Here is a 72,089-nt window from a genome sequence, read left to right on the forward strand (position 1 = left end):
AAGCCTTGACTGAGTCAGCTGTGACTCTCTAGGCATCTTGACCTTCCAGTGACTTTTGGAGGACTGGAGTTCATCCTGATCAGATTATTCAGAGCTCTTCTCATAATAAGAACCTAAGATGTCAAAGCTTGATCTTGTATTTAGAGATACTCTCTTTACTCATTTGCTTCATTTTCCTCCCTGTGTTGCTGCTCTTACCTAGCAAATATCAAGGTTTCATATTCCTAAGCATGGTATTTTTCAGATAGTACATGTGAACTCCAAACATCAATAAATGCAAAAAATATCGAAAACATTTAAAAATCTAACATAAATTTTTAAAAGATTTAGTAGAATGGCACTGGAAGTCATCTAGCTATAAATGCCAAAAAAAAAAAAAAAAAAAAAAAGCAGTGCTACTTCTTAGAGCTGGAGACTTGATCACATATGAGAGTTATAGAGCAAGCCCTGGAGGCATACGTGCTTGCCACATAGATTCTGAATGAATGCAATGCCATCCACCCATTTCTATTCCCAGACTCCTCATGCCCATGAGTTTTGTTCCTAAGAATAGATAATCCTGTTTTGTGTGCAAAGCACACAATTTAAAAAATTACATAATGTTATAATGTGAATATAACACATAACATACAATCTCTGTTTTCTTGTAAGCGCCATTAAAAAAAAGGAAAATAATTTTGCATAGAAAATGGCAGCTGTGACAAATATGATAATTCTTGCCATTTAAAAGAAAGTAAAATCAAAGGTTATATCATGAAAATTTTGATGACAATGAAAACAGTAAATTTAGATAACCTGTCATTTCCATTCATTTATCCTCCACATACATATTTTAAGCTTATTACAAAAAAATTTATCATAATCTCAGTCTTCTATTTTTATTACTCCAGACTGAAAGGCTTAGTTAACCTAAAATCTATTTTCAATGAGTCCTGTTTTCATTATTATTGCTCATCCTTCTAAGAAAGATAGCATTTTGTTACTAAAGTAGACCAAAAGTTATAGCAGGACTGGCTTATAAAGAACATTCTTATCCTGATTTTGTTAAATGTTAGTGCTGATATAATTTGATTAAAGTAACTGTAAAATATGCTGGGTATGTGAGAGGTAGGATGATGGAAAGGGTTTGAGAAATCCTAATCCTATGGCTCTCAAGACTGCAAGAGTTGGACCCCATCTGGTGTAAATGGATTAAAAATCTTTTCTCATTTCAAAGGTTTGATCTCAACAAAGGCTCGATTTGATGAAATCAAAGTGGCAGCCTGGATTTGAAAACTATTTAGAGTGGAACTTCCTGAAGTTTACATGTGAGGGAAGAATTGGCAGAGATATAAATGTGGGGTGACCATGTATTTATGTGTGTGTTTCACTGGAGGTCTGTTTGCAAAGAAATGAAGGGTGACCGGGGGAAATAAAGAAAGAATGAACGTGAGGTTAAGTATCAAGTTACTGTGTAATAGAAGGATGCTTTTATAATTCTTCACTTGGAAGATAAAAAAGTACATCTGCTTTTAAATAATACGGTCTTCTGCAAAAGTCATTCCATGTTATCTTCCCTTCCTCTTCCTTATCTCACCCCCAATATATACTCCCAGATTCTTCCCCTTGATTATGTGCTATCATTATGGACAAGTACTCCAAATGGTCATCAGAGAGAGAAAAAAGGAAAATAAAAAAGCAAATGTGTGCTGCATTGATAGATGATAGGTAGAAGTTTGAGAATGACCACATCTGTGCTCTTTAAGGTCTATATTCTTAAGGGTTGCAAACTGTTTTCTTTAGAAAGGAATTAATCTTCCTACCATTACTTGTCTCACTGATAATTTGCACTTATCTTACCAATAATTTTCTGTTGTCTATGAGATGATCCAGGAATAGTTGAACATTATTTCCCATTCTTCAGTCTACCACTTCCATGATTACCAGGAACTCTGGGAAATTCTGCTTTTGCCATTAGGCAAAATCCATTCAGCATTTGGACAGAAAAGATATTGGGGGCAAGTCTGGTTCAACGTCTTGCATAAATTCTGCTGGTGGCTAGAAACATGGCAGTGGGGGCTATGACACCTAACAAAACAGAAAGTAGTGGCCCAAATTAGCTATGTCTCTCAGAGTTAGCAAATCAAGTGCAGTGGTCACTAAACAGGATTCTTTTAAAAATGTAAGAAATTCCCACAATGTAAAACAAGTACTTCTCCATATATTTTTAAGTGTTAGACTTTAAATTCACACTCAGTTTTGTTTTCATCTTGAATATAAAGAGATCATCAAAAGCATGATGCTTCCTACAAAGAGGTAATTGAAACTCCACACCAAGCTTTCCTCTTATCTGCACTTACAAGCCACTTTTCCCTTTCCATATTTGCTTCCTCCTACAGTAGTTCTATCACCAGGATATAAAAATATATCTATTTATATAGCAAATACATTTAGAATTCCCTTCATGAAAATACATTAAGGTACTGACTTAGTTTTCTATTACTGCTCTAACAAATTATCATAAATTTATGGCTTGAAATGATACAAACATTTCATCTTACAGTTCTATAGGTCAGAAATGCAAAGTGAATCTCATAGGGCTAAAAGCAAGCTTCTTCATAACAGGTATAGAGGATAATTATTATTTATTTCATTGTCTTTTCCAGCATCTAGAGACTGTAGGCATTCCTTGGCTTGTGGTTCCCTTTCACTCTTAAAGCCAGCAGTTTTATTACCCCAACTTCTTCCACACTTCTCGGACTCCCCTACTTCCCTCTTTCACTTATAAAAACCTTTTCTTTTACATTGAACCCTCCTGAATAATTCAAGATAATCTTCCTCAACTCAATATTTTAACTTAATCACATCATTTACAAATTCCTTTTTGCCAGGTAAGTCACAGGTTCTGGGACATAAGATATGGATGATTTTGTGGGGGAAGCAACGAGCATTATTCCATCTATAAAAAGTACCTAAAGCAAAACACACAGCCCAGAAAAAGCACGACTCGATCACTTAGTTTTTAGTTCATTGAATTCATTCTTTATCCTGTTACTTAAATGTATTCAGTCCTATCACTTCTTTCAACTGAAGAAAAGTAGGGATGTCTAACTTTCAAAACTACTTAATGAATATCCAAGTAGCTTCAAAACAATGCTGCGGTTTCAAGGGTTTAGTATGAACATCTATGATTAGCAATATGCCAACCAAAGAAGTTACCCGTGCGGTCACTTTCAATCTTGGTAAAAAAGGACAGCATGAATAAACTGGCTCTACTGGGTAACCCTTTAGGAAGATTACCAGAATAAGGAGAATGCCAATGCTAGGAAACCATTGGTTATTCCAGATGTTTGACTCTAGCTCATTCAATTCCATTTTAAATGTGAAAAATCAGATTTTGGAAGTTTAATGGATGGTGGGACTTCCAGCATAGTGGAGTGAAAACCTTTTTAAATGCACTCTTCCATAAGAGCAATAAAAAACAAAAACAGTTTAAAAAAATAGTCCAAATCAAAATTTTCACGACTCTAGAACCTAACTAAAAGCTTCAACAATCTAAAGAGTATATGTTTAGGAAAAGCTGCTGAACATTTTAAGAACAACAGGGTTTGTGGCTTTTTCAACGCACTCTACTCACATTCCTCTCCATTCCAACTCCACAGTAGCCTTAAAAGCTAGCTTCAGCTCTTGAGAGAGAAGGCCAGGTTGGGCGTCCAAACCCTAGTGCATTGTCATGGCTGCTGTCTTGTAGCTTCTTGGAAAAGCCACTTTTGCAAGGCTATGTTATCATTTGACCTGGATCTTAATCCACTGGAAAAAAATCTTAGCCCCAGGGCATTCGTCAAAAACAAAAAAGGGGTAATTATTTAACACAGCTGCCTGAGGCTACTGTATCAGAGAAAACAAGAGACTTGCCAAAACCTAAAAGGAAGATCTTTAGAATGAGAGGTCACAGGGGGCTTTGAAAAAACTCTGACATATTTCTGGAGACTTACAAGATTATGTAAATGTGCAGGGCTGAGTTCAGAACAGGGAAAGCCTTGAGAGGACCCCATATTCTCATCTCTGGCTGACCTCCAAGCTCTGAACAAACAGGAAGTGAAAACCAAGGTGAAGTTGCAAAACGTTGGAGCACTGAGTGTGTACCCAAACATACACTCAGATCTCCTTGGCAAAGGATGAAAGACTCCCTGATCTCAATCTTTGGTTGACCATTATGCTAACAGAGAGACTTTGGTGACTGCACACTATAGGAAATATAGATTTTACAGGATTCATCCAAGGAATTAAATAAGCAATCAGTGACAATAATAACAAAATAAGAAAAACAAACTGTGGGTTGGGATGAGAATAATCTTAGTCTTAGAATTGTCACATTATATTAAATAAAATGTTTCACATTTCCACAGAAAGTTATAAGACATGCAAAAATAGAAAAATATGATTCCATACTGGGGTGGGGGATGGAAAATAGAATATTTGAAAGACCCAGACATTTGATTTAGTCCACAGCCAGCGCAGACAGTATGAACTGTTGGGTCCCGTGGGAAAATCCTAAGGGAGTTTAAATTAAAGACACAGACTCCAATTACCTTTAAACCAGCTCCAGGATGTCTCCTCGTACCCCCAGCCTCAAGCTACCCAGGGAAGTAGTGAGGTTTACTGAAGAGGCTATCAAGAGAGCAAGCCTGCCAGGGAGAGCGCTTTTATTGGGGAACAAAAAGTTCTGGGGAAAATTCCATCCAATGAAGGTCAAGGGGCAGTATTTCAAGGTCAGGTGAGATGATTGGATCTTAGAGGGCAGTGGTGAGACACGCCTCCACACGGACAAGCCCTGGAACCCAAGAAGAGTGGGGAAAGCTCTAATACATAAAGTATCTGAGCGCCTCACACCAAGCTGGGGAGGAAGCTCAATGACGTGGAAAGATGGCCTCCCACAATTTGACTTACTAAACAAAAACTTCAGATCAGCTATTAAAAATATAATCAAAGAATTAAAGGAGACTATGTTTAAAGTTAAAGAAATATCAGAAAACACTGATCAACAAAATAAAGAATATTTCAAAAAAAGAGATGGGAATTATTTTTATAAGAACAAATATAAATTCTTATTTTGAAAAATATAGTAATAGAAATGGAAAATATAATAAAAGGAGTGACATAAAATATAAACTGGAAGAAACAAGATTGGGGAACTTGAATTGATATTATTCAGTTTAATGAACACAAAGAATAAAAAGAATTGGTAAAAATTAATAGAGTCTCATAAACTCCTAACACACCATCAAACATACTGACATATGCACAATAGGAGTACCAAAAGGAAAGTTAGAATAAGGAAGATAGGATAGCTGAAGAAATAATAGGCAAAAACTTCAAATTTGATGAAAAAAAAGATAAATTTTTGAGAAATTCACATCTGAGTAAGATTTATCCCAGAAATGAAAGATTCTTTAACATATGAAAATCAACTATATGGATTGAACAAAGAACATAAATCACATTAAAAATATGTAGTAAAATGATTTGACAAAATCCATCAGCCTTTCATGATAAAAGCATTCAACGAACTAGGAATAGAAGAGAATTCTCTCAACTCAATTGAAGCCAACTCTGAAAAACTGAGAACTTGCATTTTTCTTAACTTTTATATTCTGAATGTTCTCCCCTAAGATCAGGAACAGGACAAGAATATCTGTTCTTGCCACTTCAAGTAAACATTGTTTTGGAGATTATAATGAGGGCATTTAGGTAAGAAAAATAAGTGAAAGCCATCCAGATTGAAAATGAAGTAGTAAAACTATTTCCATTGATAATTGACATAGCCTGAAGTGTAGAATATCCCAAAGAATTCACAATAAGAATATTAGAAGCAATAAACAAGTTCTGTAGGTTCCCAGAATTGAGATTAATGCAAAGAAACAGATTGTATATCTCTTCAGTAGCAATGAATGTTTCAGAAATAAAATTAAGAAAATAGCCAGGCAGTGGAGCACACCTGTAATCCCAGTGGCTCAGGAGGCTGAGGCAGGAAGATCACAAATTCTAAGCCAACCTCAGCAAAAGTGAGACTTTGTCTCTAAATAAAACACACAAAAGGGCTGGGGGTGTGGCTCAGTGGTTAAGTACCCCCACAATCCCTGGTATCAAAAAAAAAAAAAAAAAAAAAAAAAAGAAGAAGAAGAAAAGAAAAGAAAAAGAAGTTATTCAGTAGCTGAGTTATATAACATGCAAGGCCCTGGGTCCAATCCCCAGTACACACACATGAAGGAGAAGGAGAAGAGAAGGAGGAGGAGGAGGAGAGAAGGAGGAGGAGGAGGAGGAGGGAAGGAAGGAAATAAGAGAAAAGAAAACAACTCAATTTAAAATAGCAACTAAAATGAATTAAAGATCTAAGAATAGGAAGACATAACCCATGTTCATGAATCAGAAGAACTTCTATATTAAGTTAGGAACATATCTCAAATTAATTTACTAATTCAATGACATCCCTATCTAAATACCAACTGACTTGTGTATGTGTGTGTCAAAATTGAGTTGATTTAAAAATTCTGTGGAAATACAAGGAATCCAGAGTGCCAAAAGAATTTTTAAAGGGTAACAAAGTCAGTGATTCACATTGAACATCAATCACAGTGTTCAAAATCACTAGTCACTGGGGAAATTAAATCAGAGCCACAATGAGATACTACTTCATAATCAGTTGGATGATTACAATTAAAAAGGTAGAAATACCAAGTGATAGTGAGGATGAAAAAGTAACCATTCTAGATCACTGGTAGAGAGGTTAAATGACGTGGCTGCATTGAAAACAAGTTGACATTTTCCTAAAAATGTTAGTCATACAGTTTCCAAGTTAAGTTAGCATTTCCACTCCATTTCTCACCCAAAAGATAAAAATATATGTTCATGCAAAAACTTGTTCATAGTAGCATCATGCGTAATTGCCAAAAATGGAAATAACACAAATGTACATCAACTGATGAATGGAGAAACAAAATGTGTACACAATGGAATATTATTTGTTGATAAACAGGAGTGAAATATTGATACATGGATGAACCTTGAAAGCATATCTAAGTGAAAGAAGCTGGTTACAAAGGACCATATATGGCATGATTCCCTTTATGTGAAATGTTTGCAATGGCGAATTTATAGAGAAAAGATATAGATTAGTGTTTCCTTAGGTCTGGAGAGGGAGGGAGTATTGAGGTGATAGGGGAATGACAGCTAGAGGAAAATGAATTCCTTTTGAGGGCAATTAAAAATGTTCTAAAATGGGAGAGTAATAGTGTTTGTACACATCTATGCTAAAAATTACTGAATTGTACATTTTAAATGGGTGAGTTCATTGTATGTGAATCTCAATAAAATTGATTTGTTGATATATATTACATTTCACATATACATTTATTTATTTATTAGAATATGTATATTGGGGAAATATGTATATTGGGAAAAATAACCAGCCAAAAGAAGGTTCTCAGTTTGAGTATCAGCTTAATAACCAATCTCACCCGAGATATTAGGTCAATCACTTTTCTTCTCTCAGCCTGTCTTCTTATCTGGAGCTGATACTTCAGAGAAGCCAGTGTGAACTTCAGACCATTACGCAGGCCTTGCAGAGTTACTGTAAGAATCCAGTGAGGGGTTGAGGTTGTGGCTCAGTGGTAGAGTGCTTGCCTAGCATGTGTAAGGCACTGGGTTTGATTCTCAACACCACATATAAATAGATAGATAGATAAATAGATAGATAGATAAATGGTCCATCAACAACTAAAAAATAAATATTTTTTAAAAAATTCAGTGAGGTGATTAGGATGGAATCATGGTTCAGATGGATAGAGCTAGGAACCAGAAGTGTTTTGGTGTACTTTAGTCTGTAGAGTATCATTGTGAAGTACATGGACTCTAGGACCAGGCATTCTGTCCAAATCCAACTACAGCACTGACTTGCTGTGTGACAAGAACAAGTGACTTCACCTTTATGTGCGTGGTCTATTCTATAAAATAGGATCATAGAATTGCTGTCTTCTTAGGACATTGTGCAAGTGAAATGACTTAAACACATTAGGACCTTTTTTAAAAAGACAGTGGACTATGGGGTCAAAGTGAACTTTCTGAGAGTATATGTGCAAATTCTGAATTTGCAAAAAAATAAAGGGAGGAGGTAAGAAGGAGGGAGTAGAAGGAGGTGAAAAGAAAGAAAGAAAAAAGGAGAGGGGGAAAGGAAAGAGGGAAGAATAAAGAAGGGAAAGGAAAAGAACTATTTCTCAGGTAAAATGCAGAAATGACGCATTTTGGAGATACTAGATCAGAAAGCTCTTATATCAAAGACCCTGAAATGTGAGAAACCAAATGGAATTCTCAAAGAACCTGTTCAATATGAAAATATAAATTTCTCAAGGGACATTATTGGAGATTATTTAACAAATTGTATTAGGCCATTTATGATGGTGAGGACTGGCCTCAGCAACCTTGGTACCATTTATTAATCAGCTTTGGCACTTTGAGAGGAGGAGAAAAATGTTTTTGTTCATATTCTGTATTATTCTATTCTATAACACAGTTATAAATGATTGCTAATGGTATAATAAGGACCTAGTCAAATGCAGTTTTGTTCTATAGTGTTATCTGAAATGTCTCATGTTACTTTGCAAATGTGATTTCTGACAAAATCCTGAGCTTACAAAGAGCCCATTTACTCACTGGTAATTTCTGAGCACCTTGATGAGCTCCTGAAGAGGGGGATGGTCTGGACTTGTGGGGCACAAAAGCAAATATCCAAAATGAAGGCATTTGGCTCACTTGCCAGGAGAATAAACTAACCAAGACCAATGTAATGTTTTCCCCTGTTGTTTGAAAAGTTAATATAATGGAATGAATAAGCACTCTTTCTATTGTCCCTTGAGAAATTCATATTTTCATATTGAACAGGTTCTTTGAGAATTCCATTTGGTTTCTCACATTTCAAGGTCTGAGCCAAAATGTTTAGCAAGTGGGTCTTCAACAAAAAGGTCTTTGTTGTGGAGGATGCAGCAGTTTGACAAATGTTGCTGTGGCAGATACTTGGGGTGGGTAATGTGTTGTGGAATTAAGGAGAATTGTGGGGGAGGGAGGGAAGGAGGGAGGAGGGGGGAAGAGAGAGAAGGGGAGAGGGGAAGAGGGGGAGAGAGAGAGAGAAAGAGAGAGAGAGAGAGAGAGAGAGAAATGTCTGAAGTTGCTACTTAGGAGATTCCCCTCTCAAACTATGACCTTCAGGCCACTGTATTGCAGACTCTGGGGTGGTCTTCATAAGTTCTCTAGGTCATTCCATGCAAATTTGAGAACCATTGCTTTAGAGAAGAAAAAACTGAGCAGATCTGTGTTATTAAATGCACAAGTGACTTAGTGAAATGGTGTTTTGGAAAAGGTTTTTCAGATAGGAGGATTAGCAAAAAGAAAAAAATGGAGGAAATTGCAAGACTCTAGATTTAATAGGCTGGACTAGGGCGATGACTAGAGAAATGAATGGAAGAGACTAATGTAACATCAGTAAGAAAAAAATGCAGGACTTTGGTTGACGGGAAATATTAAAGACTCCTTCCAAGTCTGATCATTTCTGATTCACCTGCTCAGTATTTGAGGTATCATTAGCTGTCATAATTATCAGTCATAGTGAAGATGGGAAGAGGTTTGTGTTATAGGAAAAGAAGATGAGCTCAGAGGTTTCTGTTTTGTTTCAAAATCCAGGTGCTAGAACTGCACTCCTGTAGGTAACTGAACATAAAAAATGGATACAGAGCAGGTCTGGAGCTGTCCACCAGGAGGTGGCACACATTTGATGAAAGACAAATGTCCTTTATTCTTTTGTTTTAAAATCCATACATGATTTTGCTTTTATTAGAAAGAAATACTATCATAAAAAAGCCAACTTATAATTTAGTAAATACTCTATATTTTGAATGAACTTAATTTTTGGTACAGTTTTTGACTTACAGAAAAATTGGGAAGATATTATAGAAGTATAAAGGGTTCCGAGATACCCTCTACCTCTCATCCAGTTTTTGCTATTACTAATTTTTTTTTGGGGGGGGGGTACTTGAGAGTGAACCCAGAAGAAATTTACCACTGAGTTACATCCCAGCCCTTTTCTTTTGTTTTGTTTTCATTTTTTATTTTGACATAGGCCATTGCTAAATTGCTGAGGCTGGCTTTGAACTTACGATCCTCCTTCCTCAGCCTCCTGAGTTGCTGGGATTACAGACATGTGCCACTGTACCTGGCAGCATCTCATGTTTGTATGGTGCATTTTATATGATCAATGAACCTATATGGATATTGCTGTTATTAACCAAAGTCTATAGTTTTTTTTTTCCAGATTTCATTAGTTTTTAGCTATTTGTTGTCTCTTTAGGCTTATCCTGTCTTTAACAGTTTTGTAGAATTTCCTTGTTTTTGATGACTTTCCTTGTTTTTGAGGGGTACCGGTCAAGGCTTTGATGCTTTATTTTTTGATGTGGCCAAAAAGAAAGCTATAACAATAAATTGTAATATCTCTGACTATTCAGTGTTTCTGACTGTTTAGCATTACTATTGTGATTTCACAGATGGAGAAATTAAGGCTTTAAAAAAATTTTCCCCATACTTCTAACAAACAATTGTTGAAATTGAATTGGGAAAAGATGCTTAAGACAGAGATATATATTTTTAAAATTTATAGATTAAACTTTTGTATTTCTCCACAGCACTTCCCCCAGTGGCTTCCATCTACCCCTAACATCTAGGAGGGCAAATTAAGTTTTTCTAAAATGTGTTTACACCTTAGAAGTTTATTAGACTGTGTGATTGCCTGTCACATTTCACTAGAGGCTGCTTTCCACCTCTCCTAGCCCGTCATTGAGAACATAGGCCATACAGTATGTCACTTCAGAGACCTGGGAAAATGGTCTTGGTGTCACATCCTACAGAGGTGACTGGAGAAAGCAGCTGTCGGGAGGGTGAAGCCACGCCTCTACTGCCTTCGTCCCAGCCTCACATTGAGCAGTCACAGTTAAGCCAAATGTCTGACCATTTTTTCATCAGTGAGCAGATAATAATTCAAAGACCTGGGCCAAAGCAACCTCTCTGAATAGATCTTATGAAATCATTTCTCTTTGCAAATCCATAAAAATCAACTGGGACTCCTTATCAATAGGCAGGCTTAAAGGGAGAGCAGAAGTCGCTGGATTATGATGTGCTCGTTTTAATGAAATTCCTCTCCTGCTGAGATGCTCCCTGCAGATTTTCCATATTTCAGCCTGGGAAAGGTTTGATGCTTTCCTGCCGGTGCCAAGAGTTAATTGAAAACATTTCAGGATAAATTCAGCTCAGAGGCCAATGCTTCCAGCCCATCATTATTCTTAGTAATAATAGAAGAGTAATACAATTATTAATAGGCATGTTGTATCCTCTTAAAGTGGCGGTGAGTTTAGGAACCGTGTCTTCGTCAGTCTTTCTAAAACTCCACACAAAACCCTGAAATATGAGACTGGGAACTTAGAAGAAAAACAAGCTTTTGCTGCTAAATTATATAGTTTGTCTCTTCCTGTTTGTAGTGGATGCATGGTAGTGGATGATTGCTGTTTTCCCCCTAAAGTTCTATTTTCAAATCTAGCATTGGGTTTTGAGAAATACACACTTTGGGATATTAAAAAAAAATGTATGTAAACATTGGCAAAACAGTTCATACACTTATAATTGTGTTAGACTTTAACATGTACTTTCTGGAAGAACTATTTTGACATTATCTGTTCACATTAAATTAGCTTTCAATGAAAAATATAATCTGTATTGCCCTCTGTGTATGACTTGACTATCTCCTAAACTTTATTGAATAACAGGATAAGCTAATATTTAGTAGTTTTTATGAACAAGAATTCTCATTCTTATTTTCTTTGCTTTTCAATGTGGTTTGGAATGTTAATTCTTTTATTAACACCTTTCCATTGTGTTTGAAAACCTGTGATCAAATCTTCTCTTGAAACTTAATCTCTCCGGAGTCCTTGAAGAAAGGTTAGGATCACTAAGCAAATCAGCAACACATCTCTGAACTGGATGCTGCCTGCTGCCTGCTGAAGGGAACAATTAACACCATCCAACCTTCAATTTTACCTAGGATTTCAAGTCTTCTAGCTAGGATCCACAGTCAGAACATATATGAAGGAATGAGTAAATATTATTTTTTCAGAACAATAGTGTAGTTTTAAGTCTCTAAAATGACTTTAAACCACTTGATCAGTGTATCTTTCTTTGCTCTTTAAAAATGCTTTGGAGTTTTATACATGTACATGTAAATTTTAGATGTATGTTTTAATATCACCACATACTCATTTTCTACACAGGGAAGACTGAGACACGACACAGTTGGATAAGATAGTGAACTGCAGGAACAGTCAGGATTCTCTGCCCTTGCTTCATACTTAGAGTGGAAGCTCAGTGAAGGCAGGGATTCATTTAACGCTGTTTTTTTTTTTTTTTTTCTTCCTGTACCTACGAAGGTTCTGAACATTTATTGCACAAATGAATGAATATTTTCTGGCTCTTTTAGACTCTTTCCTTTCCTTGGGGATATAAATCCAATTAGAAATAATTTTCTCCTTCATTAAACTATAATGGTGTGGTTTTGTGGAATTCTCTAATAAGATCATTTAAACTTCAGACACATAATGAGTACTTTGGGAATGTGCCCTCAGATGTTAGCTAGGGAGATCACTACTTCTATAGTAGGATTTCAGAATTCTCCATAGAACTATGCTGTTATGGTTTGAATGTGTCCCCCCAAAAGTCATGTGTTAGAAACTTAATCTCCAATGCAACAGTGTGAAGGTAAAACTTAAGAGGTGATTAGACCATAGGGCTCTGTCTTCATGAGTAGATTGATACCATAATTGTGGGAGTGGGTTAGTTACCATGGAAAAGGGTTACTGATAACAGGATGAGTTTGGTCCCCTACCATTCTTCCTCCCTCCCTTTATCTCGTGAACTTTCTCTTGCTCTTCCACCTTCCACTATGGGATGATATAACACAAACATACTCACCAAATAAGACCCATTGATCTTGGATTTCTTGGCCACCAGAACTGTAAGAAATAAATTTCCTTTCTTTATAAATTGTCTAGTCTGTGGTGTTCTGTTGCAGCAGCACAAAACATACTAAAACAGACCCCAAGTAGACTTTACATGACGTCTCCTAATTTCTTCAGCTTGTGTCAGTGTTCCTCAAAGTGTGATCAGTAGAGTCTCCCAAGGTGCCTGACAAAAACAGGGATGTTCACACTTGAGCCCTCAGAGGTTCTGATTCAGTAGCTAAGAGTGGAGCACAGAAATTTGCATTTGGGACAAGCTTCCCAGGTAAATCTTACTAGCATATGGGAAATATTGGATTAAAGTTCTGACCTCTGTTAAAATAAAGATGGCCTTAGAAGAAACTATTGTCATATGTAATAAGACATTGTGTGATCAGATATCTACTTTAGGAAAAATGAGCTTTCTTTAAATTCTAGTATTTTTGGTGTATACTTTTATTTCTTTTAATAAAAGTATACACCAAAAATACAAGAATTCACAACAAAGGAAATTGAACATTCAACCCTGTTACTCCTCTAAATTCAACTTCTTTCTAAATCCTTTATATTCATTGGCTAGGACTACTGTAACAAAGTACCACAAATTTGGTGGCTGAAACAAAGAAAATGACTCGGGATTGGGGGGGGGGGCGGTTAACAGTTTGGTTCCCTATGGGCTGTGAGGAAGCATCTGCCCCATGGCTGCCCTCCAGCTTCCAGAGGTTTGCTGGTCATCTTCAGTGTTCCTTGGCTTGTGGAAGCATCACCTTCACCTTGCCTGTGCCCTCACACTTGTTATCCCTGTGTGCCCATGGGAATTCTGTGTGGTCAGAAACAGGTGAAATAGCTTGGGGCTCACAATTGTCATTTAACGTCAGGAGTAGTCTTATGGGACCGACCTCTCAATGTGTGGAATCTGATGCTACTTCAAGGTAAATAGTGACAAAATTGAATTGAATTAGAAGTACCATTTGCCTAGTGTATGGAGGAAACCCTCACACATCTGGGGTTACAGGAGTATTTTGTATTATGAGAGAATAGAGAAACCAAGTTCACTGTTCCACTGTTCCCAGACAGTGACCTCTCAAAATCTCTACGTCCAGGAGCATAGGGGCGCCAATAGGGCTGACAAAAGAGATTGGGGAAGGTGTTTTGAGATTATGCTGACTCAGTGAGCATGCCACAGTTTTCACATAGCTCATGTAAATGTTTATTTGAATGGCCAAGAGAGGGATATTAGAACTGTAGGGGTGGCTGAAGCCCCCTGCCCCCTCAGCACACCTTGACTCTGTTATTCATTGCTGTTCAGTGATGATAACAATGATATCATCTCTATAGTATGCCACACAGTTCCTGGCACATACAAGACAATAAATTATTGGTTCAATAAGTAGCTTGACAGGGTGAAGTCCTTACTTAAGAACAAATGGGTTTGCTTCCTGGGAGAAATGTTCTCACTGGTGACATCTCAAATTAAAGTGAGATGGCATGCCCAGAATGTGTTTAGTTGACAAAAAGAATCTACTCCCAAAGATTTGGCTTGGCTCTGAAATGTTTTTATATTTTATGAAATGAAAAAATGAATGTTTAAAATGACACTCAGCAAGGGAAGCTAAATGAAAGAGTAACTCTGAAGAATCTTTAAATTTATCACTAATGAAAGCTGCTTTTGCTACTCCTTCCCAATAGACACTGTGTAGATCAGAGGCTGAAGAGGAACCCTGAGAACCTGATACCTTGAGATGATTTTAATCCAAAGACTAGGAAAGTAGAGTTTGCAGGTCCAATTATCGTAACAGCACCTTTGTATTAGTGAATTTTGCATTAGTATAATAAAAAAAACTAAGGCAATTAACTTATAAAAAGTAAAAGTATATTTTGGCTCATAGTTCTAGAGGCTCTGATCCAAGTTTGGGTAGCCCAATGGCTTTGGGTCCTGGGTAACAGCAGCACATCATGGTAGAAATGCATTTCAGAGAAAACCTCTTACATCACAGTCCAGGAAGCAAAAAGAGAGAGGACAAGAGGCTATAGTTCCACAATCCTCATCAAAGGCATGTCCTGGAAGACCTAAAAACTTCCCATTAGACCCCACCTCTTAAAGATTCCACTACCTCCCTGAAGCACCAGCCTGGGAACCAAACCCTTAACATATGGACCTTTGGAAGGGATACTCATCCAAATTACAGTAACCTCACATTTGAATGGGCCTCTACAGAACATAGGAAGCAGTGCTAGGGATCTACCCCAAGGTCTCAGGCGTGCTAGACAAGTACTCTACCAGTGAGCCTACATCCCCAGCAGCATAAGATGAACATCATAGTAGGAACTCATGTGGTTCACATTTTTTTTAATTAATTTTTATTGTAGGTTGTTCAAAACATTACATAGTTCTTGATATATTATATTTCACACTTTGATTCAAGTGGGATATGAACTCCCATTTTTACCCCATATACAGATTGCAGAATCACATCAGTTGCACAACCATTGATTTACCTATTGCCATTCTGGTGTCTGTTGTATTCTGCTGCCTTTCCTATCCTCTACTATCCCCCCTCCCCCATCCCCTCCCCTCTTCTCTCTCTACCCCCTCTTCTGTAATTCATTTCTCCCCCCTTATATTTTTCCTCCTTTCCCCTCACTTCCTCTTGTATGTAATTTTGTATAACCCTGAGGGTCTCCTTCCATTTACATGCAATTTCCCTTCTCTCTCCCTTTCCCTCCCACCTCTCATCCCTGTTTATGTGGTTCACATTTTAACCCTCTGCTAAAGGTAGGGAGGAGGTTATCATTACTTTTCATCAGTGAGAGTAAAAGCTGTCACGTATGATCATCTGCCCCATACCCCTGCCCATTAAGACATAGCTAAGAGCAGCTTGAACTTCCATTCTTGGTTCTACAGGCTCCTCTGTTCTAAGAATCCACTAAATTGTTCAGGTATTTTTTTTCTAGTGCCCTCTGAATCTAATTTTCTGATTTCCCTACACTTTTATTGCCCACTCTGCATCTCAGATCTGCGTGTCTCCACTCAGCACTGACTCACAGTGAGACAAAACTTTTATTGTCTGAGATACCACACTCCTCCATTATATACAAAATCAAGAGCAGTCAGTGAAGGGACGTGATGGGCAGCAGACTTTTATTAGAACTTATAGATAATAGTGAAGGACACACATGTCAGGATACAGCATATAATTTAAAGTGAATATTAGATCTCCCTCATTATCTGTGCGTCCATACACTATTTCTGTCACCCAGGTTCTGTCTCTTACCATGTTGCTACATTCTACATTGTATTTCTCATTCTTTTCTGCTCTCATTTCTGATTTCTTCACCACAATTTATAATTCACTTACCAAAAGCAGTTGAATTCCCATCTTGGGTTTTCCATTCAACCATTCCATTCTGAAACCTCCCTCCATGCCCCTACCCAGCAACTCACTAAGGTTTTTCCTGTGCAGACTCTTATTTACTTAAGAGAAATTTTGGTTCTAAGCAATAAAATGTTTTCTTACTTTCTTTCAAATTCGTATAAAAATGCTTTCAAGTAAATATGATTGAATACTTCCATTTTTCTCTCCTCCAAGAAGAAAACGTAGTATTTACTGTTCAATCTAAGTAAGGATGGATTACAAAGAAAAAATATCAATAGCAAAGCAGAGCAAACAATTTGTGTGATACAACATCAAGGTGGTGAGGAGCGTACAAAAGGGGTAGTCTTAAGAAAAGTCATTGCTTTCTTTAGGAAGAACATAAAAACCTTATTAACTTGAGAAATTGATAGAAAGTAATAATTTTTTATGGATTAAATTTCAAGATAACATTAGGGGAAAAAATAATGTGATTTATAACTTCAAACAATCAAGGAGGGCAGAGGTGCAATAACAAAAAGAAAATATGATCAGTCCAACAAGGTAATGAAAGTGGTATTAAAATAAACAAACAAGAAAACATGGTAAATTTAAAACACAAAGTAAAATGATAAGAATAAATTGAAATAAACCAGGAACAAGTAAATGTAAATAGACCTAAATCAGTATGAACCGATAAAAACTTCAATGAATTTAAACAATTTTTATTAATCAACCAATCAAATAAAACTTGTCTTAATAACTATGTGCTGTGTACAAGAAGATAAAAGGATGAAAACGAAGAGACTTAAGAAGCTCTTTACAAGTAGTGTTAAAGGGTGTTTATGATGAAACAACTCATAAAATAGCACGTATTGTTAATTTTTATTTCATTTAAATACTTAGAAAAGGTTGAAAGATTATATCTAAATATACATAGATTATCTCTAGGTGTTATTATTATGAATGATTTTTATTCTCTTCTTTTTGACTGTCTTCTAAATGTCCAATGTGTGTTATTCTATAATACAAATAAATAAAATGAAGTTTATTTTTTTAAAAAAACTGTAAACTATATTATTATAACAAAATAAAAGCAATTGCAGTAACATAATCATTACACAAAATAAAAGAGTTACAGTTCCTATTATTAAAAGATATTTTCTTCCATGACGATAAAATATCATGTACCTAAATACTATACCTTCAAAATACATACATAAAGCCTGATAGTAATAAAAGGAGAAATTGATGAACCCACAGTATGGTAGAATACTTTAACATATTTCTCTAATAAAACAACAAAGATGGTGATATGGGAAAATAAGATAGTTAGATTTATATTCTATTGTAAGAAAGAATACTGCCAAAATCAGAGATTACACATTCCCTTTGAATGCCCTAAAATAGGTACAAAATTTTATCATATAACTAATAATAGCCATAAATGTAGTAGCTTGAAATTGCAAAAAGGAGCTCATTGATCAAAATGCAATAAAATGAGAAAATGATAGCTAAAATTTTGAAAACATAATCTAGATAATTCTCAGGTTAAAGAGCTGATAAAAATAGAAAGTATGTACACTTTGGAAATGAATTACAGTGAGAAAATTACATATAGAATGTTTTTCTCAAGAAAAAATTCTTATGTGGTTATTTGAGTTGTGAATAAGTTATCCACTTTTTAAAATTGAACACCATTTTTACTTGAAAGAATGACTGCAGGACAGCTATGTTTTTCAGATTTGGAAATGGGTAAAACATTTATAAACACACCCATAATTCAAGGAAAATAATAATTTATTGCCAATAATGAGAAATTTGATATTCATACAAAAATTAAGAACTTGGAAAAACTACAGTGAGTCTTACATTTTTCCAATGGTTAGAGAATTTTAAGATAAGATCAGTGGTGATTTATTTAATATCATAAAATAAAATGATATTATCTTCATAATTCAGTGAGAAACATTGTTAAAGACCAAAGCATGATATTACTAAATCATGCAGGGAAAAAAAATCATTAAAACACAAGATAGGCTGGTGTATTTTAATGTAGCAAATTATGAAATATTAAATCACATTTCATAATGTGATTTAATATTCTACCTTACAATTAACCTTTAAAAACCTACCACATTAAGTTTTGCTACATATCAAAGAATGGCTACAATTATTTGAGTTTAAGACTATTAAAATACTCCTCTCTTTTCTAACAACACTTTTAATTCATATGTGTGCATGTTAAGTGTGAATAAGACATATTGGAACAGATTGAATGTAGAGGCATTTAGAGACTCCAGCCCTTTCTGTTCAGTCAGACATTAGTTTTGAAAAAAATGTAAAACAGTAATGGTCATTTTTCTTAATTTTGGGAAATAGACTGCTTTTTATAAAAAAAAACATATTGTCTATGTTTACATGTAAAGGGTTTAGTATTATTTCAATTATTAAATGTTTTTAAAATTATCTACTATGATTTATAATATAATAAAAATGAACATGTATAATCCCCTACATAGTAAAGATATTAATTTTGCCACCCACCAAAGGTTTACCTTTGGCTTTGGTTCCTGGGAGATAATCTTTGTCCCTAGGCCTTAAGTTAAGCATACGGTAAAAATGTGACTTAGGATGGGGGCTGGCCACACAAGTAAGACCAAAAATACAATTTGGGGGTTACATGGAATCAGTCAACCTAGATAGTGAGATCAGCTAATTGGGTAATCAGTCAACCAATCATGCCTACAGAATGCAGCCCCAGTCACTACTCTGATCATGGAGGCTTAGGCAAGCTTCCCTGGTTGGCACCAATCCATGTGTATTGTCCTACATATCCTGACTCCAGCAGAATGTGAAGCTTTGTGAGACAATATGATTGATGTATGTACATTCCATGTATGTATTATATATCAAAATGCATTCTACTGTCATGTATGACTAAAAAATAAATAAATAAAATTTAAAAAAAAAAAGAATGTGAAGCTTTGTGAACATTGTTCCCCTGGCTTATTTTAATCTGCATCTTTCCTTTAATTATTCATGAGTGTGATAGTTTTCAATGACTACTACAAGTCCTTTCAGCAAATTACTGAATCTGAGGGTGGTTCCCAAACTTATGGTGTCAGAAATGAGAGCAGCCTATGCTCCCTAAATCCTCACTGCCATGTAAACCAAATCTCAATATTTTTTTAAGAGTCTAAATTTTCTTGCTCTGTGGTGGCACACACATGTACTCCCAGTAACAGGGAAGTCTGCAGGGGAGAACAGAAAGCTTGAGGCCAGCCTGGGCAATTTAGCAAGACACTGTGGAAAAGGAAAAAAAACAAAAACAAACAAACAAACAAAACCCACAAAACACAACAAAGGTAAGGTTTTCTAAGATCAAAAAGGTTTAGAAACAATGTGTTTTTCATCTAGAAAATTAAAGAGTCTACGGACAATAACTAGAGCCCATAAGATTTCCTTAAGGTGTCTAGATACTCCATCAATGTACAAACACCAATATTTTCCTACTAAACATTTAGTTCAACAATGAGGCAGTGTAATGATTATGCAACAGAAACTGCAGAGCACCTAGGAATAAATTCAAAAAAAACCAAACAAACAAGAGCTGAATGAGGAGAAAATATGGTATTTATCTAACTGAAAAGACGGAAATATTTGTTATTGTAAACTTGTTAATTTTCTCCATATTGATCCATAAGTTAAATCCAACCCCTATCAAAATTTCAATAAAGGCTTTTATTTATTTATTTATTTGTGATACTAGGCATTGAACCCAGGAGCACTTAACCACTGAGACACACCCCCAGCCCTTTATGATAGTTTATTAGAGAGGAAGTCTTGCTGAGTTGCTTAGGGCCAGGGTAAGTTGCTGAGACTGAGTTTGAATTCATGATCTTCCTGCTTCAGCCTCCAAAGTCTCTGGGATTACATATGTGTGCACCACCGCGCCCGGGTCAATAAAGGCTTTTTAATGAAACTTTTACAAGTTGATTCTGAGACTCTTTTGTAGAGAAAATATTTTAAGAATTACATAAAATGTTTTGAAGCAGAAGAAATTATCTTACAAGATATCAAATCACATGGTAAATCTTTGGTAAGAGAGAACAGTATTGCACTTCCTTTTTGGCTTGTTAGCTCTTAATCCTATAAATTCTGAATATTAACGCTAGAAATTACCTCTTGCATCTCTTTCTGTGAGACCATCAGAAGACAACGGAATGGAACCCAAAGAAAACCTTCAATTATTGTGGAAGATTGTTTGTAAAATGGCTACCATTATTCTTATTGCCAAATAAACAATCCTTTGCAATGCAATTTTGCTTCTCTTCTGTGAGTAGGTGGAGTCTATTTCACCACCTATTGAAGCTGGGCTTGGTCATGTGACTTCCATTGGCTAATGGGACATTAGCAAATTCGAAGCAAACTTTGTAATAGTGCTTGCACATAGGGTTTTCACCTTTCTTGTTGCTTTTGGAATCTAGGAGCTATGATAAGAAACTGGGAGTCAGAGACACATGAACCAGTTGTCCCTCATAGTGCAGCTAGTTGCTAGACCCTCCCCTACCTTCCTACCCTCTAATTATAGCCAAATGAACTAGAAAAGGCCAGTGGGAAAATTACCTATCTGAGCCCACACCAAAGTGCTGATTCACAGAATTGTGATCAAATATGGATTAAAAACTGAAGCCATTAAGTTTTGGGGTGGTCTGCTAAGCAACAGAGGCAAAATAATAAAATCACTAATGTGCTGCCAATAACCTAATACTGGCAAGTTTTTGCTTTTGTTTTAAAATATTATTGGTTTCAATAGGTTGCATTTTGCAAAATTAGAAAAATCAGGAGACTGAGCAAAAACTGCATTTGGCAGTTTTAAATTTCAATTTAAATGAAATTTGAGTCTGCTTATTTCTAGAGCTTACTGATGGTTATTTTAAAATAATATGCAATATGAAAAGTTATGGTTAACTTAGTCATTATAGATAATTTTCCTCCCAAAGTATAATAATACATTTTCATTTTAGCACTTGTCAAGAATAAGATTACATTTTAACCCCTGAAAGTGCCATAAGAGTTTTTGGATTAACCTTTCTATCAAAACTCCACTAAGCTAAAACAACTATTCTTTTACATATTTTTTAATATATTTTATTTTTCCTCTTGCCAAACACATTTTGAAAAACTCAGAATGATTATCATCTATATGAAAGCTTGTATTTTCACCATATGTCCATCAGGCACAAACATGGTTAGAGAAGGGAAAGAAAATTGTTAATGAACAGAAATAGAAAAAGAAAAAGGTGTGGTCTGGTTACAAAAGAGAAGAGAGTGAGATTCTAGAAAGCAGGTGTCTAGCATTGAGCCACACTCATTGTTAATTTAGCTCATGCTTTATCTTTTCAACTTCAGCGTGGCACTTGGCCCACAGAAAGTGCCCAGTAAAACTTGAATGGATGGGTAAATGAAAGGAAGAAAAATAATCTATTGAGAGTCTTCTTACCCTAACATTTTTACAATTTGTTCTCATATACCATATACTTTTTTCAAATTGAACAACTTTACAGTTAGCATTAAATTCCACTTCAAAAAACAAACATCACTTCATTATGAGAATTTGAGGGCTGCTGAGCAAATAGAGGATGACAGGGGGGCATATTTCTCTGAAATATAGGTAATGAAAGGGCAGAGTCCTCAGGTGCTCAATCTCTCAATTTCTTCTTCTTTTAAAATATATTTTTAGTTGTTGATGGATTTTTATTTTATTTATTGATATGTGGTGCTGAGAATCGAACCCAGTGCCTCACACATGCTAGGCAAGCGCTCTACCACTGAGCCACGACCCCAGTCCTCAATTTCTTCTTGATGATTCAAAATGTTATTGTTTTCAAAAACTTTTAAATTATGAAAGTATGATAATATATATTCAGTTGATGAAATTTTAAAAATATTTTAATTAGTAAGGAAGAGAATAATAATGACCATCTGTGGCATTAACTTCTAACATTAAGGTACGCGTCCTCTCATAGATAAAAGTCATGTTGTGTAATGACATTTCAGTCAATGATGGACTGCATGTGGGACAGTGATCTCATAAGATCTTATCACATGATGACTTTGTATCCCTGGTGTTAAATGATTCATTCATCATTGTAGATGGCTCTACAAAAATAATTTTAATTTGGTCCAATATTTCAAATGTTCTTGGATCCTTTATTGATTCTGCATTTTGAGAATCAATATGATATCAAAGTTAAGATCACAATCTTCTTGATAAAAACAGACCTAGATTATATATTCACCAACCTACTTACAATGACCATGATCAAATTATTTAAATATCAGTTCCTTCAATTATAAAATGTCAATATTAATAAAAATAACAATTATTACTCACAGAGTTGTGATGGAATAATGTGATGCATATTATGTGCTCAGCATTACATGTGTTGTGTAATTCACTTAATCTTAACTATCATTGGTTATCATTACTATTTTTAATGTAATCTTGGGAGTTTTATTTTGTTAGAGTTAATTGATTACAATTATTTATTATTGTTATGATAAAGAGTCATCTATAGTTATGTTTTTATAGTAATTCAGTGAAATCATCTTGCTTGTTAAGATTTGTTCACAGTATTGGTCTCTTAAACATTTTAGTATTTAGGGTTTCCTGCCCATAAATTTTGTTATTCTTTACTCCTGCTGCTCTTCAGATCTCTCTGACCTTCTGTCTTTCCTGCTGTAATTCTTTTCTGGACACCTTTTCTCTACTCATCTTTCTCTCCTTCCCTTCCTTCATTCCTCCCTCCATCCCTCTTTCTCTCTCTCTGCGTGAGCCACTCTGAGCTTTAGCCATTACTACTATCCATGTCTTACTCCTACCCAGAGCTTCAGACCTGTAGCTGGTTTCCTGAGGTGTACCACCAACTGGATATCCCAAAGGTCTTCAAACATCACTTGCCCTCCAACATTTCTTCCCCTAGGACCAAAGGTGGCATCATCCACCAGTTGTTTGAACTAGAAACTACCAGAAGGCATGTTGACCTCTCCCCTTCCTCTACTCCCATATTTGAACAATTGCAGTGTCTTGAATCTTTCTTCTTCTTCTCCTGACTCATAAGTCTCTAGGTTAGTCCCCTCCCAACTGTTCTCCCATCTCTGATATTCATCCTTTCAAACCTTCATATACTCTGTTCAAAAAGCTGAACCCCTGTAGCAGTCAGGTGGGAACTCCCAGAGGTTTCTTGTCTTATATTGTGCAGGGTAAAGTCCATGCATGATGTTTAAGGCTTTCATGATTTGGTATTAGCTATTTGTTCAATTTTCATTCCTGCTACTTCCTATATTGTACTTTGGTGGTAGCAAGTGGTCACACACATGTGCCTGCATATACTGTACTATGCCATTCTGTTCTTCCAGGCCTTTGGGCATGCTGTTCCTTCAATGGAAATGTCTGCCTCACCTTTTCCTCAGTTAATTCCTGTCTTCAGTGTCATCTTCTCCAACAAGCTTTTCTTAAACCCAGCACTGGTCTAAGTCATCCTCTCCTATGCTTGCAGTTGTTATATTAAAAGTATCTATGCATGTCTATCTCCCCATCCTGTCAGCTGGTCCAGAAACAGGCATTCAAGAAACAAAACATTCACATAGTATCTCCTGTCTGTCACACATAGTACCCACTCCATGAATACCTATGGGACTTTTCTGTAGGTCCACCATAACCCATTCGGGATTATAGGTATCAATTTTAGGTATCAAAAAAGCTAGCTTCAATGTTTGTTACAGAAAAATGCTCCAAATAGGTAGGATTCTCAGGTAAGAAGTGATATGGCTTAAAAATGAAGGTTGAAATGTGCTGTTGTCAGAAAAGAATTATTTATAAGGAAGTCCTCAAATTTCATAGAAATATTCCTTATTTTGGTGCTCAGTAATAGCTGATCAGGGATAAGATATACATAAAATTTTGTTGTGAGCTATGACTCCAATCTGGTATCCAAGAACTTCAAATATCCTACAGAACTTATAAAACTTAAATACATTTGTATGGATGCATATTGATATCCAGAGAACACAAGAGTGTTCATGAAGCCTGGAAACAGATACTACTGTTTTATTTTTTGTTAGAAATTGAAGATGTCCTTGATGACATTGTATGTATTCACCTGTTTGCAGACTTTAAAATGTCTTTGGTTTGCTTAAGGAGAGCATGTCAGAGCTACTTGTGGTATGTACCAACCCCACTGAGGGTAACTGAGTCTTTTGATGAACTCTAAAGTTGAACTCAATTATTACAAACTCTGCAAAATATTATTTTGAAAAAATGGCATGCCAGAAAATATAGACATTTGTTTTATTAGGAAGCCCACACTTCCAAAATAAGGGTTGTCAACACTTTTTTAGTTCCAGCAGCTCCTCTTGATTTAGTCACATGCATATTGCACAGGGTTTGGAGGTAACCCTCCAAAATATTAGCTGAAAGCTTCCTCCGAAAGCAAATCTTTCCCACATCCTTCCCTGCAGTTCCTCTTTAAGAGGTGTCAGCCTGGCTGAAAGAATGAAGTGGCTGCACATTGTTTGGCCTTGCTATTATGTGCTTAACATTTCCATAACAAAAGTGCCACTCGACTTCTCCCCGATTAATGCAGCTCGAGGGCTCTTGTCGTCCTTTAATAAAACATTGTTGAAATCATTTATTTAGAGCCCCTGGTTACTAGTGGGAGAATGACCATCTTTGTGCCAAAATATAGTGTATACAGTCCACTATTTTGTAGTAGATCATTCTGTTATTTAAGAAATTGATTAAATGGATGCCTTAGAAGGTATTTATGCTAATCACACATTACTTATGTCATTGGATAGTCAAGGGTGAACCTTTTCAACTGTCTTCCAAGGCAGTCTCTCAAACAGAATACAGTAATGTCCAACTTAACTCACAGGCAGTGAAACCCACTGGAAACTCAGCCCTCCTATAAGTATTCTGGCCACAGAGCATTTGTAACATGATGCTCCCCAACAACCTTGCTTGGAGTAGCTGGGAGAAACCGGGTCAACTGACAAGGGTTTCTGATGTTCCTTGGTGTAAGAGGTCAAAAAACAAAGAATATATGCTTTTCTTTTTCCAGCTTTGAAAAGAAATACATGAAGTTACAATAAAGAGCCTCCACAAGGAACTCAATAAGTTCATGATGCAAAGCCAAAGTTTGAAAGTAAAGAGATTTTCAGTGTGATGTTTGATGTCTAAAAGTTTGGCTGACATTTTTTTCATCTCTTTTTATTTGTTATTACCTAACACTGCTGGGAAGGGGTGAAGGTGATACAGGACAAAGAAAGGAAATCTCAATCCCATGGGGTTTCTCTGGACTCTGGTGCACAGAGGTGTGGCCTTCTGTCTTCACTCATGCCAACCACACTGGAGATCTTACTCCAGATGTGAACATTTAAGAGCCCAGTGGCCCCTTAAATTTGTGACAGTTGGGGCCAGGAGTTGCTTTCTTCCCTGTGAACATTTGTTGGGGCCCTGCCCAAGTAAAGAGATGTCCTGCTACTTAGTAGGAAAATTTTTTCTCTACAGCCACTTTTTTTTTCCACTTCATGTATGTGTATTGCTAGCATACCTTGCTATATATTGTTAAAGATAAACAGAGACCTTATGCTATGTCCATTGTGATTATATACAAAAGCGTTGCTGTGTGTTCGGGTGAGCAGTGAAGCCTGAACCTCCTTCTATTTACTGTATGGTCACTGTCAGTTCAATGAACTGCCCCCTTGTTCTCTACCATTGTCCCACACTCCCTTAAACATTTGTCACTGAAGTGGCTCCAAAGACAAATAAACTGTCACTGAGAATTCAAACCTGCTAACTGGGGAAATGGGAAAGGCTATGAGGACACAGGAGTTTACATGAAATCCAAAAGGAGTTCCTCTTACTCTGTAAGACTTCTGTGGAAAATGGATGGCAGGGTGCCGGGCTGGAGGGACATTTTTTGAGAATTCTCAAGAAAAGCCAAAGATACCTTCTCTTTCATTAATGGTACTCCCAAGGCATTCTCCATAAGACATTTGAGAGCACCAAATGTCCAGAGTTCCAAAGGGCTCCCTGGAGAGGGTGAGATATCACAGATGTCAACATCTGTAAAAACCCTTTCTGCCTAGAAGCAGATGGCAACGTACAGGCCCACAACTAACAGTCCAAGGGACCTAACATCTCAACAGCCTGTTCTGGAAGCTACTAGATCTATGGGGAAGGCAGGGGGTTCCTGGACTCCAGTGTACAATTGTTTAAATTAAAATGGAACACAGATCAGTATTCACTTTCTTCAAGAAAGAAAGCAAAAAGCCTCGTGTCCTCTCTCCCTAAGAGTGAGCTGTGTTGATTTATTCCAGGCAGATGCTTTTGACAGGACCCTGTAAAATCAAGTCGTGAGTTTATTGTAGCAGTTAATTATCAGGCCTTTTCTAGTGCTAATGTCTTTTACTTCTTACTGGGGAAAACTGGGCCTTTTACTGGGACAAAGACTTAACTTTTAGTCAAGAATGTGTTAAAATAACACGAGATGGAGATGATTTAAATATATTTAAGGACAAATGCAGTAGCGTTGCAGAGCATTGCTAACCCCTCCTTGTTTTGTAAAGAGAGCTGATTTCATTTACAAGTCTCTTGGAATACTCTTTGTTCACTTCCCAAAGAAACAACACTCTCAGCTTTGTTTTAACAATATGTTTACTCAACCATTCAGGTGACTGGAGATTCCAACCACACAGGGCTTTCCTAGGCTCAAGTCTGATACTACAACTATCTCAGACTTTCTGATGCTATTCATATTGGAATCTTGGGTTTAGGTGCACCAAGAAGTGTCTGGAATCCCTCCATAAATGTTGGGAAAAGAGCAAGTTAGAGGCAAAGGAAACTTCCAAAGTTGGGGGTGGGAACTGGTAGAAGGAAGTTGGAAGGGGCATAGCTTTGTTAATTACTTTAGGCAGCAGAGAAATCTGGTTATGTTTTCTCAGTACATGTTAATATCAAATAAAGAGACACCAGATCTTGCTAATCTGTCGACCCCTCAGACAAAGTTTATTTGTGGTGACTTTTAAACTCCTGACTTGCCTTCCAATCACCGCGTTTAAAATGAAAAGCTTTAAATAAACACCCGGAATAGAAGATAAATAAACTTTTTTTTCCCCCCTTGCAAGTGCCTAGCTTGGCGAGGTTCAAGCTCAAATCCCCAGAGGACAGAGCTCTCTCTTTTGTGTTAATGTTTAAAAGATTTTCCAATGCCGGAGTTTATTCCTACTGCAAACATTTCTATTTACAAGGTCAAGTGTATCAGCACTCGACACAGCTTAAGAGTGTAATTATTTATCTAAGGGCGTTTGAGTGTAGATCAGTAGCTCTGGCAGAAACCCAGCCTTCAGCCCACTGCTAAACAACCCCTCACAACAATATTACAAGTTCTGGTAATTATTCCTCTCCCCAGTGTGTTTACTTTTGTCCGCCTGAATGTTTTGTAACAAAATTTTGTACTTTTCTTTTTCTTTCTTTTTTCTTTTTTTTAACCAAAAGTGTGAAAATGACTTTGAAGTATTTGAGTCGTGTAGGCTTCTTAGGACCTATTGGTAACAGATGTTATTGGCATGTTTGATTGTATGAGAATGTCTAGTAGCCACAGAGGACACTCCTGGGGGTTAGCGGCCTAAGGAAGGGGGGCTCTGGAGGGAGAGAGGATCTCAGTGGAACACAGGGAGGGGGAAATGTGCTGCCTGGGTTATTTTCAAATTATACACTGGAGACAACGTTTTGTGACTTTTTTCCACAAATGCAAAAACCAATGGAGGACAGCCACATATCTTTTTAACAGCCTCATTTACAGATGTCCAATTGTTCATTAAAGGCAGAAACAACAGCCTGCATTTCTTGTCATGGACTGTATTTTCAGTTGATGATGGATTCCCAGGGCCCCCTCTAAGCCCCTCCTCACCTATTATTGGGTTAACCACAGTGTAACTCTGAAAAGTAACTACAACATATTCTTTGTTTAAACTCTTTACTGATGCACACATTTTAATAAAACAAATAACAAAAAGTACACAAAGCCATAGTTATTAAAACATAGGACTTTAAAAAATGTCTATAAAAATACAATGTTTAAGGCAGATTGGAAATGTATTTATACATTTCTACAATGTCCATAAATTCTCTTGAAAATAAGAATGTTACTTCAAATCTATAAAATACACTGTACATTTTAAGACTGTTCTAAATATAGCATACTTCAAAATGGATTGTGGGTTTGGATCCGTGGTGACAAATGGATTCTATACATTTCTGGGGGAAAGATGTAACATGGATGAAGATTTAAAACTTTTAATTTCTTTTTAAAAATAAATTATTTCTGAAGCATACAATTTATAAAAATTCTATATACAAAATACAGCAACTGGTAACAAACCCCAGTTTTAATACACTTTATATACGATGTACCAGGGTTTAATGCCCTGATAGGAGCAGAGGCAATATATGGTCTCTGCATACTGAATATACAATTAATTAACTTCTTGATGAAAAGAACAAAAATGACAGAAAGCAAACACGTAAAGAAGCTTCATAGATGGCAGTGGAGAGCTTTTTAAAATAAAAAGTTGCATTCTTTAATACCAGAGACCAGCATTTTTGGGACCCTTAATCCTAAGAAATGTGCCAAGAGATCAGAGTGGTAGCAATGAGATTAAGGCCAAGGGCTCAAAGTTATCTAAAACTAATTTAGGGTTTTTCCCCTAAGGCGATCACCCACCTCCCAAACCCAATGTCACTGAGAAATCTAGGTGCTGATGCCAATAGTAAACGAACGAATTGGTAGGTGGGACTTTTCTATTATTTACTTACGATTGCTATGTCCACACTGGCCACAAGCAGTAACAGTCGATATTGGCACTGTTTTTCCCCCTCACGGGGAAACACTAATAGCCCCTCTGCAAATGTAATTCCTTCTTCAATCCCTGCCCTCCCGCCCGACACCGCCAGGTCCCTGGACCCCCAACCCCCATGGGTCAGCACACTCTCTTCCAAATACAGGACTCCAATTTTCTCCCCCACGTCCGTTCCCTTCAGGGTATCCTGAACTCAACAGATTTCTGCAGGAAAGATCAGTTGGTTGTTTCTGGAGCCTAAATGGGGTGCGAGAGAGAAGGTCCAAGAAATCATACTCCGGAGAGGGGACGGGGAAATGCCAAAAGTCGTGGTGGAAGAATGGCAAGGCTGAGTCGATTTGGAAAAAGTTTTGGGAAGTATCCTCGATCATCTTCTTTCTGTCCCCGGGCCACTGGTGCCCCGAAGCTGGGGCAAGCCGGAAAGCAAGCACCGGAGCGGGGCGTAGGTCCTCCAGCAGCCAGCGGCTGGGGCACAAGGCCTAAATGAACCGTCCGAACAGCAGCAGCAAGATGGAGGCGAAAGGCGTCCAGGCTCCTCGGGGCGCCGAGCGGCCACCGCCGCTGCCGCTCCTGCGCCCGGGTCCGTACGGCAGGTCCCCGCGGCCGCCCGCAGCAGCAGCGCCGCCGCCCGGGCGCGGCGGGTGCGGGACTCCGTCGTCATCGTCCAGAGGTTGCTCGCCTCCAGCACCCCCGGGGCGCTGCTCGTCGTCGTAGTCCTCGTCGTAGTAATCGTCCAGGCCCCCGTCCGAGCCGCTGCTGCCGGGGCCATTGCCCAGCTCCGCGCCGAAGCACAGGCGGGCCATGTTCTCCTTGACCGACTCACAAATGGGCCGCTCCAGGCCATCGCACACGCAGTCATTGAGCAATGCCGCCTTGGGCACGGCCAGCATATCCTCGATGACGGTGCGGCACTCGTCCGTGCAGCGCAGCCCGTTGAAGAGCTTACCGCAGTAGGTCAGATAGCGGTTGAGCGCCAGGTTACAGCGGCTGTCGCGGTCGCAGCGCCGCCGGGCCTCGGTGCAGCCCATGACCCCGCCCGCGCCCGGGCCGCCTGCGCCGCCGCTGCTCGTCCGGGGCAGGCATGGCTCAATGGCGCGCTTAGTGGACTTGCAGTTCTCGTCCTGTGCGCAATCACAGTCCTCCAGAGCGGGCCCGCGGCGCGTGTGGTTGAGCTGAATTAGGGCCGAGATGCAGTGGCTCGGGCAGCGCCAGCGAGAGGAGAAAGAGGCGGCCGAGGCCGGGAAGGCGGCTGCTGCGGCCCCCGGAGCGTCGCCCCCGCTGCGCTGCGCCAACACCGGCGCGCACGCCTCGGCGTATTGGTTGTAGGCGTAGCTGCACTCCGGCTCCCCCTGGCACTGCAGCAGCGCCTGCCAGCAGATGAGACGGCGGCCGTGCGCCAGTCCCGAGCCCCGCGGCGCCGAGCCCAGAAGCTGCAGTAGCGCCATCAGGCACAGCCAGGCGCCCGGCACGGTTCCCCCGCGGGCCCCGCCGCCGCCGCCCAGCAGCGCGGCCACCATCGCGGGCAGCGGCGGCCTCCGGGCGAGGAGGGAAAAGGAGACGAGGCGCGGGGAGCAGTGGACGCGGAGCCGGTGGAAAAGTTTGCCCAAGTCCTGCCCACTTCTTGCATGAGTGTCTTCATAAATCCATGCGCGCCGCTGGCTGATGCCCCGCTGGTGGCAGAGGTGGGCTCTTGCTCCGGGTGCGGTGGCTTCCTGGAAATGTTCAGCCGCCGAGATCTTGCCCCGATTCTCCAACCAGATAGCCCTCCGCTCGGCCCCCAGAGGTGGCGGGAGTCTCTCACTGCCGCCCCGGGGGGCTGCGGGCCGCGGGCCCGCGGCGAGGTTGCAGGACCGCGCGGCACCGCGGGTGCATTTTGCTCCGCGCCTGCGGATAAGTTGTGCGGCCGGCGGCGTCTGAACCGGCTGCTTGCGCTGCGGCCGCTGCGGGTCCTTCCTCTCGGGCTCAGCACCGAGTCGCCGCCGGCTCTCGCATCGCGCCGCTTCCTGGCTCGTCGTCCGTGAGCTGCCCGCCTTCCCGCGGCCCGGCCGCCCCGCGTCCCCTCCCCCTCCGCCCGCGGCGACCCCGGCCTCAGCGGAGCTCCGGGAAGGGCCTTCTAGGAGGCGCGGAGAGAACAAGAAACTCGGCGCGGCCGGAGAGCGGCTCCCGGGTTTCCTTAGGCGGCGGCTTCTCGGGTGACCAGAAGCCCGGGGAGCGGATCCGCTGAGCCGGGCTGCGGACTCTTTAGCAGTGAGGCTTTAAATACAAAAGTGGGCCGGGAGCCCCCGCGTGGTGCCGCGGTGCCCCCTCATTATGCATGCATGGAAAAGCAAACAAACAAAAACATTAGCAACGCTCCTCCGGCTCGCGGAGCCCCGGCCCCGCGCGCTCCGAGCCTGCCCGCTTTCTCCTTTCTCCACTCTCTTTCGCCCTTTGCTCGGCCCCCTTTCCCGGCTTTTCGAGATGCTATTGGTCCTGCCTGTTGTTGTTGAAACTTTTTTTTTTTTTTTTTTTTTTTTTACGAGCCGCTGGAGTGGGGTTGCGGAGTGGGGGAGGGCGGGGGGGTGGTGGGCAGCTCACATTCAGGCATTCAAGGCTTGAAAGGAACGGCTTAGGGAGCCTGACAGAGGCCTGGAGCTCCTCCTACTCTTAAGGAGGCTCGGATATGGAGCCCTAGCTCGCGCACAGAACCAATGGCTAGGCTTAGGGGCAGCTGTTAGCATCCGGCTCAGCCACGGGCCTTTTTGTTTGGTCCTTTTTCCTTCTTCTTTTTTTTTTTTTTTTTTTTTTTTTGAGGGCAGTTGTATTAGTTCTCACCGATCCTACCTCCAACTCCCCATCTGTGCCTTCGCCTAGTTTCAGAAATCAGTTCATTTGTCAGGTTCCCTATCTTTGAGTTCTGGTCATGACGGGGACCGGGCTGGAGAAGACTCCAGATAATTTAATGTGGGGCTTTTGAAACAACCCCCCCCCCCCGCGCGCGCGCACACACACACACACACACACACACACACGGTGCAAGAAAGACGCACGCTCACTTCAGTTGGGGAGATGTTAATCAGAAATTTACAGCCCTCCCTCTCCAGCACCAGCTAGCCGAACTGGTAGGTATGACTCTTGCACCAGGCAACGTTTTCAAATTGCAAGACAGAAATCCAATTAACCGAATCATTTTCTTAGGAATATATTTATAACTCGCACGGTAATCGAGAAATAATAGCAGCATTAAAAAATTTCAGGAATGTTGAGCAGTACCACCCGGCCGCAGTCACAACACACAGGAAGGAGATAAATCGACACGCAGCAAGGTTTGTATTAAAGTGTAAGTTTCAGTCCTCATTAGGACTTGGGAAGCTGGTTTAAAGGAAGCGGCCCTGCAGCCCCAACAGCTTTTGCAATCCTGGAGCGGGACTTTAAGAGCTACCTTAACTGGGGCGCAACGCAGCCTTCGGCCACCAGAGGCACCGGGCGTCTGCGGCCTGTCAAAAACTGGCGCTTTTTTACTCCCCTTTCCGTGGAGAGACTATCAACTCCATCTGTCACAAAAATTAAGGCTAAATCTCCTCTCCAGAAGCGGAGGGAGCCGGGGCTCCAGCGAGCTCAGAGTTGGGCTGCGCCACTCTTCAGAGTCCAAGTGAATGTGAAATGGCAAAAGTCAGAGTCACAGCCACAGCCACAGCACGCTTGCATATCGGATTGCAGAAAAGCCTCCTGCACACGCGGAGACTGCAGTAACCCCTAGAGGCGCTGGGTCTGCCTTGGAAATCTGGACCTCTGCAAGTCCGCAAACAAACAAAAAACCTTCAAAGAGTCAGGTTGAGCTAAGACAGATCATCTTCCTCTGTCTTGAATAGTAGAAAAGACACAATATAAAACTATACTTAAAAAATAATAGGAAGACTGCAACTTCGTGATACATCAAAACAACCATATCCCTGGCTGTTTTTGTTTGTTTGTTTGTTTTGTTTTTTGTGGTCGCACGTGTGTGTGTGTGTGTGTGTGTGTGTGTGTTTGGGGGCGGGGGTATTTGGACTTGTCATCTTAGTCCTTCCCTCTCAAACAGGCCAAAAGAGCTTGGAAACCTCATCCCTTCTCTGTGACTTGGATCTCTCATGTATAAGGTTCAAGGGTAGATTAGACACTTAAGATCCCTTCCATCAGTAATGATCTGTGATCTTAAGGAGCAAGTTTAAGTTTCAGTCGCTTCTTTAAGTTACTGATTTAGGTCCTTGAGTTCCTTTAGAGTAGTCTCAAAATAGCCTGGAGGCCTTGTTTAAAATTTTCTGAAGGCCTTGTTTAAAATTCAGATTGCTGGCTTTGGGAGTTTCTGATTGGTAAAACTGGGCCCCCTGAGAATCTGCATTCTTAACAAGTTCTCAGGATACTGCTGCTGCTTGTCTGAGACCATACTTTGAGAACCTCTACCCTAAAGTTTTTAGATTGATTGATTGATTGTAAAATTAGCTACACCGTGGCCTTGATAGAACTCTCAGGGGAATGGGCAGCCCAAGAGCTCTGCATGCTCTAGGGACACACCACGCATTTGTATAGCATTGGCATTGCACACTTGAAGGGGCTGTCATCTCCCTTTTTGTTGGATTCTTTCCATCCATTCAAAATAGACGATACTTTCTCCTATTTTATACACAAGAACAAAGAACTTTTCTAGACCACAAGTTCCTATACAAGAGTATGCCATTTCTATGAAAACTGTTTTGCTTTTTTTCCACTCTCTCTTCCAGTTCTCCTCTTGATTCACTCTTCTCAATTAATCCTCCATTTCACTTCTCAAAGTCATCAGTGATGGAAATATTGCTTTGAATGGTCACTTCTCAGTTGTTATCTTGATTTTACAGCAGAAAAAAAAAAGTGGCTTTCAGGATTCAATACATTTCTTTCCGTATTTTACTCCCAGGCAGCTCTTCTCCCTCTAAATTTTCTCCTTAGGTGATCCCTTAGGTGATCTTATCCAGTATCTTGGTTTTAACTACATCAACTAATTTGACATTTTCAACCTCAGTCTTTGGTCTCTATTTTTATATATTCATTTACTGGTTCAAAGAATATTTTACACTTAGTTTATTTGCTGATCTTTCTGTGATAGTCTCCAACATTGGTCTCCATCAGTGTTCTCTCTCCATTCATATCAGTGCAACTCAGATAAAGAGGCAGAGTCTTTTTTTTTTTTTTTTTACTTAATTGTTTTACTTGTTCTTTTTGGATATACATAACAGTAGAATGTATTTTGACATATTATACATACATGGATTATAACTTATCCTAATTAGGTTACCATTCTTGTGGTTGTACATGATGAGGAGTTTCACTGGGTATGTATTCATATATGACCATATGAAAGTTATGTCTGATTCATCCTTCTCTCTTTCCTACTCTCATCCCCATTTCCTTTCTTTAATTACCCTTTGTCTAATCCAATGAAATTCTATTCTTCCCTCCCACTACTTATTGTGTGTTAGCATCCACATATTAGAGAGAACATTTGGCCTTTGGATTTATGGGGATGGCTTATTGCAGTTCCATCCATTTACTAGTAAATGCTATAATTTCATTCTTTCTGGCTGAGTAATATTCCATTGTGTATATACACCACATTTTCTTTATCCATTCATCTGTTGACAAGCATCTAAGTTGGTTTCATAGCTTTGCTGTTGTGAAATGAGCCACTACTAAACATTGATGTGGTTACATCACTGTAGTATGCTGATTTTAAGTCCTTTGGGTATATAACAAGGAGTGGGATAACTGGGTCAAATGATGGTTCCATTCCAAGTTTTCTGAGGCATCTTCATATTGCTTTTCAGAGTAGTTGCACCAGTCCCACCAGCAATGTATGATTATAACTTTTCCCCCACATCCTTGTCAACATTTATTGTTACTTGTATTCTTGCTAAGTTGCCATTCTGACTGGAGTGAGATGGAATCTCAGTGTAATTTTGATTTGCATTTCTCTCGTTGCAAGAGATGCTGAACATTTTTTCATATATTTGTTGACCATTCTTATTTTATCTTCTTCGAAGTGCCTGTTCAGTTCCTTTGCCCATTTATTGATTGGATTATTATTATTACTTTTTGTTTGGTGTTAAATTTTTTCGAGTTCTTTGTATATACTGGAGATTAATGCTGTATCTCAGGTGCAGGGGGCAAAGATTTTCTCCCATTCTCTAGGCTCTCTTTTTATATTCTTCATTGTTTCCTTTGCTGTGAAGAAGATTTTTAGTTTGATACAATTCCATTGATTCTTGATTTTACTTCTTGCGCTTAAGAGGAGTGTGGTTGAGGAATTACATTCCTAAGCTGACATAATAGAGATTTGAGCCTACTTTTTCTTCTAGTAGGCACAGAGTCTTTGGTCTAATGCCTAGGTCCATGATTCACTTCGAGTTGACTTTTGTGCAGGGAGAGAGATCAGGTCAAATTTCATTCTACTACACATGGATTTCCAGTTATCCTAGCAACATTTTGTGAAGAGGCTATCTTTTCTCCAATGTATGTTTTTAGCACCTTTGTCTAGTATGAGATAACTTTATATATGTTGGTTTGTCTCTGTGTCTTCTATTCTATTCTACTGGTTTTCATGTCTATTTTGGTGCCAAAACCATGCTGTTTTTGTTACTATAGCTCCTTAGTATAATTTAAAGTCTGATATTGGAAAGGAGGTAGAGTCTTAATTCTTTTCTTCTTCAATCTTGGGCAGGCCTTAGTGACTTTGACCAATAAAATATGGTGGAAATGACTGACATTTTATAGCTTTCAAGGCTAATCACATGAAACTTTACAGCTTCTACCTGGGCTCTTGCAATGCTTTCTCTGGAGAAGCTGTATGGTTTGGATGTCAGGTGTCTCCCAAAAGCTCACGTGTGAGACAATGCAAGAAGGTTCAGAAGAGAACCTTGTTGTAAGAGTCTTAACCCAATCAGTGCATTAATCCCTGATGGGATTAATTAAAGTGGTAGGGTGTTTCTGGAGGAGGTGGGAATTGGGGCATGGGCTAGAGGTATATATTTTGTATTTGGAGAGTGGAGTCTCTCTTTCTTTCTCTGCTTCTTTATCACCATCTTGTGAGCTGCTTCCCTCTGCCACACTCTCTCACCATGATGTTCAACCTCACCTCAAGTCCCAAGGAGTGGAACCATTCTGTGGACAAAGACCTCTGAAATCGTGAGCCCTCAAATAAACTTTTCCTCCTCTATAGTTGTTCTGGTCAGACCTTTTAGTCATAACTGAAAAAAAAAAAATAGCTAAAACAGAAGCTGATCCCCTTGAGATAGCCATGTTGTGAGGAAGCCTAAGCTTTCCATTTTTAGAGGTTATATCAAGATCTTTGGCCATCTTCCTGCCATTTTAGCCATGTGAATGAAGAATATATTAAATGTGTAATTAAAAACATGTCTTGGATTCCAGCGCAGTCCAATCTTCAGATGACTCCAGCTTCAGCTGTCACTTTACTGAAAGTACGTGAGAGGAACACCAAACCAGGGTCTGGACCAGGTGAGGAAAATGAGAAATCTATGTGAAAAATTTAAGAAGCGACTCACTGTCATAATGGTATAGTGGTTCTGTGGAGTCCCTAAGAGTGAATGTGCTATGGTTTGGATCTGGAATGTCCTCCAAAAGCTCCTGTGTTGAGCTTTTTGGGGACATTCCAGTGTAACAATGATCAGAGGTGGGGCTTTGGGGAAGTGATTGGATCATGAGGGTGCTGATCTTATCAATGAATTAATCCACTGATGAGTTCATAGTTGAATGGGCTATTAGAAGTTGGAGGAAGTAGGACACTGAGGGCTTGTCTTTGAAGAGCATATTTTGTCTCCAGACACTCGCCCCCACATGAGTCTAGCATGAGTCTAGTCCCCCACTATCACAAATTATGCAGTTGAGTTACCCACATTTGGGGAAGTCATATCTGGAGTGCAATGGATAAGCCTCACCCTGTGAAAACCACCTTTATGGTCATGGTATCTCCCTTGCCAGGTAAGTATTATTAATTCTTGGGAACAAAGTAGAAGAATGGGAACCCTGTGGGAAAGGACACTTCACTGATGGACACCAAAGTTGGGTCATTCCCACAGCCCAAAATCTGGAGACTCCTCTGAGCTCCACTTTTTATCTTTCTTCAGAACTATCTACATATTCTTGAGCCTTGTTAATTCTAAGAATATGCCACTCACATCCAGCCTTCCTGTCTCCTCAACTGCCCTGTTTTTTAGAAGTTTTCCTCATTGTTGAACACTAGGTGTTTCCTAACTTGTCCTCTAAACCAGAGTCCAAAGTAGGGAAGCACCTTCAAAGCACTTGGGAGCTTTTTCAACAACATATGCCCACTCCAGTTTTGTTACACTTGAATTCTTCCCTGGAGAACAAGGAATGTGTATTTTGGGGAAAAACACAAAGACCTATTTCTGTTTAAATAATCCTGACGGTGATTGCCAAACTTTCAGATTTCATAAACAAGTTCATTTTCAAAAGGAAAAAGATGGAATTATCTTTGAAAAAAAAGATGCTATTTATTTTGTCCAGTATTAACAAGCAAACATTAAATGAACTTGTTTCTGTCATCTGTTAATTCTAGTGTTTTATTAGTTTAAGGAGATGTAAAATCCCTAAGGCAGGGAAGAAATAATCAGAGAATAAAGGCCTTTATGTGGAATAAATTTAGATATTTAAGGAATTTACTACATTGTTCTCTTTTTTTTTCCCCTCAATTCAACCTAGACTTCCATACAGGGAATATTTCAGAAATTTTTACATCTCATGATAGCATTTTGGAGTTGAGTCTGAAATGATCCTCCATGTTGCTGTAAATGAGGCTGATCAAGTCACTGCTCCACTTTAAAATTTGCAGAGATTCTTCAGGAAAACACTGAAGGTCAGTAGTATGGTTATAAGATGTAATAGTTTAGAAGACTAATTTCAGATATTTAACCCCTTCTATTTCCTGTGCTTTTAAACACAAATATACAGGGGCACATACATGTGTGCAATCACATGCATTGCATAGGTCACCTACATTCATGTGTGCACATGTGTGCACACATGTAGATACACATGCACCTACTCATATGCATGTACAAATAGATATATACACACATGTGCAGACTCATACACGTGTTCATGTGCACAAAACCTCAAATTTATCCTATATCTTTTTATCTGGGGCCTTTGGTATATTGGCCTTTTAATCAGAGAAATGTTTCTGAGCCCTAGCTAAAAGATTATGGAAAAGAGTCTTCCTTTTAACCCGCTGCTCCTGGATAATGTATGTTATCTCAATTCCCTCTCTATGTGCACATAACATTTGTAATGTCAGTTAGCATCTGACTGCCCAGAATTGCCTTGTGTGCAGTTGGGTCTCATGATCAGATTAACCATGGACTTGTGCCTGACCATTTGGAGTGCCTCCACTCCGGGTGCAGACACTTGAATCCTGAGATACCTCCAATGTTTCAAAATAATAGCACTTTAACATCAAGAGGAATTTATTCTATAAATCTAAGTACAGGAGATGTGCCACATAGTCTTCCAGACTAATAAAAGAAAAATATATGATCTATAAAATAATAATGGGAAAGTATGATAAAATAAGCAGTTATTTTCCATAAGAAATTTCAGGTAAACAAGGAATAGATAGAAAATTATATAATATCAATATTGCTATCAGAAACCAATAGCAAATATTTTATTTCAAAATGTTTGAATTAAAATGAGAAAAAGTATACTTAATATCTTTATTAACTTGTTTAGAAGTTTTAATAAAGACAATAATATAAAAAGTGCAATAATATATATAAAAATTATAAAATAAAATATGTAGCTATTACTTGAAGTAAACATGGCTAATGTTTCTAGTTCTTGTCAATATTTCTGGTTTTCTTTATCTTTTCTTGACACACAGCAGGATCTACTTCTCCACTGCCTTTGAAGTTGAGCAAGCCTATGTGAATGGTTTCAGCCAACACACTGGTTGGAAATGACAACCATCACCTCTAAGATAAGGTATTTTTCTCCTGGTGTTAATATTCTTCAGTGCTCTCTTTCCCTGCTTACTAAACCTACAAGTCAAGTCTCCTTTAGTCATGAAGATGTCACAGAGTACCCCTTAATGATCTCATGTTTTAAAGGCTCAGTCCTGGATGGTACTATTGGGAAGTGGAAGAACCTGTGAGAGGTGAGATCTACTGGGCGGTCCTTAGGTCATAAAGGGCATGACTTTGGAGGGAATGTGAGACTCCAGCCCCTTTCTCTTTCTTTCATTTGCTTCCTATTAGGTGAGCAGTTTTGCTGTACCTCATGCTAGCAATGATGTCAATCAGGGGCTGGAAGCTCCAAAACTGTGAGCCAAAATAAACCTATTCTAAAATGATTTGGGGGGTTATTTGTTATAGTAATGGAAAGCTGACTAGCACAAATGCAAATTCAACACTTGGAGAACAGCTGTCCTGGGCTTATAGCAGTTTTTGTGTGAATGAAAAATAGATTTCTATTGTGTTAATCTCTGATATTTTGAAGCTATTTGTTGTTAGGACAGTATAACTTCATCCCTAACTAAAATAGTTTATTTCTAAGTATGACAGCATGCTTAGAAAACCCAAGAAGTACTTAAGGAAATATTGCTAGATTTAATGTGAAAATTTGGTCAACTCTTATTATATACTAGAAGAATATAAAAACAACTTTTGTGTACTCTAGACAAAACCATGAAGAAAGAAAATTTGGAGAAATTTTTCTGGTAGAGTTGTGACAAAAAGGTGTAAGTTATTTGGAAATAAATTCTTAAAAGAAAAACTTTGGATGCATATAAATAGAGTGATTACAAAACCTTAAAAATATGTGAATATGTATAATGGATAAATATTATAAACTGTTAATTTTCCCAAATATAATATAAATGTAATATAATCCTAAAACCCAACAAGAATGGTATTATATAAAATTCATATCGCAAAAATTAGTGAATTAAAAAAATACTTAAGAAAAATTTAAAAAATTTGAAGAATCAGAAGACATGATGTAGTATTAACAATTAAATTAATATGGAACAATTAAACCATAACCTTTGTTACATATTCAGTTAGCAAAAGGATTTGGTTTAATCAGTAAGAAAAACATGATATCTTAAGTAAATGATGGTAACTATCCATTTATAAGAAAATTTTTAGAAATATATACTCTAGATAAAAATTTAAATATAAAAAGTAACAGAATAAAAATCAAATAAGAAAATCCAGGCTATAAATATATAACCTAGACTTGAGGTAAACTCATAATCAAGATTAGAAAGCCAGAAGATGGAGAGTAAAACATACATGTTAGACCACACAAAAATTAAGAAATTGCATATGGAAAAAATACCAGAGATAAAGTCAATAGACAAAGCACAGTTCTGGAAGGAATATTTATAAAGTAGTTGCTTGGGCTGACTGTATCCTCCCAAAATTCTTATGATGAATCCCTAATCTTCAAAGAAATGGTATTTGAAGGTGGGGGCCTTTGAGAAGTAATTAGCTTTAGATGAGGTCATGAGGGTTGTTAATCTTTCATTACTGTGACAAACACCCGTTTTGGCTCACATTTTTGGAGGTTTCATTCTATCATCAAGTGGCCCCATTGCTTAGGAGCCTGTTGATTTTGTGATCACCTCAGGGTTGGTAAGTGAAAGGGAGGGTGCTGGGTTCCTACAATTCCCTTGAAGAGCAAACGCCCAGTGACCCAGAGACCTCCCACCGGCCTTGACTTCTGATGGGTTCTACCACTTCCTAATAATGCCAAAATGGGGACTCAGCCTTTAGTATCTGGGCCTTTAGGGTATATATTTCAGATCTAAACTATAACAAGGTTAGAGTCCCCATGATTTCATTAGTGTCCTTAAGAAGAGGGAAAGACCAGAAGAACCTCCACTATGTGAGAATACAGCAAAAAGGCAGTCATCTATGAACCAGAAAGACAGTCTTCATCAAGACCTGTACTTTGGGATTTCCAGCCTCCAGAACTATTAGAAATAAATGTTTTAGATTAAGCCACCCAGTTTATAGTCTTCTGTTATAGCAGCCCACTAAGAGAGTACATGACAAAAACTACATTTTCTGGTGAACAAAGAGCTTTTACAAAGTTATGGGAGAATGACAGACTGAGAAGATGGGGAAAAGATATAAATAGACAACTCACAGAAGCATAAATCCAAACTGTCAACAAATAACTGAAAGTAAAAAAAACCACGAGAGAGCACTTTAATACTCATTGGTGGTCTAAAGTTTGAATGCACTATGACAATTTGTTCTCACTAGGATACCTTCAAACACCACTAATAGACTTGTGAACTGGTAAATCATTTTTTGGAAGGTAATTTAGTAATGCCTTTCAAACGTGAAATGTATCCACTATTATGTATAATTCTATTGCACCAATAAAATTTTTTAAAACTGTGAAAAGCATTTACATTTGGTTCAGCCCACTCTTGAGAATCTTTCCAATAATCTTTCTAACAACAACAACCGCAGTAAATAGTGATAGAGACACAGTGGACCTTCTGGCAGTCCCAATAAAATAGTTACTTTTTCACCAGAAGTAATAGCAAAAGTTCTGGGACATTGTTTGGCATGAGTGGTGTGCTCACGTACCTTAGTAAGAGAGAGAATTCTCCCTAAGGGGAACCAAGGCTATCTTCAAGACTACATGTGGGGCTCTTTACAAGTGACCAGGGACATGCAGTCAACCAAAAGAAATGGACACTCGTCATTTTCTCTGGTTGTAGAGTTAAATGTGTTGTTAGGTATAGAAACTTAAGGATCCAACACTGTGTGATGATTAAGAAAAATGTAAGGAAGTTTTAATTCTTTGGAGAATATCATTAGTCATTCCAGTAAAATGACAGCAAAATCTTGCTTTCACTGCCAGGCACATGAGTACAGACAGAACAGCTGTTTAACACCACCAGTCTCTTGTTCTCCAAGGGGTAGAAAACACACTGCCACACCATTGCTGTGGGATTCAGGAGATCAAGATCCTGGCGGTGTTTCAACATCTTATAACATGAGGAAATCCCCACAGAATCAGTGGGGGCTCCAATTCTCAAGAAACTTGGCTTTCACATTTTCAGAAAAAGAGATATTAATGAAATGGATATTTAAGCTAACAGCAGGGTTCACTATAGAACATTTGAGACACCACATGCTTCCACTCTCAGTGGTTTGCAGTTAGCAGTTTAGTTTTCGACCAAGAAAAGATATTTCCAAGATAGCACCTTATGAACATTACCCCCAAGTTCTTAAAGAACTGGGGCCAATTCTATAATGGGCCTTGTAGAATATTTCGAAGCCTTTGTGAGCTGTATTTCTAGCCATATTTCCGGCTGCTGAAATTAAGATGAAATTTTTTTGGTGACTGTTTCGTACACCTGGATAAACTTTTTTTTTTTTTTTAAATAAAAATAACAATTTGCAAGAGAAGTTATCAGCTACTTTAAGTCAGGTAAAGACAATAGGCTTAAAAAAAAATCTATCAACAAACTGGTCCAAAATTTGTGTCGAATTAATACTTCTCAAATGATTTGGCAGAAATACTTTAAAATTGTTCTCATATTTATTGCTGAAAACTATAGTTAGAAAATGTTTGGGGAATAATATATGATTTTGTTGATTGATAAAGGTAATAAAACATTCAATTCTTATTAACAAAAATGTGTATCCCAGGACTTTATCATAACTGATGGATTCAGTCTTCTTTTATATGTTTTAATACGTACCTGCTCATTTTTTACTGAATTTGATTCAACTGAATCCAACAGAAATTAATTGAGCTCCCACTGTGTGTATCTGGAAGATGAAGTTATAAATGGAAAGTTGTACTTAAGGTCTCTTCTAGGTTCAGAAAGTAATGCTTTCAGGAAGTTTTAGGGCAATGAAAGTATTCTGTAAGATATGCCAATGGTATATATATGACATTATGTGTTTGTCCAAAGAGTTAACCTAATGTAAGTGATGAAATTTAGTTCATAGTAGTGTATCAGTATTTGTTATTTAATTGAAACAAATCCACCATACTATTATGATACAAGATATAAATAATCATGAACAGGAAGGAGGAGGATGGAGTTATGTGGGACCCTCTGTACTTACTTAATTTTTTTTTCATGTATAATTTCATCATTTAAAGCTTCCACATTTCATATTTCTGTTTTGCCCATTAACAAATAAAGCTGGACTTGCTGTTTGAATCCAAAAGTTGGTCTCTTTGGTGCATATTTCCCCTAATGGTTAACTATTTATGTTGATATAATCACTCTTGCAATTTAGTTATCCTACCCAGAAACATTTGTTGAGTGCACATCTGGATAAAGCATGCTGTTATTTTGTTCTTTAGACTTAGGGGGATTTCTGGGAGGTAGTTTTATGTCATATGACCTTGTTTCATACAGACATATGCTTAATTACCAAAGTACCTTAATACGTTCTTTTTGGTTTTCTAGTTTATTCAAAACAATTTAAATTTATTTTAAAGCATAATATAAATATAGTATATAATGCAAAAGGGTTAAAATACATGATTTCAGAAAACCTTCACTTATACAGGCACATACCTCCCTCAATAACTACTACCAGTTACTTTATTGCATTTACAGAGTTATTACATATATACATAAATATAAGAATCAAAAAAACAACAGTCTGCCTTGCTTTTTTACTTACTTCCAGTATATTTTGGACATTGTTTCATATCATTTTATAAAGAGCTGACATGTAACTTGCTTATCCTTTTTGATGAGAGCATAGTATTCATTTTTTTGTGTTCTGTAAATTATTGAACCAGTACATTATTAATGAAAATTTAAGCTTCATTGCTTTTTTCTTTCTTTTTTCTTTCAATGGTACTGCGGATTGAATCCAGTATGCTCTACCACTGAGCGATATCCCTGGACCTTTTTATTTTTATTATTTTATTTTTTTTAAATTTTAAGACTTGGTCTCTCTAAATTGCCAAGGTTGGCCTTGAACTTGCCATCCTGCTGCCTCAGCCTTTCAAGTTGCTGAGATTACAAGTGTGTCTCACCATGCCCAGCTTAAATTCCAATGTTTGTGTTCTTCCAGTGCAGCAATGAACACCCTTGCACATTTATCATTTCATAAGTACTTTATTGTGTGTACATATTGTTAGAAGTGGAATTACTGAGTCTAAGAGGAGATATATTTTGTGCCAGTGTATGAAAGTGTTTGTTTTCTTGCCTCATCACCAAAACAACATGTTATTACACTTTTGGATCTTTGCCAATCTGATAGGTGAAATTACATCTCATCATAGCTTTAATTTTAATTTCTCTTATTATGTATAAGACATACATTATTATATAAGTGTTTAGAAAAGAAATAAAATACATATTTAAGATCAAAGATTTTAAGTGATCCAACATCATGACCCCCTAAGGAAGAGTTCCCAGAAGTCATCAGTTCCTGTCTTTGGTCTTTGTCCCACATTACTTCCATAGCACTAAGCATAGGCAAAAGAGGCCTGGTTAAACATTTGAGTTTCTTGAAAATTTTCCTCCAATGATCAGTAATTGTCAGAAAAAAAAAAGAGGGGGGATGGATGAAAGAAGAAAATTAGTCTTCTTATAAAGGGAAATAACTTCTTACTAAAATGACAAAATCAATTACTTCTGAAAAATTCTCTCAAATTTCCTTAAAAAAATCATAGGAAACACTTTTTTTTTCTAGGCATGGTGGTACACACTTGTAATCCCAGTGGATCAGGAGGCTGAGACAGGAGGATCACAAGTTCGAGGCTAGCCTCAGCAATCTAGTGAGACACCGTCTCAAAATGAAACAAAAAAAGAGCTGTGGATGTGGATTGGTGGTTAAGTGCCCCTGCATTCAATTCCTACTACCAAAAAGAAAAAGAATAAAACCATCTTACTTTCTTTTCTTTACTAGGGATATACCAGGAAAAAAAATGTTAAAAAATTTTTATCTGGGGGCTGGGGTTATGGCTTAGCAGTCGAGCACTTGTCTAGCACATGTGAGGTTCAAGCCTCAGCACTATATATATATATATATATATATATATATATATATATATATATATATATATATATATATAATACTTATTATAAATAAGTAAATAAAGATATTATGTCCATCTACAACTGAAAACATCAAAAAAATTTTTTTAATGTCATCTGGGTAACTACCAACTACCAGCAGATTAATATGAAACATATGTTTTGGATTTATGTTAGGAAATTATTTTTATCAAAGGGAAATACTTGAAAAACAAATCTTTGCTCTTTCCTTACTGCTTCCTCTCTCTAAAATATGTTTCCTCTCTGCGGGACTTTGAACTTGGAGCATTAGGTTCCTATATCTTACATGGAACCCTGAGAAACTCATGGATTCTGAGTAACAGTTGATGACTTTGCCTTCATTCATAAGTTGTGGGTATCCACAAGTTGTGTGTGTTGTGTCTGTCAGGTGAAGGCTTGTCCCTGTACTGTTGCAGCTGTTCCAATCAGTGACTTATTAGAAGAGGAATAATTGCCCTGATTGCCATTTATCTGGGGTCAGTGGCAGTTTGGGAGATACAGAAGGGACAGAGTCACCTGGAGAGGAGAGGGTTTTCTATGCTCCCAGGCAGAACTGTCTGTGGTTGTTTGATGACTATTAAATAAATTAACGAATTGACTTAATGAAGTAATTTTCTTCAATAGGAGTTATTTCAATCCTGAATTGTGAATTTTCACTGTCATCATCCTTTATTCATTCAGCAAATATTGACTATCTCTATGTGTCAGGGATTGTTCTAGGTTCTACAAGTTTAGCAATGAATAACGCAGGGGGAAATACTTGTATGCAAGGTCATTTTATCCAGTGGTCAGCATAATTCTCTTTTCATAATTCATTTTCTCACAATGAATCTGAGAACCAAGTGAATCATCATAACAGGAGAGCTCATTTCTGGAGAACCATAGATGCCTGTAGGCTCAGACTTGTAGATATTCTCCAAGCAAAGAAAGTGAACTGTGAACTAAATTCCTTCCTAGGAACTTCTCTAAGATTCTCAAATCCTTGAAAAATATTTGGGGAAAGCACACACGATGGGGTAAAAGCCTCCCTTTAAAGTTGGTCAGCCACTTTTCTGCCAAACCTTGTCAAAATTGCTCAAGAGGAGGGGAAAGGTGGGGGGCAGGGAGAGACAAGTGCACATATACATTTTTAAAGTAGCTAGCAACCAAGACAACACCAATTATTTAACCACAGTAAAGAAACCAGCAGCCAAACCACACTGATTATTTAACCGCGTATCCAAGTGCTGAACACTGCCATAGCCAGCCACGTTAATTTAATGTAAATATCCCTAGTAACCAACCCCCTCGGGGGCAAGAGCTGCAATAGAGGACCGCTCCTCACCTTTCCTTGTCTCTGTTCCAGATGTCTGGAGCTGAGAAACTGGCTCCAATCCAACTAATATTTTCTTTAACTTTTGCTTTTTTGCTCTAAAAAACAATTCATTCTTCCTCTATTCCTGCAGTCTCATGTAAGCACACATACTGAGACATTTCATTGGTTGAATTCTGTTTTTTTTTTTTTTTTTGCCTTTTTATTTCCACCCTTCCTTTTAATTTCAATACTCTTCCCTTCCCCCCCTCCCACCCCACCCCCATGCTTTCTTTCCAGCTCAATTGATTCCTACTTGGGTGACTTTCATTAGTTATTACATGTAAGATTTATTCTTAGGGGGTGTTTATCGAGAAAACAGGAACTTTCAATGGAATAATACACAAATTAACTAAAATTAACTCTAAAATAGTCTCTTTTACTGAGAAATATTAGGCTCATAGATCTGATGAGCCCAGATGTTCATGTTTGAAAATCATGGCTTCACTCCTACTGGTCACAGGTTTTGACATCTGACTCAAGGTCAGCCAATCCATTGGCGTCTGACCCAGAGAGTGGACTAAAATGTGGCATAGAGGGGCTGGGGCTATAGCTCAGTGGCAGAGTGCTTGCCTAGCATGCGAAAGGAACTGGGTTCGATCCTCAGCACCATATAAACAAAATAAAGACATTCTGTCTATCTACAACTACATTAGAAAAAAAATGTGGCATAGATTGGGGGCAGTCTGACAGGGTGGGCCAGATGCTGTAGCATGGCTGCAGAGAGAAATAAAAACAACACAGGAGGACCCTGTGGTCTACAGAAGTTAAGAATGAAGCAACTTGTAACTGTACTTACCTGAAGAAAGGAGAAAGGTGCCCACTTCCTATCATGGTTAATTTTGTTTTCCATGAGCCCAGTCTCTTTTTCAGTTGTTAAACCCATGAAATAGATGTGTCAGCACATTAATGTGTGTGTCAGCAGATATAGGGCAATATCAGGCCGTGGGGTCATTTATCTGACAACACTTTATCCCCCTTTGCCCTCAATGCACAGTTTTTCTCTTGTTAGAGAATCAGTTTCAAAAAGATGCTTCTGAACAAAATATTCCTCTTATATTGTATGTAGGGAAGTCTCTTAGACATAATATAACCAACTTAATGATGCCTTGCGATTTGTGAAAATGAGGCATGGAGCTACTACATATAAAATGTCCATGGTACCATTTATTCTAATCAGCTCAAGCCTGTCAGTGGCAAAGCATGATGGTATTGGGCCAAAACTGCTTCCTTCCCACTTGCCTCTGGAGTATTTGATGCCCTATTATGACTTCTTGAATTCAAATATGACCAAGTTTTGGGAGTGGAAAATTAGTAGTGCTGTTTCAGGGAAGTTAAGTTAGAGATGTTCTTTAAACAACCATAAAATACATGGATATGAAGATTAGAGAAAGACTAAGATTGAAAATATTTTTAAAAGCCCAGTGAAAAGAAGGAGATGATCAGTCATGACCAGTTGTGCTGATAGGTCAAATAAGATGAGGACTGAGAAGTAATCACTATGTACAGCAAGATTTTGGTTAACAGGGACTTTGCCAAGTAAAATGATCAGATAGAATCTGATTATAATTAACTGGGGTGGGAACACAAAGGGAGAATGAAAAAAAAACTGAGTAAAAGCAACAATTTTAAGGAGGTTTCATAGAAATGAGATAGTTATTTCCTGGGGATTTTCTCAAGGGAGTCCTTCATCTGTGTTGAGAACAGTCAAGAGTTTGAATCCCAGCCTCACCATGGACTAATTGGATAGCATATGGAAGTTCATTAAACTCACTTGGACTGAAGTTTCTTAATCTGTAGAATGGAGTTCAGATCATGAAATTATTAACTAAAGAGTGAGGCTTCCATCATCATAAACAAATTGGCTAAATTAAATTACAACATAGACAAAATGATTTGGTAAATACTTAATGTCTATGAACACATGAGGAGCCACAGGAACTGACTCCTCAACAAGAAGGTAAGAAGGCAAGGAGACTCCCTACCACACCATGACATCACTGTATCTTGCACTGTATTCCCCTGGGTTTATCCATACATACAGACCCCAGGGCTCCTCACAGACCGACAGAAGTCTGATAGTAGGGTCAGGGAATTTGCACTTAGTACTATGTCTTGAAACTTTTTCTGCACACTGAAATGTGAGGACTCTTGCTAAGGAAACATGGATGCTTTTGGAAGTTTCTGAGCAGATGGGTGACAACACATTTGTTAGGACTGGTGGGAAGGAGGAAATGCAGGAGTACTGATTAGAATGAGGTTGCAATCAAACAAGATGAAGAGTGCTTTTGCCAGGAGGGAGCAGATCATACAGAAAGAAAGGCGGGCAACAAGAAGATTGTTTTCAAGGCAAAGTTGATGGCATTTAGTAACTGACCAGAAATAATGAAGGAAGGGGAAGAGATGATTCTAGGGATTTGAGGCAGACTGCTTCGGTTGTTCCCAGGCTCATTTATCTGCTTTGTTAGCATTCCATATTGAAGTCTAGTAGTCAGTGTCGATGTAGTGTATTAAAAGCACAGGCCTGAATTTTAGTCTCCCTCTATCTTCTCCATCTCAGAAAAGACAACACCACTCTTTTTTTTTTTTTTTTTTTAATACCAAGAACTGAACCCCGGAGCACTTAAACATTGAACAACAGTCCCGGGTCTTTTTATTTTGATGCAGGTTCTGTCCAAGTTGCTTAGGGCCTCTTTAAGTTGCTAAGTCTGGCTTTGAATTTGCTATCCTCCTGCCTCAGCTTCCCAAGTTGCTGGAGTTACAGGGGTGCACCACCATGCCCGGTGACAACTACACTCTACAGGTTTCTTGGACTATGCTCTGAAGTGATTCTTTACTTCTTCATTCCTCTCACAGTCCTATAAGCAATATTTAGCTTCACTTTCAAAACTGATAAACAATTTTTCCATTTTTCATCTCTACACTGCCAATTCTGGCCCAGTTAAACGTTGTTGTTGGCCTAAACTGTGATCTGGTTCCTGCTCCCCTTGCTCCTCATAGTCTATTCAGATCATGCCATCTCTCTTCTCAAATCCCTTTAATGATTCCTCAAATCATTCCAAGTAGAAGCCGAAGTTCTTGTAGTGGTCCACAAGGCCCTACAGGATCTGGCCCTATCACCCTGACCCCATGTCCTCTCACTGGCCTGTGAGCACCTTCTTCAGATATTCAGGCTGCCATATTGTCACCAGCTCCCAACTCTGGCTTTATGCTTTTACTATTTCCTGATACTCATGGATCTAAACCCCTCCCACTACCCTCCTCCGCCATGAGGGCTTTGGAGTGCTCAATGCTATTCCTTGGCCTGAACGCTAGTTTTCCAGAAATCTACATGATGGGCTATTACTGTTATTATTGAAATTAGGTCACTGTCATATATCTTCCCAGAGTCCTCTCATGATCCCCCTACATGGAATAACATGATCAAGAAACTAGTTGTGATTGACTTGTCCCACTTAATATTTAAATTAGCCCATATAACTTGCTATATTATATATCTACTTTTCTATTACCTGGCTTGCAGAATGTAAGATGCTAAGAGATGGACATTTGTCTACTTTGTTTAGTGCTAGATCCCTTGAATACTGAACAGAGACTTGCACAGAGTAAACTCTCAAAAAACATTTGTTGAACAATTGCAAGATGAGTTTTGAGGCAGCAAAGATAGGGTAAAACACATGGGCTTTTAAGCCTGGTACATTGGATTCATATTTCGCCTTTGTTACTCGATATTTGATCTTAGACAAGTTACTTTGCATCTTCCTGCCTCCATTTCCCTATCTGTGAATGTAGGTAATAATAAGAGCAATTTCTTAGGATGGTAACTTGAAATCAGATATGTTGAGGCCCTAGGAAGAACAAAATCTTCTAAAAGCAAGGCAGAGCTACACTATAATTGTTCTGAGTGGAATCCTGGAGTCAGATCTTGCACAATTTTGTGTTCTTCCATGAACCTAGCAACAGTGCAGTGCCCAAAATCTACAAACGTTTGTCTCACTGATTTGATGAATGCACTTGTGTTCATTGTCTCATATAAACTTTTTGGAAAACATTGCTTTATTTAGTATTTTCTCCATTTTTTTTTTGCTTTGAAATTTGTAATATTTGCTGAAAAGTTGATTCGTACTCTCATAAAATTTAGATAGATGTTTATGGATTACATGGCTAATATTGTTAAGAATGTACAGCATGGCATAAACATGGAACTCTTGCACAATCCTTTCCTGGACTTGTACTTTTTGAACTGGGTTCAAATCTAAACTGAGCAAGGCCACACACAGGGTGGTAAAGTAAAAAAAAAAAAAAAAAATGTATGGTTGGAATGCACTGAAGCCCCTGAATGTGGGAGATGGGCAGTGGTGGAGGTGATCTTTTAAGAACCTGCTTTTTATTTCTGGTCACCTGGCAAGCCAATCTAAGAAAACATACTACACAAATGTGATTTTCAAGCCACACACATTGTCTAGATAGCAAAACAACTTCAAACATCTCATAATGTTTTGGAAATTATTTGCTGAATATGTCAACATACCCGCTGAAAGAAAAGCAATTGCCTAGTTTTTGGATTCTTCTCATGCAGATTTCTCAAATTTTGAAAAAAATAAAATACTTAAAATAATTACTTGGCTATGTATCACTTTTTTTTTAAATGGCCTGTTGAATGTTTTACTACAAATCACTAAATGTGTCTCATTTCATCGTGAGCAATCTATGTTTATGAGACTGTACATGGGATAGAAGGAATAAAAACAGTAGAAGCAGTAGAGAAATTAAAGAATAGGAGAGAAGAGAAATATATAGATTTAAGAACTAGAAAGTGCTGCATAAGTAAATAGTAATACCATTTGAAATTCATAGTCTCTAAATTTTATAACGGAGAATATTAGTGCTTCAAGGTCATTTAAAAACAGTAAGGTACACTGTACATGTTTAAAATGAAAGGGATTAGATTTTCTCAAAACAGTGAAGTTCAGGGTAACAGCATTGCTAATAATTTCCTATTTATTGACCCAGTTTTGCAGGGTCTGCTGACTTTATGAATCAGGAACAGCAGCTGAGAGTGTGGGAAACATAATTGTGAGGGTCATTTGCCAAAAAGACTGGGAAATATTTTTGTCTCAAGCAAAAACAAAAAACAATAAAATTTAAAAAACAATAAACACATACACACATTCATTAAACATACATGTGCAACTGATTTTCCTATTTACCCTGTAATTTTTTTTATGGTTGGTGTGATATTTCATCTTGCAAAACACTCTTCTTCACAGATTAACATTATTTTAATGATTAGTTTTTACCAAGCATCCACATTTACAGGAGGTGTCACTGTTTGAACGCATGTGCTTGAGTGTATTAGACTATGTACCATGCCTTAATCCTAACCTCATTCTCCCCATTTTATAGATGAAAGGCTTGAAATGCTCAGTGCCAATAGCTAGGATTTGGAGGAGCTCCATCTGTCTACCTCCAGAATCTTTCCTTACTGTATGTGACAAGCTATAAACTTCTTATTTGGCTTATCTGGTACTGGAAAACTACTCTACCAGGGCCTTAATGAGTTCGTTGATCTTTAGTCCTTGGCTTAGTGTTGGCTAATTATTTCAGCCTATAGATTGAACATGTCGGGAGGGTGAGGTGGTTTTGACATTAGCATGTTGAGGCTGGCAACCAAGTCTCAGCTCTGATCTCATCTTGGTGAAGTCAGCTTGGCATAGCCCCCAGTTGCCTCAATATTATGTCTAGCCATAATCCATATACCAAAGACTGCAAGAATTGGTTAAAACAAAATAAACAAACAAAAAAAGGCTGGGTAGAATAGATAAATAGGAAGCATACCTTCCATAGAATGCCAGTTTCCCAGGTCTGCCAACCTTTGCTTTCCAAAGAGAAAAGAGACTAATTAGCTGCCCTGGATCAGGATATCCCATATGTGCACAGTGATCACTTTCGATTTCTTAGAAAAACAACTTAAAGACTACTTGTCACCATTTTATATATAAATATGTAAATATATGTTATATATTTATATCATGTATATATTAATCCATATTACACATATATAATTTATATATCACACATCTGTGTAATATATGCATAAAAATATAATGATAAATTATTATTATTTCAATTGATTTACTTGGTAGTAAATGATAGACTCATCTTCAGATGATCCACATGCTTCCTCTCATTATTTTTTCTTTTCTTTTTTTTTTTTTTTTGGTATTGGGGATTGAGCCCAGGGGACACTTGGACACTGAGCCACATCCCCAGTCCTATTTTGTATTTTATTTATAGAGACAGGTTCTCACTGAGTTGCTTATTCCCTCTCTCTTGCTAAGGCTGGCTTTGAACTCGAGATTCTCCTATCTCAGCCTCCCGAGCCACTGCAATTACAGGTGTGTGCCACTGTGCTCAGCTTCTCTCATCCTTAATATAGGTAGGCTGATGTTGAACTAAATGAGCCCTTAAGAACTTTTTTTGTAAGGCACAGGGTATAGCTCTGAGGTAGAGTGTTTGCCTAGTATGTGTGAGGCCCTGAGTTTGATTCCCAGTATTGAAAAAAAAAAAAAAGAACTTTTTTTTTTTGTCACTTATTTACCACGAGATCTGAGAGGTCTGTGCATGGATAACAAATTCACCAATGAGGGTGAAGAAGACATGGAAGAAGAGAGCAGTGAGAGCCGCCTTTTGTATTTTTCCTGATATAATTGATATTTTCTGCACATGAGGTTAGGATAATCACAATGGATTCTGGTACTAAATTGTTTATTTTGATTTACCAAAGGGCATGTATACAAATCCTTGTTGGTATTATAAATCATGGCTTTTCAAGGGATGCCAATAAATAGCGTACTTTACTGACAAAAATCATCTAATGACTCAGATCTTGGAAGAACAGGCATCTTTCACCACTCATTCCTGATACTGCTGGAAGCTGGCTTTCCAGTTGAACCGCCTTCCTGTGTTAGCCTCAGAGCAGAAGATGTTGTTGAATTTCACTTTCTGAATTCCTGTAGTGGATTATTCAATAGAGAACGTAGTAACCCAATGCAATATCAGAAAATAACTGAAAAGAAGAAAGGGGTGGGAAAGGAAGAGAGGGAGAGTAAAAAGAGTTAAGGAAGAATGACAGATAAGGCCATGACCATTCCAGATGCTATTGCTTAAGTTACTTCCTGTTTCCATTTCCTGCTTTTCCACACTTCCTGCTTCTCCCATTGTCTTAGGGATGGGGCCTTTCTCTGGAGGCATGAGTTCTGTGGGGATGCAAGGCAGGTCCTTCAGTTTGTTTTCACATGTTTGCTTAGAAAGAAGGTAAGTTTTACTTCCTTAACTTACCTATTGTTATCGTTTTATTCTTAGAGTGTACTTTTATGTTTAAAATATTAACTGTAAAACCACTCTCACCTCCATTTTTCTTCTTGAAACTGAGGCAATCTTGTAGGCTAGTTGGCTGCCAGTTTTGTTCTCCATTACCCCAGCTGGATATGGCACACACCCACTTTCCTTTTAAGTTTGCCTGATGAAAAATACAATTCATCCCTTAACTTTGGTTTCTTAAAATTTGTACCTTTGGAGATCACATTAATTGGTTCAAAGAATGGGCAAAATTTAATATATAGCAGGCTTGGAAATGATATTTCATGCTATTTCCCCTTCTCAATAGAAACAAAATACCAAAACTTCAGGATAGATTGAGATTTAAGATGTTAGTTGTAGAAAAGGGCAGCCTCCCCCTCCCTCCTCTCCTTTTCTCTTTGAAGATTCTTCTGAAATTACTGAACTTAGACTAGAAAATAATAGTAAACAGCGTTTTGGCAACAATGTGGCCTAGTTGGTGTTGAAGAGTTTAGAGCTAAAAATGTTCTGTTTGTGAAGGAATTTGCTAATTATTCTGCAGATGTTCCTTCTTTTTATCCCTTATGTGTCATAGTTTCCTTAACATTCTCGCCCTCCCTTTCTCTCTTTTTCTGGCTTTAGCTGTCCCTCTTGTTCTCTTTTTAAGCAGGAAAGATAGGTTCAAAGACTGAGTAAAGCTTCTTTTCTTTCCCTGAAACAAGGATATGACTCTGAGCCATGTTTCTGAGGTCTTGTCTAGAGAAGTCCAATTACTTTAATAGTAACCTCTTCCAGAAAAATTCTCTCCCAATTCAGTGACCTGTATATCCTGGATTTGATTTTATTAAGTGAATTACAACATTAAATTGTTTGGTTTGATTTCATTTTTCCACCTAAGCTTCTAAGTCCCCCACTAATATAATCAAATATTGGAGAATGAGTTCCTATATATTTTTTTCAAAGGATTTAAATGGAAACTTTCCAAACAGTTCTTGAAATGGTCACAGAACTATAAAAACAACTCCAAACCATGGCTAGGAATCAATGTTCTTATCTTTAAAAAAAGCTTGTTTTTAAGATTTGCTGAACAGTGTAATAAATCACTTAGTCATTTTACATTGATCTTAGTGTTTTGAGCTCCCAAGTTAGTATCAACTTTTGAATAAAGTTCAAACAACTTTGTTTTTATGGACATAATATCTTTCGGTATACAATTAAAACTGTCTAGTCCATGAATTTGTTATTGATTTTTCCTTAGAGATAATTTTTCATTTCATTCACATGGTGCCTATTACCTAAACCTTAAATACACACACACACACACACACACACACACACACACACGTGTTAGTGCTGAGTCAACTCACAATCACTTGTAAACATGGTACATCTCACAGTTCATAGACAGCTTCCTACACATTGTGATTGAGATGGGGCTTTAAGTTGCTCATTCCAATCTTTGTCCCTGGTGAACCTTGCTTATAGCTCTGCTCCACTTGGACTGAAATTCTCACCAGCAGACAGCCTTGCTGGCTCCTGTGTCCTTCTGCTCTTTCCACTCCAGTTTAAACAATTAATGAAGAAACCTGAAACCAAGAAGTTACAGTGAGAAAAAGTGCAGGTAATATGAGAGACCTTCCAATTCTCTCATTTTGTAGGATTCATTGAGTAGATGATTTGTTGTACAGTCTGATCCCTGGTCAGACTTACCCACCTCAAACCTGATTATGCATATAACATACATTCCATAGCTGGCTATGGAATCTACAACAAAATAATGTAATAATTTCAGATGTTCCTATAACTTCCTTACCACAGAAGGAGACTGACTATGATGACCCTTGGATACAAATGTGAGTTGTTGGATAATCTAAAGTATCAGTGTAGTTAAAAACGTGTTCTAACCAAAGTTATATGGTTAGGCCCAATAGATGATAGAGAGAGAGGAAAGGAGGAAGTTGTTAGAGATGAAGGGATGGCGCAAAGGGATGGTCTCTGTGTCATACAATGAAGTATATTATTAGAGAGGAAGTTTGCAAATTATGGGGCAAACAGATATCTCTTTCTCCAAGTTTAAATGATATACTCTGAAATTTATAGTTTTTCCTTTTGAGTTATGTAAGTATGTGTGTTTGATTCAACAGTGGCAACATCACTTCAAATAATAAAGACTAGCAGTACCATTCCCTATTAGTGTCCCCTTCCTCTCAGAAAATATTCTAAGCCTGAAGAAATATAGTGGTGGACTGAGACGAGCCTCTGGAGAGGGTTAGGTTTCCCTAAAAGATATGTGGATTTCCATACCATGGAGATTAGAGAAAGATATGGTGGAGTGCGGTCCAGGCAGGGTAGTCAAGTTAATAACCTGACTAGATCCTTCGTGAAAGCACTTTTTCTTCTAACTATAGATGTCCTCCCCAGCTTTTGTCCCCCTAGCCGCCCCCCCACACCGTTAAGTGTGCTAGAAGACAGATTTAGATTTAGAATATAATTGTAAGTTTTTTTCTTTTAGAATGTAATTGCTGAAGTTACTCCATACAGTCAGGAAAATCCCTTAAGTGATACCCAAATGAAAAAGAGGGGAGGTATGGTCAGGTACCAGATCAATGTCTCATTATGCTCACCCATGTTCCATTTTTCCAGAAAAGAAGGAACAATACCTCTTCAAGCAGATTGTGTCTGATAATTTTTCATTTCATTCACATGGTGCCTACTCCATGTGATCCACAAGCAAGGAAGGAGCCACTTGGGAGAAGCACCCAGAGCTGAAGTAGGACATACAAAAAGACATCACTTCTAGTGAGCAGAAACCCTTACCTTGATCACCAAGGAAAAAAAATGTGAGGCTAAAAGAGAAGAATTTGTTAAGAAATACATGAGGCTTGGCTATCCCGCTAACCCGTTTATCTCCAAACTATAAACTCTACTTCACTTGAATTTGTATTTCATAGTTTCAATCTTATGCTTCAAATGAGAAATTAAAATTCTCCAAGGAATCTCACAACTTCATGTAATGCTCTGGTTATCTTATAGGACTTTTCAATTATTTAAAATCCATCCAAATTCCTTTCCCCTGATGACAGCTCCACACTGCCCACTCAGAAAAAGACTCACCAGGAGAATAAATTATTTCTTCCCTTGTCAATGGTAATTTGTGTTCACTAAATTACCTCCAGATCCACTTTCCTGAGTCAAAAATAACTTCATAGTTTTTTTCCCCTCCATGTTTAGCTTGGAAAGACATATAGATTTTGAAGTTAACCTCTCTCTGTTAGATGCTCAAGAATAATTAAGCTCGTTTTCTTCTTAAATCATCCAGATGTTTCATTTTAAGATGGAACAATACATGGTTTATTTGACCTAAACTCTCATGGAAAGGCCATTGCTTTCATTTTGATAGTCCTGTTTTGCGAGAGGTAAAAATGAAAAACATCTTTAAGAGAATTCCTTTCTCTCTCTCTTTTTTAAAAAAATTCTGGAAACAATGCTTGGTATCAATAGCAAACCACATTTTTTAGGAACATGAAAGTTATTACTGATGATGCTTCACAATCTGATCAAACACTTAAGATACAGCTGCCAAGTTAGGATTTTACCTTGTTCTTCATAACTTTGAGAGATTTAAATGTCTTACCATGTCAAGATCTGTTTCTGGCAAGGCATCTATTTACACTATTTCTCTGTCACTTTAATGTTTTCTTCTAATCAAGCTGGGCTAATACACTTATGGTACCTTTCATTTTTTTTGTCTTAAAAATGCTAATAAATGGTTAAGGGTATTTTTTACAACATGGTGAGTGTTATTTCATAATGTTTCATTAGCCACAAATCCTCAAGTCACTTTTAAGAATTCCAGATGCCCTAATGTAGGTATTTTTGCAGCTGTTTTGTGGGAAATCATGAAAGTGCAACTCCTTTTGACAAAAAAGAACATATCTCTTTCCTACAGGGATTGGTTTCTTTTACTGTACTTTGTAGGAACACAGGCACTGTAAAGACAGCTGTGTACTGCACATATTTTCTCCATGCACCTGAAGTTCAGATAGTTAAAATATGTTCTAATTTGCAAAATGTTTTGATTTTACATTGAGGGGAGTTTTTTGAATCTGTTATAATACACTTCAAAGTTACATTTTACTTTCTGCTATTTGTAGCACAAAATTTGGCCTAAAGAAATTCTATCTGCCATCTGATGATTTTGTGTTTGCAGAGAGTTTTATTATTCCTTGTGATTAGATTTAAAAGTTGAATCTAAGTATTCTTTTATGTGGTAGACAACATATTAAATAAATTGTCTCTGTTATTGGTTCTGCGAACCCCCCAGGGTACCAAAGTCCACATATGTTCAAGTCCCTTCTGTAAAATGAAGTAGTATTTCCATATAACCTGTGCACATCCTTCCATGTATTTTACAGAATATCTAGTTTACTTATGATAACTAATAAGACAAAAGCTATGTAAATTGTAAGGGAACAATGACAGGGAAAAATGTGTACATGTTCAGTACTGACAAAAAATTAATTTCCAAAAATAGTTTTTCTCCAAAGCTGACTAACAGCATTATTCCCAGTACTGTACAATCTGTGTAACTTCATCATCTGGCAATATCTTGGTCTGAGTTGTCTCGTTTCTAGTGGTTATTTCTCTCAAACAAAATCAATTTAAAAATGCTGGAAATGGATAGTTAGGCATCAAAGCCTTTCTTGAATTCATATTGCTAAGATTTTGCTATGAAGTCAAGGCTAGCAAAACTCCAGGGGTAGGATCCATGATAGAAGGAAAACTAGACCAAAACCCCATTATTTGGAGTTAATTATTTAGACTCGATCTCCAGAGATAGAATATATCATCAGCAGTCAAGAATTCCATAGTCCAATTAAAAATCAGTTTCTTCACTATTTTGTCCCTTACATTTATTGCTTAAACCTGGGTTTATAGACCTCAACATAGTTTCCAATGAGATCCATTCATTCCAAAAATACAGAATGTGGCTCAGTACAGCTATGGGGATGACAAGCTAAAAAGATACAGTGTTTATCCTTGGGAGTTTGTCATCTGGTGAGAAGGTAACATGTAAACCAGGAATTCCAGTATCCTAAGGTAGCTTCTGTGATAAGGTAGGCATGGTCTTGGATGGATAGAAATAGCTGTCAAGGAGCTGAGGATATTTTTACTATAGCGGTCAGTGACACTCAAAAGTATTTAGAACAGGAAAGGACCTGACTGACTTTATATGTTCTAAAGATGATTCTAGCAAAGCCATGCTTTTCTACCATTGTTATGAAGTACTCAGGTATCTTACTGGAAAGCAAAGAATTTCTGTCTTTAACTATTCAGTAGTTAATCTAGTAGGAAAAAACTCCCCAAAGCAGAAGGAGAAGCAACACTCTGCCTTAATCTCCATCTGAGCCATCTCCAAAATGCTCAGTGTACATGGATTTTCAGATCCATCATCATTCATTTTTACTTGAAACCACTTACAAAACTTACAGAACTAAATATTAGACAATGATTTTTTAAAATCCAATAAAATATCTGTTTCCTTGAAGTGGTTGACCTGTGAAATTGTTTGCTTTTCTTTTAAAGATTCTGAAATTCATTGGGTCTTTTATTGGATTTATGGGACCAATTCCTTTACATACACAGTTGACCCTCTTTATTGGTTGGTATTGCATCTTCATATTCAACCAACTATGGATTTAAAATATATTTTTAAAAAATCGTGTTTATATAAACATACTCAAATTTTGTCATTATTCCCTGCATCATACTTGCCATTATTACTGTTTATATAATATTAACACTGTATTAAGTAATCTAGAGATGATGTGAAGTACACAAGGGGATATGTGTATGTTTTATGCAAAATACTATGTCATTTTTATATAAAGGACTTGAACATCTATAAATTATGTTACCTTTTGGGGACAGGGTCATAGAACCCTGAAGATACTGATGGACAACTGTGTTCATATGCTTTTTGCAATGAGATGGCCCTCAGCCCAAACCCCTGTCCTTCTAAGAGGAAGAGGAAGTTATCAGCACAATAGTACTTGTGTTGTAGATATCCCAGCAAGATGAAAGAAAGTAAAGCATTTACAGTGTTTCACATAATGCAGCATGTCGTAGGTGGACCAAAAATGTAAGCTTCTGTCTGCATTTGTGACAGGCTTAGAAAATAGTGAAATCTACGTTGTCAGACCATGACTGAACTGCAGGGTGCAGAAAGACTGTGATAGTCCACTTCACTATTGGATTCTGGCAATAGCCAGCCTATGAAACAGCTCGCTCTTAGCCTGGTCCAGGTGAATCAAGCCAGGACTGGGGCTTTGTAATACTTGTCCAGCAAAAAGAAGGTTGAATTTAAAGCAGCAAGAAATAAAGGGAACAGTTAATCAACTTTTTATTTTAAATAAAGATGGAATCCAACATTAAATTGGGTGAAAACTGGCAGAAAAAATTGCAAATTATTATAGATATGCAGCTTTTCTTATTTCAGGCAGGTATAATAACTTAAGCTATGTTAATAAAGTTTTTTTTTCTAGCTAGGAAAACTGAAATTCCTGGTTTTATACAGCAAAATAACAATTTTGCTATTCAAATTTAGAATGTTAATAATGCATGTGAAGTGATTGAAAATGGCTTGTTAACCGGCTTTAAAAGATCTCTGAAATATTATTTATACTGTTGATTTATTCAGCTAACATTTTCCTCCCTAGATTGTGACTCTATAAACTTCAGGGTAGATGCTGCTTAAGTATTCTCTAATTCCCAAGTGAAGTCCACATTAATGATGCTAAGTGATATTTAGGGGTGAAAGACAAGGGCCACATCATGGACAAAGTATTAACAGACTTATAAGGTAAAATAGATTCTTAATCAGTTGAGACTTTTGGAAAATATGTTCAAAGGATCTCTTTTTCTCTTGAAATATGGAGCGTTACAAAGCACATGTGCTTATGCAGCCTAGATACCTGGGCTAAGAATGTTTTTTAAACTTAAGATTACAGAAAGGAAAAAAAAAACCTTTCTAATTAGAAAAGAGACACCACAAATAAAATGAGAATAACATTTCAGTTCCCAAAGGCCTACCATGGTCGGCAGTGAGACACAGGATATGACATTTGAGTAATTAATGGAAAGTCTTTGTAAGTTCTGTAATTATCACACTTTCCAGAAAAGCAAAGGGAAGGCCCACATTTAATGTCCCAAACTGGCTCCATCCTGTGTGTTCAGACTACTTCACTGAGTCCTTCAACTGCATCCTGGTGACACTATTCACAATGGTCACAGTTACCATTGCAATGCTGGCGCCAGCAAGCTTTAGTTTGTTAGGAAAAAATACTACTTTCCATGTATGTTTAAATAGTACAGACACATAATATTAAAAAAACAGAAGCTCTGAGTACGTAATTTGATGCTAAGCCTTTGCAAAATAGGCAGAGATCCAAATATTTTTCTCTGCTAAAAGAGTTTAAAATACATTTCCAGGGGTGACTTGGCTGGAGAAGCTTCCACTAGGGATTGGTGAGCTGAAAAATTGGATTTGGGGATGTTCTGTATTTCTGAGAGAGAACCACAAGAGGCTCCAAGGATTGGCTGAGGTCCAAAAAGAAGGTCAGTTCTACAATCAAACTTTCCAGGTTGAAATCAAGTGTGTATGTGTGTGTGTGTGCAGAGGTGAGGGCACATCTTGTTTGTGAAGCTGTAGGTTTGGATCATGGAATCAAGTGAAGTAGTATAAGACCTACCCAAGCTCAGGTAGTTATAAATCTAGACTCTAGAATTCTTTGAGGAGAGGATTTATCTTTGGAATTCTAGAGATAATTCATTAGTTGGATGCTGTGCCTCAATGGTGGTCCTGTGACAGGGAAATAGATATAGTTTGCCAGCCTATGAAAATGGCATTCTCTGGACACTATGCTCCCCTGAATACTTTAAGACAGTCTAACCACATCCTAATGGGCTCAAAAGACAAATCTCCTAGCCCAGTAGATGTGTTATATAATCCTCTAGGTCCTTTCCCATTGCTCCCACCCTAATTGTACTTTCTTTAATTACCTGGCTTCAGATATCTGGGCTCATATGTTAGTTGCTCTGTCCCACTTGGTTCTTCTTTGGGTCTGGCAATGCCCTTCCTGGAGGACGGTGAGCACTTTCACCTGACTCAGATTTGACACTGTAGACCCTAGTCTGAAATACAACCTTAGTCCAGCCTACTCCTACCTCTTTCCCATGTGGATTTTGAGCACCTTAATGAAAATAAAATGGCTTCTTTTAAAATATGCAGAAAGAAATAAGGTTGACAACTATTTGGTCCTTACTTCCGAGGAACTTACAGTTGATTGCATCAGATAATATACCTGTAAGAAAATGGGGCTAACATTGTTATGAGTGCTGATGCATGGATAAGGAAGCCTCCTCAGGTAAGAAGGGAGCACTTCTCTTTGAAGAGAACTGGTATGCAATGGTTAGGAGAAGTATTTTCAGGGATCTATAAGTTGTTTATATCAGCTGTCTATTGCCACTGTAACGAATTACCATGAATTCTGTAGCTTAACACAAAACAAATTCTTAACTCCCACTTCTATAGGTCTGATGGCATGTCTTCATCTGACTAGAATCAAGATGTTGGCAGGACTGCATTCTTTCTGGAGGTTTTGGAGCGAATCTTTTCCAAACTCATTTGGGTTGTTGGAAAAATTCAGGTGCATATGGTTGTAAGACTGAGTTTCCCTTCCCTTTTTGACTATTGTCTGAAACTATCCCTAGCTACCCAATGCCTCTCTCACTTCTTGCACATTGTTCCTACATTCAGAAGCAGAAATGAGGATCTTCACATGCTGCACACCTTTTGTGCCTTTGATTCTCCTGATTTTGCATAAGTTGCCTTTATCTTCTGCTCTTAAAGATTCTGTGATGAAATAAGACCCACCCTAGCTGCGCAGGTTAATTTTGCTATTGTAAGGTCAGCTGATCATCAACCTTAAATGCTCAACATGATCACAGGCAACCTTAATTGCTTGACATGATCACAAGAGAATGGAGGTCAGGGCCCAGACCCCTGCCTTGCATCTTGTGGCTGTGATGTTGTGAGTTGGTGGGAGAACAGAATTCAGCAAAACAGGGTAGAATTCAAATCCAGTCCTCCTTAAGCACCTACAGACATTGTTACCTGGTTTGAAAGCAGAAGGTAAACCAGAATCCATCTCTTCCTTAACTTCTCAGCCTAGAGGGAAAGACAGACTTCTTTTAAATAACCATAATAAAATAAGCTGTGATATGGCTAACCAACATTAAAAACTTGGTGGTTTTATTTTGATAGGGTATTTTTTCTCTCAAATTTTACAAGTTAGTTCATATTTATTACTATTTTAAAAAATCCTCAGAAAACTTCTGACAAGACATTCTCCAAAACTGGGAGTGGGTAGGGGGGAGATGGAATCTAGAAGGACTCATCCTCAATCACTCTTTATCCACACTACAGCACAGACTCCCACCTACGTTCTTGCATCACTTTAAACTTTTCCATCCAAGGTGGAATGTTTTCTCTTTTGCAGTAAGAGCACTGAAATGGTATAAAGACAGAAAACCAGATTGTAACAGCTATGTTCCCTGTTGGCATTTTGAAGCTTATTGCTTCCATTCTTAGTCCCCATGATGTTTCTCTGCTCTCTAACATGCACTCATCCCTATGTTGATTTTTTTCCCTTTCTCCTCTGTTATTATTATTATTATTATTTTTAACTCAGTTGTATCTCTGATAAGGGAATGAAGAGGAGAACACATTTCATTCATTTTAGAATCTCCTTTTAGTTTTAGTATCCCAGCTCTAATACAGTATTATAGGCAGGGAAGCCCTTCAAAGTTTAGTAAAATTTAAAAAGGCAATGAAAAGAAACAAAACTAAGTTTTGGTCTTAGGTAGTTTATGTGGGTAGACAGAAAATAGCATTTGCTGCCTGAATTGTTTCTTTTACATGCAAGGAGCTAAGTGAGTGCCTAAGTGGTGAGACAATGAATCTCAGAGGATTAAGAGAGAGAAATACAGTTGAAGAAAATGCAGAAGTAATGGAATGGACATCACTGCAATGTCATGTGACAGACACATCATAAACGGTGAGTAAGATCATTGTACACATCCTGGAAAACTAAGCAATTTAAGTAGACATTAAGAACACTTAAGGTTTGTCCTCTGCTAGTCTCCTTGTTACTCTGAAACATTCTCAAGAATTCCATAGTCCAATTAAAAATCAAGTCAGTTTCCTCAGTTTCTTCACTATTTTGTCCCTTACTTTTATTGCTTAAACCTGGGTTTATAGACCTTAACAGAGTGTCCGATGATATTTGGCTGATTTTACTCTAGTTTGGGGAACCTAGGGCAGCCAGTGTTCCCAAGTTCAATAAGAGATACATGATGTGAAGCAAAAGTGCTGTATATAAACAATCACTTCATAAGTCACCAGGAATTTGCTATCATTTATGGAAAGGAGACTCCCAAAGAGTTAATAGAAAGTGGATTCTTATTTTGAAGATTCAACCTCAACTTCTCCTACTTGGATCAGAGAGAAGTTCCTCTCTCTCAAGCACCAGGGGTGCCCACATCTTAACTTCTGAAATTTTATTAGGCTGTGTAGTAAATTGGAATTAAGGTTGCTCTTCAGCTTACCTTAAAATAAGACTATCATCCATCTGGGTCCAATGTAATCATAAGCATTAATAAAAGTGGAAGTAAAGGTAGAAGAACCAAAGTCAGAAGAGATAGGATGAAAGCAGCAAGTTTGGCACTGAAGATGGCGGCAGAGGGCAAGAGTAAGGGAATGTAGGCATCCTTAATAAGGTAGAAAAGACAAGGATATGGACTCTCCCCTAGAGTCCCCAGAAAATAATATAGATCTGCTCACCCCTTGGTTTTGGACCACTCAGAATCATTGCAGACTTCCAACATATAACACTGGCAGGTAAATAGTTTGTGTTGTCTTAAGCCACTATGATTGTGGTAATTTGTTAGAGCAGATATAGAAAACAAAACAATCTCTGTGCTTGAGTCAATCCCCAGTGTGGGTTGACCATGGCAAAGTACCATGGGATCTGAGCCAAAGGAAGCCCTCTTCTTAAATCTTTCTCCATTCAGAAGGATGACTGACAGACTCTCTCCAGGGTGTCATGGGAAAAAGATCACTACACACCTGATTCATGAGTCCCCAGATTACATGGGTGGAGAGAAATTTCCATGTTCTACTCTATTGCAGAGATTACAAACTGATATCATATGCCCCAAATTCAGCAAACTTTTCTTTTAAATTGACACAAAATATTTGTACATATTTGTGAGATACAATTGTATACATGTCATTTTATATACATATACAATATATAATGATCAAACCCATCATTTCTAAAAGCTTAAAAACTTCAGACTCTTCTAGTTATTTAGTGAAATATCTTAAATTGTTGTAGCTTATAGTTGGTGTCCTATGTTATATTGTATAGAATCCTTTGCTTGCATAAAGAAATTTTAAAAATTGAATTAGTGGCCAACATTTAAAGATTTCACCTATTGTGAATTGTGCTGCTATAAACATTGATGTGGCTGTGTCCCTGTAATATGCTGTTTTTAAGTCCTTTGGGTATAGACCGAGGAGAGGGATAGCTGGATCAAATGGTGGTTCCATTCCCAATTTTACAAGAAATCTCCATACTGCTTTCTATATTGGCACCAGTTTGCAGTCCCACCAGCACTGTATGAGTGTGCCTTTTTTCCCACATCCTTGCCAATACTTATTGTTGTTTGTCTTCATAATAGCTACCATTCTGACTGGAGTGAGATGAAATCTTATGGTGGTTTTGATTTGCATTTCTCTAATTGCTAGTGATGATGAACATTTTTTCATTTATTTGTTGATTGATTGTATATCATCTTCTGAGATGTGTCTGTTCAGGTCCTTGGCCCATTTATTAATTGGGTTATTTATTTATTTATTTTTTTGGTGCTTAGCTTTTTGAGTTCTTTATATACCCTAGAGATTAGTGCTCTATCTGATGTGTGAGGGGTAAAGATTTGCTCCCAAGATGTAGGCTCTATATTCACCTCTCAGATTGTTTCTTTTGCTGAGAAGAAACTTTTTAGTTTGAGTCCATCCCATTTGCTGATTCTCGATTTTAATTCTTACGCCAAAGGAGTCTTATTAAGGAAGTTGGGGTCTAATCCCACATGATGAAGATTAGGGCCTACTTTTTCTTCTATTAGATGGAGAGTCTCTGGTTTAATTCCTAGGTCCTTGATCCATTTTGAGTTAAGTTTTGTGCATAGTGAGAGATAGGGGTTTAATTTCATTTTGTTGCATATAGATTTCCAGTTTTCCCAGGACCATTTGTTGAAGAGGCTATCTTTTCTCCAATGCATGTTCTTTGCAGCTTTGTCTAATATAAAATAATTATAGTTTTGGGGGTTAGTCTCTGTGTCCTCTATTCTGTACCATTGGTCTACCAGTCTGTTTTGGTGCCAATATCATGCTGTTTTTGTTACTATTGCTCTGTAAGTATAGTTTAAGGTCTGGTATGGTATCAGGATATATGCCCTTTTTTTTGAAAAAATATATCTTTCCATATTTGCATTTCTTAGAGTGTAGAATAATGAATATCCTTTTAGCTAGAACATGGTCCTGCTGGTTGTCACCTTCCCCAGAACTCTGCTGTCTTATGTCTTCTTTACACACTCCAGTCTGAGGCTACACCAACACCCAAATTATCAATTTCTGATACACTGCTTGTATACAAAAATGAATTTCACTACTGGCTAATTAGTGGAAAGTACTGAACTCAATCTAGTCAGTTTCAATGTTTCATAGAATATGCCTTAATTAATTCTAGAAAAAAAGTCTCAAAGGTGAAATAGTTTGACACATTCTCTCATTCCTTCCAAATTCTTTATCTAGACAGGACCAAAAAAGGTTGGCATTGGTGCCTAATAGGAAATTTCCAAACCTGCTTGATGGTTCTAATTCTGATCAGCTAACTTTTGCCAGCTGAGAGCTAAATTTGACTTCAACAGATATGGAGAGAATTTTTTAAATATATATATATATATATATATAAATAATTCAAGCTGGAACACAGATGGTTGGTGATGAGCTTAAACAAAAAAGCACAATGATCTGGTAGCATTTTCATATGTGCTGGGCCATGCTTAGAGAAATCCCTGTGCACTTTTATTAGATTAATATCATGTACGTTTTGACATCAGCCACCACATGAGCTAGTACTAGAAAATGCACTTTGGAATACTGATGCATGAATAGATATGTTTGGCTTTATTACTGGAATATCTTTTTACTCATGATCTAAATGCTGATGCTTATGAGCCAAAATTTTCAGAAAAGTGATACCTTGCAAGCTCACACTTGAAATGGTTCTCAATAGCAATTGAAGGTCATAGACATGAGAACAAGGGAGGAAAGTCAGCTCACAAAAAGGACAGTGTTCTGGGCGTCTAGGCAGGAATGCACCTTTTCCATCACAGCCAGTGAGACTTCAGAATACAATGTAGTGAATAATCAGTTGTTGAGGGCCAGCGGGAGGCCCAGAGAGGCTCTTGACATGGCCCTCTGTAGGTGTGATGGATGTGGAGAAACTCTACCCTTCCCAGGGGGGTCAGGTGGCATCAACCAGACAAAGAGTACAAACAATTCCGTCCTGGAAAAGAACTTTCTTTTTCTTTTTTGGTATTTGTGCCAAAAAGTTACAGCATCTAACCATTCCCTATTAAGTTAAAATCTATGCAAAAAAGGAAAAAGAAAAAAAGAAAAGAAAAAGAAAAAGAAGTCAAAGTGAAACCCTATATAGCAATACCCACTGGATAAATCTACATATTTCAATTGTGCAAACATTTCTGAAGAAATAAATAAGTAAATAAAATTATATTCACATCCAAGGTTGAGTAAATAAACAAACAAATAAAACTAAGCAACAACAGCAATAGCAAAAACCCATCTGTTTTCTGGATTAGAAAGGGAGACACTATACAAGTTTGTGGAGAAGAAAACCAAAACACCAAGGTCTCCCAAATCTTTCCTCTGGAGGCTGTGAATAAAAACAAGTGAAAGGAAGATACTTTTTCCTCAGATGGAGAAGATAGAAAAAATAAAAATGATGTATGTGTGCTTGCTATTGCAACTGGTAACTCTTGAAAAAATATTTTCTCTGCCTTTTCATTGTTTTCTTGTCTTTTCACATCTCTGAGCAGTGGTTCTAATTGGATATGGATGTCCTCTGGCTTTTGATAAGATATACAACACTATTGCTACCTCCCCTTTCCTCCAATCCAAACCCTAAGGAGTTTTAGAAATATCTATAAATTTGCTTAATTGCCAGACAGTTTTTCCACTTGTAGGCAAATGGTTTCCCTCAGCCGGAGTGTCAGAATCTGACCTATGACATTCAGGAGTTCATATCTGATGACTACCAAATGTTACAGAGATGTTCAGTTTTCCTAGCTTAACTTCACTAAGGCTGGGCATTAGATGCTTGACCTGCTGCAGGTTAGCTTGTTAGTTCTGATACAAAGGGTCAGAAATATGCCTACTAACAATGAAGCCTGAGGAAGGAAAATATAATGACCTCCATCTACTATATGCCAAGCAACATGACGAGCTTTGTCTTATTCTGCTCCTACACATAGACATCAGATCAATTTTGCCAGTCTTGTTTTTATATACAGGGTTACAGAGATATAACGTAAGTTGCCAATCCTAAGTCAATAAGTAGTCAAACTAAAATTTCAAATCAAAGCTTTCTGTCTTGGAACTTTTCTTATACACAAAGCCTCATTCTTATTTACAATAGAAAATTCCAGAAAGAGACTTTGATGTTTGATCTTTTGAACTTCCTATCACTCCTATTATTCCTAGTCACAGGGAATTCCCACACAGAGAATTGCATGTGACATAAGAGCTTTGCAGAAATAATTATTAACACACCTCAGCTCAAAATGAATTTCTAGTTTTGAACCCAGACTACATCTCTCGGGTGAATTTTCAGGGTAGAAGATGAGAACCACCATTAAATTTAGGTGATTTGCAGCACTCTACCAGCCCCCACAACCTTCACAGCCACCAAGTTGTTCATGTGGCTGTAAATGTATGGCTTGTTTAAAATAGGAATTTGGTTTGTGGCAGGTTTATGAGAAAATGTCAGAAGCAGAGTTGTTTCTGAGGGACCAAGTAAATGGGCAGCAGAACAATCACTCCAATCTGAAAACACAGATCAGATTGGAGTGAAGTTAAGCAATTAGGGGAATGAAGAGATTCTTGGGCAACCATCTACCTTCTCTTCTCCTAGCAATACCTGGGCTTGAACTTTTCAGTTCATGTGTAAGTATTGATTTCCAGACTCCCATTTTGTGTGCTTACACAAAAGAACAGAGCAATGGCACATGAAGGTTATGGATGGTGGAACAAGAATCCCTAGTTGAAAATCACCTTACCACATGAACAAACGTATGACTTTGGGCTACTTACCTAACCTGATGGGCCTTTTTCTGTCAAGTCAACTGCTTTAAGTCTTACCGAGACAATGTAAACATCATGCTTCCTGGTTTATCATGGACTTGAAAAAAATTAGTCTTTCTTCATCTTTCTCCTTATTTTCTGCTTCAAGAATGCTCTGATCCCTGATCCTAAGGTATATTCCACTTTTTTTGCTAGATATTTTAAAAACTGTTTAAATGGTGGTAGCATTGAAAAGAAAATCTTGTATCCTATTCATGAATTGTGTAGTGATGAGGATAGTGTTTAACTTTTCCAAACCCCCATTTTCTTATCTATTAGTTGGTTATAATAGTGGTTATAAAGATTATATCTAACCAAATAGTGACTTAGTACCTTCTCTGCCAAAAGAACTGAGTTTCTGGGTCTTAGTAACTGGCAGAGATCTCTCAACCACAGAGAAGATCCAGGCCCAATTTGCAAATAGTGGTTGATCTAATGTAAAAACAATACTCTCGTTTGCCTTTATTAATGAGTGCCCAAAGTGAGCATACAAAATAATCACCAAAATGGAAACGGAAATTAGAAGACAGCGTCCCCAAAAGAAAAAGGCTTTTGCCCACTGGTTCCCCCTTGGGTGGTTGTTGGATGCGGTGCTTTGAGATCCACAGTCCAGGAGGCGACAAACTCAAGAATAAAAACCAGTGGGCTAGCAATGATGGAACAGATGACTGGGAGGAGCCTACGTCCCTGGTGACAATGTGGAATCACTGAATGAGTCCTTGGCTGTCCATTTTTTAATTTCTTCTCCTATGGGATAAGTGTTGTTTAAACTACTTAAGTCATATATTTTCTTACCTGTAATCAAAAGTGTTATTCCTGATTTTATGATGCTGCTTCCAGAACTGTTTGAAAAGTTAGAAATAACAAGAAATAACATAAGTAAAGAATCTAGTAAACACCTAACATTTAGTAAACATGTGGCACTCATATGGCTTACGTTTGAATTTGTTATTGTTGTTAACCGATAGGCTAAGTAGCACTAGGGTTCCCTCAAGCAGGAACATCCTTCTTAAAAAGTACTTTTTAGAGGAAAATCAAACATTGACTTTTACCCACGCAGGGCCTTTAAATACCATCACGTTGACATTCTACAAGATCTTATCAACAGGTACAAATAATGTAAAATTTCATTATTTTGAAGATACTGTAACTCAGATAAAGAGACACAGAAATAAACAGATGATTCTCATTAACAAAGACTAGATGATCTTACTTAGGGCTTCCCAAGCTACTCCTTTCTCCTCCCTTGGCTGTGAGTCCTTTTGATTTATCTTTTTGGCATGAGCCAAACTTCAAATCTGTCAGTATCACTGATTGTCTGCATAAACAATTTGCAAGGGGGCTGGGGATGTGGCTCAAGCGGTAGCGCGCTCGCCTGGCATGCGTGCGGCCCGGGTTCGATCCTCAGCACCACATACAAAGATGTTGTGTCTGCCAATAACTAAAATAAAATAAATATTTTTTAAAAAAAACAATTTGCAAGGAAAAGGAGACTGAATCCTAGTCTATTGTTTGGTTATTATTTGAGGATTATGAGTTGTCTAGAAAATAGGAAAAAGTCTGAAAATGCTGTGAAAAAGAGAGTTCATTTATAAAGCTAAATTCTGGGAAAATAAGATCATATAAGTCAGAACTCTGTCTTTATGGGACCTAGAGACAACTAAATGAAGAAAGCTATCTGAACAAGTGTACCCCAAAAGTCATTTCTATTTGCCAAATAAAGTTGATAACAAAGATGATGAAACAGGTACATCACTGGGACTACTGTTAATGGCTACTAGCCATTACTACTATTATTGACTATCAGATACTGATTGTTATCTTCCACATCCCAGGTCCTGCCCTATACTTATACTTTACACATGTTTTCTCTTATGGTTATTTATTTATTTATTTTTGATATGGGATCTTGCTCTGTTGGCCAGACTGACATTGAACTCTGGGCTCAAACAATCTTCCTACCTCAGCCTCTCAGGTTGCTGAGACTTCCGGGAAGCACCCAGCACCTGGCTCTTACAGTCTTTATAACAGTTTTTTTTGTAGTCAGTACCACTGTTAGGAATGTTTTAGAGATAAGCACACTGAGATAGAAATCCATACAAATAATGGGGGAGATAGAATTCATTGCATATCTCATAATCATAACAACTAGACCATGGTAGAGATTCAAACAGGATACAATGGAACGTGAAAAAGAGGATGTAGTCAATTATGCCCTGTTGCTGGGGTAGGGTTGGGAGAAGAGGGAGGATGAATAAGAAAAGCCTTCAAATAGGAAGTGGATCTTTTTTTTTTTTTAATTAATTTTTATTGTAGGTTGTTCAAAACATTACATAGTTCTTGATATATCATATTTCACACTTTGATTCAAGTGGGATATGAACTCCCATTTTTACCCCATATACAGATTGCAGAA

General features: G+C 37.9%; 1 protein-coding gene and 1 pseudogene across 1 annotated transcript; both read right to left on the reverse strand.

Annotated features, from left to right (window-relative positions):
* Positions 1–28,467: 28,467 nt before the first annotated feature.
* Positions 28,468–31,593, reverse strand: Gas1 (growth arrest specific 1). The gene has a single exon (XM_076843529.1). It carries the CDS (start codon positions 30,862–30,864, stop codon positions 29,827–29,829), a length of 1,038 nt encoding a protein of 345 aa, XP_076699644.1. The 5' UTR covers positions 30,865–31,593; the 3' UTR covers positions 28,468–29,826.
* Positions 31,594–37,191: 5,598 nt separating this feature from the next.
* LOC143393191 (U1 spliceosomal RNA) lies at positions 37,192–37,344 on the reverse strand (annotated as a pseudogene).
* Positions 37,345–72,089: the final 34,745 nt, after the last annotated feature.

This window comes from Callospermophilus lateralis, chromosome 2, assembly GCF_048772815.1.
Source record: "Callospermophilus lateralis isolate mCalLat2 chromosome 2, mCalLat2.hap1, whole genome shotgun sequence".
In the NCBI taxonomy this organism is placed as follows: Eukaryota; Metazoa; Chordata; class Mammalia; order Rodentia; family Sciuridae; genus Callospermophilus; species Callospermophilus lateralis.

Excerpts from the sequence above, each read along its gene's own strand:
- Gas1 (XM_076843529.1), bottom strand. The coding sequence starts at position 30,864 with ATGGTGGCCGCGCTGCTGGGCGGCGGCGGCGGGGCCCGCGGGGGAACC.